The sequence below is a fragment of the Gastrolobium bilobum genome, unplaced genomic scaffold, assembly GCF_033153095.1.
Source record: "Gastrolobium bilobum isolate Gb01-03AN ecotype WA unplaced genomic scaffold, APGP_CSIRO_Gbil_v1 utg2673, whole genome shotgun sequence".
Classification (NCBI taxonomy): domain Eukaryota; kingdom Viridiplantae; phylum Streptophyta; class Magnoliopsida; order Fabales; family Fabaceae; genus Gastrolobium; species Gastrolobium bilobum.
Window position 1 is genome coordinate 7,084 of NW_026898407.1, and position 72,089 is coordinate 79,172.

The following is a 72,089-nucleotide window of genomic DNA, read 5'->3' on the forward strand; positions in this document are numbered from 1 at the left end:
TACGATGTAGTGGCGCGGGTGGAATAGTTAGAGTAGGATTAAGATAAAATATAATTTTAAAAATTATTTAACTTTTGACTTTGCTTTTTTCAAAAAGGCAAAAAATCCTGACTTGAAAAAAAACTATTTTAATTTTTTAATTCTTTTTTTTTTTTTTTTGAAAATTACTATCCATATATGCATAAAATAACACAAAAGGACTTTAAAAAAAAAAAAACCCATTCAAACACTCACTAACAATTTGTGGCTATAATTTTTTTTTTTTGGGTAAATGGCTATAGTGTTTCTTAAACTGCACATCAAGTTGTAACATTATTAAGTTAATTGTTAAATATTAATAATTTATATTTTTATAATTATATAATTTATTAAGTATTACCAATAATTTCAATATGTATTTGACGATTGATAAAATGAGAAAAATAATATATTTTAAATTAGTACCAGCAAGTTTTACTATAGGTTCTGTCTAATTAAAGTTATTTAATTAAGCATTAAAATAAAAACCGATCTAACGATAATTAATTGGATACCTGATTCATAGTCAGAGACCACTTAGATTGATTGGTCCAGTTCATTCCAAACAAAATTTAAAAATAACAATATATCAGCGTAGCATTGGAAAAAATTAATGAATTGTCATTATACGTCTCTACGTCTATTCTTGGAAATTTGTTGGGACAAGAAGATGTGTCTTTCTTCTCGAATGAGGAATTAGTTATATCTTTTTTGATAGAGAAACTTAATACACCTACTATTTCAATGTGAAATAGTCTTTAAAGTCATACTCTGAGAACAAGGTGACGGAAGAAGTTAAATGAGAATATCTCAAGAAAAAAAAATTATTATATTTAGATTTAGGATAGTGTGGTTGGCATTTTAGTTGCCGTTCACACTACTAGGCAATAATTTGAGGGAAAATAAAGAAGAATTATTTTTTTTACTAGTAACCGTTCGATTTTATTTTTATTTTATGACTTTTTAATATATGTGGGCCCATACAATATGTGTTTGAAATATTTTTCTGCATGATAAAATTGAAACTCATAATTGAATGCCAATAACATGTTCCTTTATTTTCTGACTATAAATTAAAATTGACAAAACAAAAGTTAGTAGCATTTATAATCTTTGTAAAAAATATACATTTATTAAAAAATAAATGTAATTTTCATAAAAAATTAACGCACAATTTACTCTCTTTTTTTTAATTACATTTGACGTGCAAAAAATTAAATTAGAATATAAAATAGCAAAAATGCCACACCCCTTCAAAAAAATATAAATAAATGTGTTACAATCTAGTTCATTAACCTCTTCACCCACAAATATATACTATGGGTAGGGGTGATAAACGAGCTAGGGGCCTTTGTCTCAGCTCGTGAAGGCCTGAGCTTACATGCCTAATATTGGTTGTTGGAACCAGGCTTGGACTTGTATAAAAACTCGTTTAGTAAAAAGGCCTCAGGCTCAAATTCAAAAGCTCGGCCTTGGAGCCTCTCAGGCTGGCCTAGTATATTAATTTTTATTTATATTTTTTATACTATTTGTAATAGCTCTCTCTCATCTCAATCTATTTTATCACTATTTTATTAGTTAAACAGACTTTTTGAATGATTTTGTACTATTATGTTGTTTGGATATACATTGAATTTATGAATATTTATGAAATTACTAGTATTGTTGATTGTATATTCTGTTTGGATAAATATTTGTTGTCTTATTTTTTCAAACAGGCTAATAGGCTAAATCAGGCTTTTATTTTTTGTAAATAAGGCAGGCCTAGACCGATAATTATATTCGTAACAGGTAACGAGCTTGATAAGGCCGACATATTTAAACACAGACTTAATCTCTTAAGATCAAAACTCGGCTCGACTTGGACTGACACCCCCTTACTATGGATAAAATAGATTATTCCTTTTAACCGGTCTGGACTTTCCTACCAACCGGTATCGAACTGTATCGATTCTTTCAATTGAACCATTTTTTATTGAGACTTGCCCACATCACTTATTATTATACATTTATACTACGTACGAGGATTTCAATGTTAAAATATATTTATTATTATATTTATTATATATTTTTAGAAGAATATTATGTTTAGAAATTTTTTATTTATAAACTATATTATATATGTATTCCGAAAAATACACTCATTTGAGATACTATTCAAAATATTATAATCTATAAATAAAAAATTTACATATCTCGTATTTTTATATAAATCTGAATTAACTGATTGAAACAGTCATCTATTAATTCAGAATTTAATAACATTGCTTTGACTCCCAACTTCTTTAGAGGGAGTTATACATTTAATATAATTGTTAGATTTGATTTTGATTCAACAATCATAAAATAGTTATAAAGAAGAAATCTAAGTATAATCTCTCCAATTCTTTTTCCCCATTTTGTCATTATAATTTATTTATTTGTATTTCATTAATAAAATAAGAGTAGCTTATATTTAAAATCAAATTTTCTTATAACCACTTAAAATTATTTTATTATCTCTGGATCAAAATTAAAGTAACGGTTAAAAATATTAAAGTGATTTAATATTTCTTATTTTATTGAACAAATGTTCTCAATCAGTTTTATTTATTAATGGTTAAGATTCATTATTAAAACTATTTCTTATTTTATCGAACAAATATTTTCTTTTTTTTTTTAAAAAAATATTAAAATATTTTGCATGTTTTGATTTTTTTATAGTTTTATATTAAATATGAGGTAGGATCCTTTGACACCAGTGTCAAATTTGAAATTTGACACCTCATCCGAGAGCCATTAGATCATAAAAGATCAATGATGTCACATGCTTACAAATCAGAGTCGTTGATCTTTTTTGATCTAACGGCTCTCAAATTTTAAATTTGACACTGATGTCAAAGGATCCTTCCTTATTAAATATTTATAACTATACGAATAAAAAAATATAAATTAATGGGCACGTTTGTCCTTGTCCATCTCATTCTGCTAGTTTATAATATCACATTAGTATTATATATATAAATTAATAACGAGGTTATACTTACAAAAATTTTTGTGTTATAACATTTTACAATCATTTGTGTTATTGTTGTATAAAAATCAAATCAACAATCCTCAAGTGAGGGTTATTATGTAACTCTAAGTTTGATTTTAATCCAATGATAATAAAAATAATTATAAGAGGAAATAATTATAAGAGGTTGTAAAGAAAAATAGATTATAAATATAATTTTTTCCAAATTGAATATATTAATTTGATATCCTTGTAATAATTCTTATATAACATTTCTTTAAATTTTGAACGCGTTGATTTCCAAAATCAACTACTCATTACTTTTTAGTTAATATAATACCATAGCAATATTTTTTATATAAATTTTTTACTATATAATACAACACCTCTCTAATGGCACTCTATATAGCATTTGTTTAAATCAGGAACCAAACTCATTGATTTCCTATAACCTTTCAATCATCTAGAAGACATAATTAAACTCATATTTAATCTTCGTGAGCCTCTTAGCAAGCAAATAATTTATATCTAGGATCAAATTCTGTGGTGTTAATTCAATCACCCCCCGTCAGCATCTTGAAAACAGAGAGGACCTTCCGCGTTCCAAACGCGTTTATTTCCTGCATCCCACGAGGAAACTTCCAAATTTTTTCTCACTATCCAACTTTTAAACCCAAATTTATAAAGAGGACATTTTGTTTTAGGAGAAGATTATATTTATAAATTTTTTTTTTATAAATTATACTAAATATAACAAGTCATACGTCAATTAAGAGTGTGTGACAGATTATAATTAGTGTAATTTATAAAAAAAAGTTTGTAAACAAATCATTTTTCTTTGTTTTAATGTAATAATATTTTGATTAATTGTTAAATATTTATTAATTAAGAATAGGTTTTAATGTATCTATGGTGAATCTAGATAAATTATCTACATTATCTTAAAAAAAATATTATTTTGCGTTAAAAAATTATAATGAAAAAAATTAATATAATTCTAAAATAAATTATAATTATAAAAATATATTAATTTTTGCTTAAAAACAATATCTTTTTTAGCTCAATATAAATAACTTATATAAAATAAAAAGCACTTAATAATAACACTTAATAAATTATCATAAAAAAACAAGTAACCCAACTAAGACAATTAGAATACCTTAGCAACACAAGTCTATGTAGAAAAATAAACAATTTCTTTTCGATAAAAACCTCTAATGAAATGGCGATTACTCGTCGTGTGTGGACTTTCTGTCCCTATAAAACAACACAATGTCTCTCACACACGAGCAGACACAGACACGCTAGAGTTAGCTCCCTCTCTGCATCAGTGTCGAAATTCCTCCCCTTTTTCATTTCATCCATTTTGTTTTGATTACGATTCCTGATTTTGATTGATTCAACCAATCCCTCTTTTCCCTTTTTTCTTTTTTGAAGATGGATGTGAAAAACAGGGGAGTTCCATTGACCACTATCTTGCTCTTTCTGCTCCTTTCTGCCATTTTCCCATCCTCTTTCTCAGAAGCCATACATCCCCTCAACATCACGAAGGTTGCTAATTCCTTTGGTTCCTCTGCCGTTTTCCCGATTCATGGAAATGTTTATCCACTTGGGTATGTTATATATCCTCTGATTTCTTCATCAAACTTAAGTCTTAAACTAGTATCAACTTGCTTATTGTTTATTATTCTCTAATTCTTTCTGTACTATTGTTTTTACGTTTTCTGGGCTCTGGTTTTATTGGATAGCTTTGAACTTGTGGTTTTGTTATGATTTGAGCTGTGCTAATCGTTTGCAACGTTTTCTATATAACCCGTATAAGAAAAAACTGAAACTTTTTCTGATCTGGATGCTGATTCTGCTCCCCTCCTTTAATTCTCATGTTATCATGTGATGTTTGAGGATTGCATATCATTTAATCATCGGGTCCACTATTTGTCTTTGACTAGTTCTTTTCGCAGGAAATTTCAGAACCCGCTTCGTGCGTATCGAATTCATCTAGTTTTCGTTGAATGGCCCCATTATTCAATTTCTAAATATTTTTTAGTGAAAGAACAATTTACAAAAAGTTGTTTGAATTGAATGCTTTCACATGTTATTTAATACGGCGGGAAAAAGAAGGATTTTTTTTAACATGTAAGTTTGTGTCATTTTAAGTGTTTTACACAAAATATAATTGGTCTTATTTTGTGTAAAACTGAAAAATTACTTTTTTTATCTCTCTTTCCAGTCACATCGCTGACGTGTAAATTGAAAAAAAAAAAGTAACTTTTCAAAATTACATAGAGTACGACCGGTCATACTCTGTGTAAATCACTAAAAGGACACAACTCGTGTCCTTTTGAATGACACACACTAAACCCATTTAACATATATGTGTCGTACGGGAGGATTTTAACTATATATAGGTGAATTAACATGATAAAAGATGAGATAAAAAGAAATATTAAGGATTGAAAATTACAAAATTATCAATTTATTTGTTAATGGTTACGATGCTCCCAACTAATATTATCATATTAAATAACAGTTTCATTTCCATTGTTTGACTGACCCATCCCTCACTTTAATTTTTGTTTTTGGTAATTTTTATAACACACGTTACATTTATGGGTTTCCATGGTCAAAACCCTCTCTTAATAGATTTCAAAGTATATATATATATATATATATATATATATATATATATATATCGGAGAGGATTATATTTACAAACTCTTACTAACTACACCATGTATTCCTGTAAGTACATTAGGTTACACTATGTACATACTTCCGGGAGTACATAAAATTTATAAAAGTTCACTATATATATATATGTGTGAAAAAAAATTTGTACTTTTAAAAAATATAAGTTATGTCCAATATAGAGTTATATCATTTTAAACGAGAAAAAGACATAAACTAATATATTTTTTTTTTTAAACTTAAATTAAAAAAATAATCCACTTTCTTCCCCTATTATATATATATATATATATATATATATATATTTGAAGTGTTTTAATATATAAATGTAGCCCCTTTTTGGTTCATAGTGGCTTTATAATGGCAACATGGTGGATTGGTGGTTGATTTTCTAGAACTGAATTTCACTTTCGGGTCAAGTTTTATAATAATTCCTTGAATTATACATTTATACCTGTACGTTTCTCTTGATGCAGGCATTACACGGTGTCCCTGGGCATTGGCAATCCCCCAAAGCCTTACGACCTAGACATTGACTCCGGTAGTGATCTCACTTGGGTTCAGTGTGATGCACCATGTAAAGGTTGCACAAAAGTAAGTTCTACATTAGAACATTCTGAAGTCGTTTTCAAGTTATTACTAACCGGACATCTTATGCTGATCCTCGGTTCTTTACCTGGTTTATTTGCAGCCTCGCCATCAACTTTATAAACCTCACAAAAACCTTGTGCAATGCGCGGATCCCTTGTGTGCTGGATTATCAGGCCATCAATGTGCTGCCCCAACTGAGCAATGTCACTACGAGGTTCAGTATGCAGACCATGGATCATCTTTTGGTGTGCTAGTCCGAGACTATGTTTCTCTCCGATTCGCCAATGGCTCTTCTATACGCCCTGGTTTGGCCTTTGGGTGAGTCTTTTCTTTATGATTGGAAGTTCACGGATTTGAGTGTAAGAACCAATTAATTATGAGTTAGTGTGTTGCATGATAGGCATGGATATCATCAAATGATAAGGTTGTTCCTTGTGACAGTAAGGTTACGGATTTGAATATAGAAAACAATTAATCATGAGTTTGTGTGTTGCATGATAGGTGTGGATATGATCAGAAGTACTCTGGTCCTTCCTCGGCACCTTCCACAGCAGGGGTTCTTGGCCTTGGCAATGGCAAGACAGGCATTTTGTCCCAGCTTCGATCTCAGGGCCTGATTCGCAATGTTGTGGGCCACTGCTTAAGTGGGCAAGGAGGAGGGTTTTTATTCTTTGGAGATGGCCTCATTCCCCCATCTGGAATTGTTTGGACACCAATGCTGCAGGGTTCCTCCGAGTGAGTGTTGAAATAAATGTTATTTTGTTTCCATCTGAGATGTTGCCACTCATGAGAACCTAACTTTATACACAATCTTTGTTTCAGAAAACACTACAGCTCAGGTCCAGCAGACCTGTTGTTCAATGGAAAGCCTACTTCTGTTAAAGGTCTTCAACTTATCTTTGATAGTGGGAGCTCCTACACATACCTCAATTCCCTGGCTTATAAAGCTATTATTGATCTTGTAAGATTGAAACTAAAAAAGACTTATATATATCATTTTCATTTTCTTATTTGGCTCTTATGATAATCACCTCCCATCTTCAGTTAGTAATCTTTAATTCATGATTCAGGTTACTAATGATTTAAAGGGGAAGCCTTTGAATAGAGCAGTTGAGGATCGATCACTACCAATTTGTTGGAAGGGTGCAAAGCCTTTCAAATCTCTACGTGATGTCACCAACAATTTTAAGCCCCTAACACTGAGCTTCACAAAATCAAGGAATTCCCAGCTGCAACTACCACCGGAAGCTTATCTAATTGTCACTGTGAGCTCCTTTTGAAGACTATGAGCTACTTTCTCTCCCTCTTTAATGAATGGTAAGAAATGAAATTATGTGTCTATTGTCTTAACATGCTGTCTTTTTTTTCAGAAACATGGCAATGCCTGCTTGGGGATTCTAAATGGCACTGAAATAGGACTAGGAAATATCAACATAATTGGAGGTAAGGCATTAATGAAATATAAGGGATACTAATTTTTCGTTATCTTTTTTAATTTGATAATTTGATTGTAATACATATTCTTCTGTTCTGAACAGACATCTCTTTACAAGATAAGGTAGTGATTTATGACAACGAGAAACAGCAGATTGGATGGGGCTCTACCAATTGTAAAAGACTTCCCAAGCTATAATCAATATATTTTGACTGCCTATAACGTTTTCTTGTATCATTTCCGGATTCTCAGTGAGGAATAATATCTCCGAATTCTCAGCGAGGAACTCTTTATTTTTAACATCACCGGATTTTCATCAAGAAACGCTACAAACACACTTATTTTTCTTTCTGCATTAAGTGTTATGCGTATATTATAAATCAAAATTATAAATCTTATAAAAAATTATATATGCATATAAATATTGGTCAAACATGTTATATGTTAATAATTCAACAAAAATCAGCACATGATATGAATATACAATATGTCTGTTAAATATAAATATCATATTATTTTAAAAAGATTAACTAAGATGAGACAACTTGTTAATCATGTAATTATCTTTTTGGATTATTATAGCCGTGACAGTTTGATGATCCTAAACTTTCAAATGAATTTTCTTAAAATTATTTTCAAAATAAAAATAAATCAATACATAAATATTTTCTATAGAACGACGTAGCTTTGAATTTCCTTTTGCAAAAAAAAATACGTTGAAGCAGGGCCCTTCATGTTAAGCCCAAAAATAATTTTTCAAAGATTACTTTTCTTTTTCAATAATCAATCTTATTTAATTTTTTGCGGGTAATAAATATTTAAAATTTTATTAATAATTCACATAATTAATTTAATGTAACCATTTTTTAAAATGGATGATATAAGGTGGTAACACCTTTCATATTCATAATCTCCAATACCCGGACACGCAAATTTTTAGAAAAAAGGCGTGTCGGACATATGTCCGACACGGACACGCTTCGACACGTTCCGACACGTGTTTGACACGCGGTTAATATCTTAAGACACGTTTTCAATTCTCCGACACGCAGCGACACGTTCTTTCGACACATAGTCAACTTTTTCTGACACGTGGTCAACACTCGGACACGCTCGAACACATTTTTTTTAGTCTTAATTTTATTTTATTAAATAAAAATAAAAAAGCATTTATAAATCAAATTTTGTTGTTGTGAAATTTGATATGAAAAATTAACAAGGTACGAAAAATTATTTTTGTTTATATTTATGTTATGAAATTTGAATATTTGATTCGTTATATAATTTATTATGGACTGTTATATCTATTAAATATAAATTATATTATATATATTAAAAATATTATTTAATATCAAAACGTGTCGCAACGTGTCGAAATATATTTTTTTAAATTAACGTATCGGCATGTCGTGTCGTGTCGTGTCCCGTGTCCCACCCATAGCTCATAATCGACTTTCAAATTTATTTCTGTTTTCAAGAATTAGTTTTCTTAAACAAAAAGATTTTTCCAAACTAAACATTGGTAAATTTCAATTTTTTTCCGTCACGTCACAATCGATTGTAACAGTATGGCTTCAAAATCATTTTTTTATAGATCATGATCTGATCCATATCCAAAGAATAAAAAGCCGTTTGGTTACAAAAGTATTTTAAAAAACCAGTTTTTATACATTGAATTTATTTGGTTTGATTTAATTTGGATCTTTTACACACTCTTATTTCTCTTAATTCTGAAACTGATGAATAATTAACCTTTTCTCTTCAACCTATAAAAATAATAATATAATATTATTGTAATATTATTACGATAATAAATAGTAAATTTTTATAAAAGTTTTCCTCACAAAACATGAGAAATTTTATTATTATTCTTTATACGTAAAATATCAGCCTGTGTTAATTTTTGGCAATATCAGAAGGGAATCAATTTATACTTTGAAATTTTTTTAAACCGATATTAAATAGTCCCCTACATATGTTTACATTTTTCCATGGGATTAATATATTGTTTTATTTTATGGTAGTTAAAATAGGTGATTTACGATGCAAAATGCGCATAAATGGTTATGTATAATAACTTTATGGTATTGCGTGCATTTTATTCGCAAGTACCTAAGTTAGATTATGATGACATAGTAAGCATTCTTGCTAATAACCCATTATTAAGTTTTGAGTTTGTTGTGTTGCTTTGTGCATGCATTGATGAATCTTTAACACGTATGACAAATTATGTACGGTGTATTTTTTTTGTATTGAATGGATTTTTGTAGCAGATTACTAAACTAAATGATGATAAGAGTAAACGATAAATGTTCATAAGCCATTATCAACTTTCAAATTTGCTTGGCTGAATTATTTTCAGTTTCTAATATATTTATATATATTAAGTTAAGAAAATCAGTTTTAAATCCGATTTTTCATTAATACACATAATTTCTTAACATATCAGTTTTAAATCCGATTTTTCATTAATACACATAATTTCTTAACATATCCACGAATATATATATATATATATATATATATATATATATGAGGTAGGATCCTTTGACACCAGTGTCAAATTTGAAATTTGACACCTCATGTGAGAGCTGTTAGATAAAAAAAGATCAACAACTCTGATTTGTAAACATGTGACACAATTTATTTTTTTTAACTAACGGCTATCAGATAAAGTGTCAAAAGATCCTACCTCATATATATATATATATATATATATATATATATATATATATATATTATTTGATTAGTCTAATTCAACTATTCAAGTAGTGTTCGACCTATTATAGAGGACGGCTATTTTAAGACCATTAGCTTTATTTATAGGACTAGAATTCGAGATCTGATAAACCATGGCCATTTGCTTGAATTCCCTTATTTCTGTTTATTGGGCTGAAAGTTGGAGCCATGGCCCTATTTCCACTTGGACCTGAACTTTTTCAATTTTCATGGCTAGTAAACCCAAGGTAATGAGGATATAGGGAACGAAAGTTTTAGACTCTTGGTGTTTGGTTCAAGTTTTTGGAGAGGATTACCGGTAATCCTTCTTTGGTAAATGTAATTATCACGTTTGGTAGAAGGAATAAATTACGATTCCCGGATATCCAAGGATTACCGGTAATTTGATTTATAAAGAAAAGTCACTATTCAGATTACCAAAAATAATATGGTAATTCGGAATACCAATCAGAATACCAAGTGAAAGAAAAGCACAACAATAAATTTTGAGACAAAAATACCCCAATACACATAAAAATCTAGACCCAATCTATCAATTACAAAAGTAAAAATAGTTTGGGGTTATTTTTGTAAAATAACCTCATATTCCAAGTCATATTTCGTTCTAAACCAAATATGGAATCAGTAATTTTTACCCAATATTTCCGGTAATATTTTGGCGAACCAAACACATCTTTCGTAAGATTCCAAGTAAACTCAATTTCTACTGAATTCCTATTAATCATGATTCCCGGTCACCAAAAAATTTCTCCTGTACCAAACACACCCTTGATTCAAACCTGGAACCCCATGATGGAAGCATGACTTCATAGTTCATACCACTGGCCCAAAACGCAAGTCTTAGTTTGGGGATCTTAGCTAGAAGGTATATATAAACCTTGCTATGCGACAGCAGATTTGTATTGGGCCTTCCGAACGGGAGCACTTCATGTTTCCTCATTGCAACTTTCTAATTTCTTTCGCTCAGTGTACCCAAAAAAATAAAAAATAAAAATAAATATCATTTTTGATCCCTAACAAAAATACGGTCTCCACTTTAGTCTCTTACAAAAAAATTAGTCGGTTGGTCTCTATGAAATTCAAAGTGGGTCATTTAATGTGGGTCTTTCTTGAATTTGTGAGAGACTACGATTTCAACTAAATGGGTCCACTTTGAATTTGTTAGGAATTTCGAGACTAATATTTTTTTTGTAAGGAACTAAAGTGAGGACCGTGTTTTTTTGTTAGGGACAAAAAATGTTATTTACTAAAAAAAAAAAAATCTTTCGCTTAACATATCCTAAAGTCTTCCTAAAGTCTTAAACTGTTAATACGGCTAAATCAATAAACTCGAACAAATTAATCTCATATTCATTTGCCCAAGTCTTAAAATAGCCTAAGAACAAATTAATCGTATGCCAATGGGCTAACCGAATCGTTAAGAAACCCAAGAATAAAGCAGTAGCAGCAAAATAAAACACTGATATGAATATAAAACCTATGAAAATAATAAAGAGGCAGTTTGTAATATGATAAATGTAGAAATCGAAGAATAAAATGAATCAATTAATAAAAGCCAAAGCTCAATCATAGGAATCATATCAAAATGTAATCTCATATAGATAAGTGTCAAAAACCATATACATAAGCTTCAAATAGGTTTGATGGTACGTACAACAAACAAAACAAAATTTTGGGCCATGTATTCTCAGTGCAACACACCATCCTTTGCACCATCGTGCTTAGCATACTTTGCCTCCTCATCTATGAAATCCTTGAAGCATTAGGTTTATTGGTCATTTCATTTATCAAGTGCTCATTTAGCACATTTTTAACCAATGTAGAACTTTACTATTCACACTTGGATTCTTAATATTTTACCCCTCAAATGTGAGTCCTAAGCCACATTTGCTTCCCCTCAAATGCAAGTTTATTCCTGTATTCATGGAGTACATAAAGATTTAACTATACTCATCAAGTCCTTGATTCCGCATCATAAATTTGGCTAACATATCAAACTCGAACACTACCCATCATATTCAGATCTCGGTTCACACAGGAGATCAACAATTGTCTCTTACACTTGGATTGCTATGTGACAATGTATGTGAATAATATATGGGTAAAGTGTGTGTCATTTTAAAGGATGTAAAGTTGTGTCATTTTAAGAGAGAGAAAGAGATAGATAAAGGAGGAGAGATAGTTGACAAAAAAATAAAGGTATGGGCCCCACCTCTTTGTGAGAGTGAAATAATATAAGTTGTGTCATTTAAAAGGATAAACATTTTTCCCATAATATATTGGGAAAACTTAAAAAACTCTCCTACAAGTTTCCTCAAAATCACTTAGTCTTCTCCCCGAAATTTTTAATCATTTATCCCCCTACTTCAATTTTTTTATCACTTACCCCCTAATTTGATTTTCCATCCAAAAATTTGTTAACAGAGTTATTTAAAAAAAAAAAACCAAATTAACCTTAATAGAAAAAGGAAAAACGCAATTTTAAACGAACTCACAGAATGTTTTCTTTAAAGTAGCCTTGTTAGAATTAGTAATTATTAAAATTGTTTCCTGCAAATCTCATTGCTATTAAACATCGTACTCATAATTGTTGGTGTCGTTGTTCAAATAAAATGGTTAAAGAGGCATCATCTCAGCAGGTTTAGATCTTTCCTTTTCTGTTATAAGCTTTTCTACTATTATATGACCAACAAATTTGATTTTATAAATTTATTCAGAGCCGCATTTTATTTTGCTTGCACAACAATTGAAAAGCTTTACGTTATGTGCTTCATATATGCCTTGATTTTCCCTTATTCATATGATATTGCTAAGCAAACATGCAGAAGGTGCTATTTCGTTGTTTTCTGTGTCATTGAGAGTAGAGGGAAGATTCAATCGTTGATTTATATTCATGTCTTGCTTACGTGAGTTTGTCTAAAACTGCGTTTGTGAGTAAATTATGTTTTTCTTTTTTCTATTAAGGTTAATTTTGGTATTTTTTTAAAAATTTTAACTTTGTTAACAAATTTTTGGATGAAAAATCAAAATTAGGGGAGTAAGTGATAAAAAAAAAATTAAGTTGGGGGGTAAATGATTAAAAATTTCAAGGAGGGGGTTAAGTGATTTTGAGGAAACTTGTAGGGGTTTTTTGAAGTTATTCCTAATATATTCATATAAGTTTGTGTAGATATCATTAGTCTATTTTTCAAAGAGTAATTCCTTATTTTTTTAATTTTTGAGAGTATTTTCTGTTGGGCAAGCGGCTTCTTTAATAAGGATGCGGATGAACACCTAAAAGGGGGGTGAATAGGTGTTCTAGGATTTTTTTAAAAATCTTTATGTCAAGTGAACTTAATATTTGATAAATCTAGAATTAGAATCAAGAGAAGCTAACCAAATTAGCTAGATGTTTTATCTTCAATTTTAATAGAATGCAACTGGTCCCTATATGCCCTAATATACTAGAATGAAGTAAGAGAATAGAATGTCGTACCTTGCACCGTGCAACTTCCGTGCATTGTTAAAAGTTCAAGTATATTAATACAAACTACTTATCCAACCTTTTTTTTATTTGTGCAGCAGAAATAAGCAGATGGGTAAGTGTAACTATAACCAATATATTCACTTGACAAAAAAAAGTCAAAGTAGATGAGTATGTTGCAATTTCAATAAGTAGTATAACTCTGTCTAAAGAACTAATAAAATGCCTACCTATATGCTAATCAAATCTAGTGCTAACTTTATTAGTTAAATGGTGCAGCAAATCAAATATTAGCAATTAGACCAAAGTAACAATTTTTTGAGTATTTAAGAATTTTTTTTATTTTTTTTAAGTGCACAGCAAGTACTTACACTACTATTTGAGATATATTCAGTTGGACTGAGATCAAATGTCTAAGACCACTTTACCAAGTGCTAAGAAAAATACAGATACTTTCAGAACTACAAAATTAATATCAATATGAAATTCAGTAAAGCAATCACAATATATTTTTTTTTTTTTGTATAAACCTTGAACTCATAAAATGACAATTATATCTCAGCCAATGTAACAACTCAAAATTCCAGCAGTATTTATGCAAACTAGTAGTGATGTGAACACTTTAGTTTGAGTATCATAAACGAGATAAAGACATAACAAGAGATGAAGTTAGAGAGATGTACACTAGGGATTTAACGAGTTCACCCACAAAGTGGGCTACTTCTCGCCTAAAGTCCAGAAATGGGGCTCTAGGATTGGTTCAAATATTAGTTGAAAATATTTACAAAAAGAAATCAAACAAGATACTGGAATATAGGCCTAAACCTATCCAACTACAAGGCTCTAAGCCTTGAGCAAGCTCCTTGAGCTGAGGATGGCCAAAGACAAGGGCTCCTACCCTTTCTCTGCCTCAAGAGACCACAACTATAGTGTCTCACACTCCAAGCCTCAAGGATATCTCAAGCTGGACCCTAACAGGTTATAGACCTCACAAAATTCCAGATTACGTACAAAAAAAAATTCAAGTTCAAGAGATATACAAATTCCTATCACACTAATTATGCCACAAAATTATCAAATTAAGCTCCACGATAATGTGATATGCAAGATTATCAGTGTTTATAGGATATACCAGAAAATTCCCAAAAATTATGAAGATGAGAACCTTGAAAAACAGATTTGATCGGTATTGAAAGCCAAGGTGTTGGTCTCTTTTGTGAAAAATGAACTTGAACAGAGAGCGCACGCTCAAAACAAGAAAAGTTCTTCGCAAGGCTTTTTTTCACATATACTCCTTGTTTGAAGATTTGTCCAGCGCGTAAGGAGTTTTTCTTGAAAACAATTTCTCTCGTTGAAGATGGAAATTTTGGATGGAAGAAGAGTGCTAGGTCACTTTTTGATGTAGAAGTCTCGTAAAAATTAGAATTCTGAAAGCAATAGGTCTCTGACTTCTTTTATATATGGTGATAAAAAGGTAAAGTAGCTTTTTGATGTTATTAGGTGTGGGTTGGCTTTCTTTGAAATTTTTACACCCTATGTCCACATCCACTTAAAGTATATCATGTGGTGAGAATAAAAAGAATACATCTACAGACTCTCACTTATATAAAGATTGAATAATAATTTTTTTTTATTATTACAAATTTGATATTTTAATATGCACATTATGCAATGGAGCTTAAAAGATATTTTATGATATAAGTAGTGTTTTACAAAAAATAATCTAACCTAATTTTTTTTTATGTATCTAGTGTCTTCAATTTGAATCTCCATTCAAGCTTTGAAATTATCAAAACAACATTAACTGATGTGTGGTCCATAAGAGCCTTCAATCTCCCCCTTTTTGATTATGACAACATATACTCAAATTGAGACAAGTAAACAGTTAGTAGCTAAGGTTAGATAACATCTAAAATTTTATAAGCTCCCCCTATCAATATAAACTCTACTTGATATAACAAGTCGCAATTCTAAATCAAATATTAAAATATTAAATGAGAATTAAAGGGAAGGATTAGTGAAAATCCTGAAAAATAGGCCAAAATACAAAGAAAGGGCAAAACGGTAATTAGCCAACACGCAACCCTAGACAGATAAAAAATTAAGTAGAAGGTCTCAGATGATAAAAATAACCCTGGAAATGGATTTAGAACGAAAAATCGAGTGGATAGGCAAGTTTCGAAAAATTTGATGAATAGTGATTTTTCCGATGTAAAATACTGCGGTATAATTGTACCGATAAGCGTGAAAATATAATTAGTATTTTTAGGAAGTAAAAATATGACGTGGACGAGAAAAATACGTAGGTTATGAATTGGTGATTTAAATTAGTTGATTGATTAAAGTTAAATCGCATGTGGGACCCACCTCGCTTAAGTGGACTTTGTCACTTGGACAACACCACAAATCTGATTTTTCTCTCTCCTCCTTTCTCCTCCAAACCGTGCTTGCCTTCCATGGAAGGGGAGATTTGCTTCCAAAATTTCTTTTCCTCATAACTCTTTCAATACACCTCCGAATCAAGAAAAGTTTGTGAGCAAAGTTGTTGGAAATCAACATCCGAACACAACCCACCGATTAGCTTCCCTTGAAACCCTCTCATTTTTTAGAAAAGGGCCAAAACCAGCCACGAAAATTGGAGGGATTTTTGTGATTTTGGAGTTGTGTGTTCAAGCCATTGCTTGGAGATCACTTGGAGGGGTCCTAGGTCAAGCTTGTGAGTATATTTCAACACCTCTCATGGATTAATTTGATGATTTATTTTCATGAACCCTAAAGAGGGCTTGGTTGATTTATGTGTTTATATAGCTCAAATGGAAAATGTTTGTACATGAATGTGTCTTAGAATGATGTGTAGTATCCATAAATGCAATAAAAATTATTGATGAAAAATGTGAAATTTTAACTTGGAAAATTTTTAGGATTTCAAGACTTTGAGTTTTGGAAATATGTTATGATGGGATTGATGAGTTGTGGCGTGATTGTAGGTTGATATAATGGGATTGTATGATGTGTGAAGTGGTTAAAATTGGATTGAAAATCTCTTGGAATTGTCTTAGTGCAATTCGGCCATGTAGAGGAAAAAGTGGGGAGATTGTGTTGAAAAATTATTTGAATGATGTGTTGTGTAATTAAATGGAAATTAGAAGGGTTGTGTGGTGGTTGGAAGGTTGGAAAATCAACAGAAAAATAATTGGAAGTGTTTAGTGTTAAATTGTACATAGAGCAAAATATTAAGCAAAACGACGTTTGAAAAGACATAAAGTGAAAAACGACACTTGATATGGCCTTTCAGCAACGTAAGGATGCCTAAGAAAATGAGAAAGAAAAGTTCGAAAAATAAAATGCAAAATTGCACCTTAATGGCCGAACCTACATGGTGTAGGGGAGGATTTTTGACGTTTTCGTAATTTGATAGAATTACCGTGTATTGATTGTTCGTACATGGTTGTTGTAGGTTGCCGTACGTTGAGTTGAATCCCGAACCGTGAGTCGGTGGATTACCATTGGTCTTGGACCAAGTTGGATTGAGGTAAGTGAGTGGAACAATGCTTGAATAATTGTTAACTTGCATATGTTCGTATGAGTTTTAAGTGATTGAGAATGTCCTCTGTGTAGACATTTCTGTTGAGTAACGAGCTTAGAGAATATACTACTTTGGAGCTAAGTGGAAAGGCTTATTAAGGTAACCTCTTGGTACTGGGACTTGATCCCCTTGTGTGTTCCACCATGCCCGTTGAGGGTGATGGTAGGAAATGTATGTAAGTAATGTAGAACAACATGATCATGCATATAGTATGTATGTTGGTACATAGGTACCGAGTCTCTGGCCAGTAGACAGTTTGCCTTCGGGCATTTCGAACTTTCAATGGATAGGTATCCGAGAGGGAGTTCCAGTTGACCTAGGGTCGTGGTGTGTGATCTGGATAGGAGCACACTAGGAAGTCTCGGGTGTATGCGGATGGGAGGGGTACCTTGGTTGGATGTTTTTGGAACACGCCTTGGATGAGACCCGTAGGCTTATAGCCATTAGGCAGGGCGTTGCGTGGTATTGATAGCTACCATTCCAGCTTCGTCGTATTTTATATTCCTATGATCTCCAATTTCTCTAAATCCCTTGCTTTATCCCGTTTTTCAAGATGTTGTTTTATATTATTTATATGCATTGAAGTGAGCCATTGGGTGGAGTATTCTCCAGAACCTCTGGGTTACTGAGATATATTCGTATATCTCACCCTGTCTTGGGGGCATTATTTCAGGAGGTAGCAGTGGCACAGGAGCGGCGAGCAAGAAGCCCGTAGGATGAGTCGTGGGAGGACTTTATGCTTTTGCATTTTGATGGCCATTGGGCTAGACTAGATTTAGGGCATGAACATGGTATTTATTTATAGGATGAGTTTATGTTCATATTTGTTCATGCTATTTTGCCTAAGTCTAGATACAAGTATTTTATAGCATTTGGAGATTTATGAATTATGTTGTAATTGGATAATTGTAAAGATTGTATTTGGACCTTGTGTAATTTGAAGCATGTGTAATACGATGAAAGGAAAATAGGCCTATTTTAAGATTATGATTATATGTATGTTTAGAAAATGCATGTAAATGGACATTGATGATTGAAATAAGTTAAGAAAAAATAAAGTGAGCAATATGGTATGAATTGTGTAATAATTATAAACTGAGTTGGGTTATAAGTACCCCAAGGCATTGTTGGTCCTTGTGTGTGCCACCCATTGGTTATTAGGTACATTTGAGGTATTAGAAAGAATTTGCAAACTTGGAGATTTTTGCAAAAACAAAGGAAACTCTGGCGAATTTTCTGTAGAATTGGCAGAATTTAGGCGAACTTCGGGAGAGCATATGTCCCTCCACAAAGGTCCGATAGGGACATGTCATACGCCATTTTAAATCTTGAGATGTCCTCTACATTGTGTTAAAATTTGAAAACTTTATGGGTTGCACGCAGCCCTGTAGAAGCCTGTGAACATGGACTGTCCAGAACGCACCTTTGCAGGGGCTGTTTATGGCAGTTTTTGGGAAATTAATTCCCGCTTTGTTTCTTAGTCACATTAAGTGTATGATATGTCAAATTGAAGGTTGAGGTGTATAGTTTGTTGTATAAAAATTTGAGAGAAATTGGTTGAGTGAGTTTTCTGCATTAATTCATGGAGTGAGGGATGTTTGAAGCTGTTTTGGGGTTGGTTGGCAGTTTCGCTTGTCCAACTTCAAACGGCGATATCCGGAGAAAATGAGCTCTAAATAAAGCATGTGATAGCTTCTTAGAGAGGTAATTGAGTGTAGAATAACATGTCAAAATATGAGACAAACACGAAGAAAATTGAGAGAATTTAAATGAATATACCGAACCATGTTCGGGTAGGTAGAAAACGTAAAAGTGAAAAATTAGCTAAGTGAGTTTATGTGAACCCCGTAGTGATTTGTATTAAGTAAAATAAGATATAAAAATAGTTTAAACAAGTATTCCGCAAGAGTTTACAGTTATGGTCACAGCTTTTATTTATTACGCTTTTTACGATTTTAAATGCTCGCGTAATAAACAGGAAAAGTTTACTCGCATTTTTATAAATGAATTGCTGTGATTGTAACTGCGCTTAATATCATAATTAATGTTAACAATACCGGTATACAACAGGCTATTACACTTGACATGCTCAATTTGTTTCTCATATTTTCTCCCCCTTTGACATTATCAAAAAAAAATTAGTAGCATGAGATAACATAAAGCATATATAATATGGCACAATGAATAAAGCATGTTATAAGACATGAATGTGCATGTATCAAGAAGATGGATCATATAAGCCTAATTCCATACGCAATCTTTCATAAGTATCTCTAGGTAATGGCTTTGTAAAAATATCTGCTAATTGTTTAGTTGTATCAACAAAATTAATTTAAACATCTCTTTTACTAACATGGTCACGAATGAAATGATGACGAATATCAATATATTTAGTGCGTGAATGCTGAATGGGATTCTTGGTTAGGTTAATGGCACTTGTGTTATCACACAAGATGGGAACGGTCTCAAGTTTCAAATTATAGTCTAGAAGTTGTTGCTTCATCCAAAGAACTTGGGCAACACAACTACCTCCAGCTATATACTAGTGGATAGAGCTACACTAGCTTGCTTCTTACTATGCCAAGAAACTAAAGCGTTTCCAAACAAATGACATGTGACACTCGTGCTCTTCCTATCCAACTTGCATCAGGCAAAATCGGCATCGAAATACCCAACTAAGCTTGGTGGAAATCCTTTAGGATACCACAATCCCAGTTGACTAGAACCCACTAAATAACGAAAAATTCTTTTAACTGCAGCTAAGCGGGATTCTCTAGGATTAGATTGATATCGTGCACACATGCATACAACAAACATAATATCAGGTCTAGAGGCGGTCAAATATAAAAGTGATCCAATCATACCTCCATACTTTGTAGAACTACTGATTTACCTTGTTCGTCTTTATGAAGTGTACATGAGGAGCTCATGGGTGTGTCAATATGCTTTGCAGAGTCCATCCCAAATCTCTTTAGGAGGTCTTTGCAATACTTTGTTTGATGAATGTATGTGCCATCCTTTTCTTGCTTGATTTGGAGGCCAAGAAAGAATGTCAATTCTCCCATCATACTCATCTCAAATTCACCCTGCATAATCTTAGAAAATTCTTCACATAGAGGGGCACAGTAGAACCAAAAATAATGTCATCCACATAAATCTGTACTAGTAGTGTGTGATCATGCTTTTTCTTTATAAAGAGTGTAGTGTTAACTTTACCACGAATAAATGCATGTTCAAGCAAAAATTTACTTAGCCTATCATACCATGCCCTAGGTGCTTGTTTTAAACCGTATAATGCTTTCTTTAACCTATAGACATGATCAGGCTTTTCACAATTTTCAAATCCAGGAGGTTGCTTAACATACACTTCTTCATTAATATAGCCATTAAGAAATGCACTTTTAACATTCATTTGATACAACACAAAATCATGCACACATGCATATGCAAGCAATAGCCTAATAGCTTATAGCCTAGCTACAGGTGCATATGTTTCATCATAATCAATGCCTTCTTCCTGACTATAACCCTGTGCCACTAATCTAGCTTTATTTCTAACAATAATTCCATTTTCATCCAACTTATTTCTAAACACCCATTTTGTTCCAATTACTTGTTGGTGCTTAGGTCTAGGAACAAATTTCCACACACAATTTCTTTCAAATTGATTTAATTCATCATGCATAGAATTAATCCAAAATTCATCATTTAATGCATCATGAATATTACTAGGTTCAATTTGAGACACAAAGGCACAATTATTGCATAAATTTCTCAAAGAACGTCTAGTAGTTAGGCCTTGTCTAACATCACCTAGTACTTGATCAAGCGGATGATTTAATGCTTCTCTTCTACTTGGTCGTAGGGGTTCTTCTTCAATTTGAGGAGCTATTGATTGTTGAGGTTTTGCTTGAGCTTCCTCTTGATCATTTTATGAAATTTTTTTGAATTCACCTGCAATATCATCTTCAACACTTGCCCTTCTCGGCACATTAGCAGGATCATAATATTCATCAAAACTAACATGTACTGACTCTTCAACAGTCATAGTTCTTTTATTAAACACTCTATATGATTTACTAGATAAAGAATAACCAAGAAAAATACCCTCATCAAATTTGGAATCAAACTTACCTAGGTTGTCTTTTCAATTATTCAATACAAAGCATTTACAACCAAAGGCACGAAAGTGTGAAACATTGGGTTTTCTTCCTTTATAGAGTTCATACGGGGGTTTTTTTTTAAGATTTTTCTAAAAAGAATACGGTTTGAAACATAGCAAGCAATGCTAACTGCATCTGCCCAAAAGTGTTTGGGGACGTTGCTATCATTGAGCATTGTCCTTGCTAGTTCCTCTAATGTCCTATTTTTTCTTTCCACAACCCCATTTTGTTGTGGGGTCCTTGGAGCAGAAAAATCATGACTTATACTGTTATTTTCACAAAAATTTTCAAAATCATGATTTTCAAATTCCCCGACGTGATCACTTCTAATGGAAACAATATTCACACTTTTTTCATTCACAAGAACTTTAGCTAATTTTTCAAAAGAATTGAAAGCATCACTTTTATGTTTCAAAAATAAAGTCCATGTGAATCGAGAGTAATCATCTACAATCACAAATGCATAGTAATTTCCACCATAGCTTTTGGTTTTAGTAGGACTAAAGAGATCCATGTGCAAAAGTTGCAAGGGACGTGTGGTAGTAACCACATTTTTACTTTTAAAAGAAGTTTTCACTTGCTTACCTTTTGTACATGCATCACACAATCTATCCTTCTTGAACTTAAGCTTAGGTAGACTTATTACTAGATCTTTGGCTATCACCTTGTTTAGTTGACTCATCTTAATATGTCCTACTCGTCTATGCCATAACCATGCATTATTATCTTTAGAGACCAAACATTTAGGTTCAAGAGAAGACATACTATCAAGGTCAATCATATAAATGTTATCACATCTATGTCCAATGAGTCTAACATTTTTATCATCCTTAGATTCAACTATGCATGTGGAAGTATTAAATTTTATATCAAAGCCTTTATCACATAGTTGACTAATGCTAAGGAGATTATGTTTCAACCCATCAACATACAACACATTCTCAATTAATATGGTTGAAGAGTTACCTACATTACCATAGCCAAGAATTTTTCCTTTGTTGTTGTCACCGTAGGAAACATTACCATGTTCCCGTCTATGAAATGTTGAGAACTTTGAAAGATCTACGGTCATGTGTCTTAAGCAACCGCTATCCAAATACCATTTCGTGCTCTTTGCTCTAAAACAGACCTACAACATAAGGAAAATATAGTCATCGATTGGTACCCTTTGTACTTTTGGGTCCTTACATGTTAGTATAGATACATACACCAAAGCACAATAGTCCCATGTATTAGTATTGCAATATCAAGCACAAATGAGCATTATATAAGGGGAAGTTTTCACAAACATCATTGCTGTCTAAGTTGGACAGAATTGAGTATAAATGATTTATGGGGATTTAACAACTTTAATAAAATTATTTTTAAGGTAGGAGCATGATACAATTAAGCACAATATTTATACTAAGCATGTGCATCAAAAGATAGTTCAAAACAGTCCATACATGCTTCTTTTATATCAAATAGTGACTAGATATCATGTGCAAAATGAATATAACAATAAAACAGTCCATGACACATGATACATATATGTTCACTAAGTCTTCTTAGGAACATATATCATGTTCTTTACCTTGAGGCTAAAGAACATGCTATATGTATTAGGTTGAGGTTCATGGGATGTTGAGGCAATGTTGCCCACATCTATAGTCCTCTTAGGAACCCACTTAAGATTAGTTCCTTTTAGGCCATATTTCTTAATATTGCATTGATATACAAGATGACCACTCATGCAACAATATGTACATTTCTTAAATGGTAGCTTAGACATGAACCTAGGAGGATACTGGTTTGTCTTTCTTGGTTGAGCAAATGGAGATTTTTGAAAACCAAGTCCATATTTAGTAGATTCAACCCTTTGTCTACCGAGAAGGACATTCAAATTGTCTCTCCCACTAGTCATTCCATCAACCATTATCTTTAACTTATCCACTTCATTAGATAATTCAACACATTTAACACATGAAATAGTGGAAGGGGGATTCACATTATCACATGATCCAACAAGACAAATCATAAAAAGATTTTCATTTTTAAGATCGTCATTGTCTTTCATTAAATCATTTACAATGGTTGTCAAACTATCAACTTTGTTTTGCAAGTCATTTTTCTCCTTTTTAATTTTCTCAACCTTAGAGGTTAATTTTTCATTTTCAACTTGCAAACATTTATAAGCATACAACAAGTCATCATATAATGGACCAACCATAGAAGAAGTATAACAAGAACTAGTGTCACACATAGAATCAGAATCATTGCATGAAACATTATCACTAAAGGAGTTCGAAGAGTGACAAGAATATACCTTAGTTTGTTCATCCTCTAGATTTGCCATTAAACATAAGTTTTCTTTTTCACTACTTGAAGAGCTTGATGAAGCATCCAAGAATACCATATAGGCCTTCTTTTTCTTTTTTCCTTGACCTTTCTTGAACTTGCAATTTTCATATTTAGTCTTTTTGTTCGGGCAGTCCTTTTGAAAGTGACCTTCTTTTCCACACTCAAAACAAGCATTGTTTGAGTTTGCATTACTTGAATTGTTGTCTTTTCTTCTTTGGCCAGTATACCTTTTTCTCCTTTTTTTGAACTTGTTGTTGAAAAACTTAGTGAACGACTTCTTAAACTTTTTCACGAACATTATCATTTCATCGTCTTCACTGGTGCTTGATTCACTTGATGAAGTATCAGTAATCTTCTTACTTTGCATGCTTTCTTTGTTTTCCTTTGAATGAGATGATGAAGCTTTGAGAGCTAATCTCTTTTGTTTCTTCTTGTTAAGCTCACGATTAGCCCTTCTGTTTAGCTCCAACTCATACTCCTGAAGCTTTTCAAATAAAGTGGCAATGAACATTGTGGAGAGATCTTTAGCTTTATAGATAGCCGAAGCCTTTGCATCCCATTCCTTAGTAAGACATCTCAAAATTTTGTTAACTAACAGTTCATCATCATGGAAAATATTTAAAGCATTCATTGATGTAGCTATATGCATGAAGCATTTTTGCATGTCAAATATATACTCACCCTTATGCATCTCAAAGAGCTCAAAATCTCTAGATAATGCATTTTATTTAGAACGCTTTACTTCGCTAGTACCTTCATGGGTTGTTTCTAAAATGAGCCACATCTCACATGTGGTCTTACATGAAGATACCTGATAGTATTCGTCCTAACCAAGTGCATTAACTATCAAGTTCTTTGCTTTTGAGTTGTATTGAGCTCTCTCTAATTCTTCTTTAGTGAAATCTGTGTGTTTTTTAGGCACAGTTCTTCCATTGTCATCTAGTGTTGTTGGAGGCTGATATCCTTCCTTTACACTATACCAAATTTTAAGATCTACTGACTCAAGAAAAATATGCATCCGAGTTTTTCAATAGGGACAATCAATCCCATTGAAAAACGGAGGATGGTTGGTGGAACCACCCTCAAGAGGAATATCCTGATGGAAAGAAGCCATAAGATCTTTAACTCTTTGGCAATGGTCAATCACTCAGAGCACGAAGCTCTGATACCACTTGTTGGGCAAGCGGCTTCTTTAATAAGGATGCGGATGAACACCTAGAGGGGGGGTGAATAGGTGTTCTAGGATTTAAAAAAAATCTTTATGTCAAGTAAACTTAATATTTGATAAATCTAGAATTAGAATCAAGAGAAGCTAACCAAATTAGCTAGATGTTTTATCTTCAATTTTAATAGAATGCAACTGGTCCCTATATGCCCTAATATACTAGAATGAAGTAAGAGAATAGAATGTCGTACCTTGCACCGTGCAACTTCCGTGCGTAGTTAAAAGTTCAAGTATATTAATACAAACTACTTATCCAACTCTTTTTTTAATTTGTGCAGCAAAAATAAGCAGATAGGTAAGTGTAACTATAACCAGTATATTCACTTGACAAAAAAAAAATCAAAGTAGATGAGTATGTTGCAATTTCAATAAGTAGTATAACTTTGTCTAAAGAACTAATAAAATGTCTACCTATATGCTAATCAAATCTAGTGCTAACTTTATTGGCTAAATGGTGTAGCAAATCAAATATTAGCAATTAGACCAAAGTAACAATTTTCTCAGTATTTAAGAATTTTTTTTATTTTTTTTAAGTGCACGGCAAGTACTTACACTACTATTTGAGATATATTCAGTTGGACTGAGATCAAATGTCTAAGACCACTTTACCAAGTGCTAAGAAAAATAGATATGCTTTCAGAACTACAAAATTAATATCAATATGAAATTTAGTAAAGCAATCACAATTTTTTTGTTTGTATAAATCTTGAACTCATAAAATGACAATTATATCTCAGCCAATGTAGCAACTCAAAATTCCAGCAATATTTATGCAAACTAGTATTACTGTGAACACTTTAGTTTGAGTATCATAAACGAGATAAAGACAGATTTGCAAGATTATCAGTGTTTATAGGATATACCAGAAAAGCCCCAAAAATTATGAAGATGAGAACCTTGAAAAACAGATTTGATCGGTATTGAAAGCCAAGGTGTTGGTCTCTTTTGTGAAAAATGAACTTGAACAGGGAGCGCACGCTCAAAACAAGAAAAGTTCTTGGCAAGGCTTTCTCACATATACTCCCTGTTTGAAGATTTGTCCCGTGTAAGGAGTTTTTCTTGAAAAAAATTTCTCTCGTTGAAGATGGAAATTTTGGATGGAAGAAGAGTGCTAGGTCACTTTTTGATGTAGAAGTCTCGTAAAAATTAGAATTCTGAAAGCAATAGGTCTCTGACTTCTTTTATATATGGTAGGGTGTTCGCGGTCTGGATTGGATCGGTTTTAAAGCAAAAAACCATCCGATCCAATTCCTTCGGTTTGGTCATTACATCATCCGATCGGTTTGAATTTTTTTCAAATCCGATCCAATCCGATCCAATTTTTTTCGGTTTGGATTGGATCGGTTTTCGGTTTTTTGAAAAGCCAAAAAAATAAAACTTAAAAGAATTATTTTTAAAAAAGTGACGATGTTTCAAAACATTTCAAAATTCAAACAGTTATCAGAATTGGTTCACATGTCTTGTACATCAGTTAAAGGCTCAAAGATTATGTCACAGCCACACAAAATCAAAGATTATGTGAAACGGTTATCAGAATTGGTTCACATGGATTAGAAGCAGAAGAACTGCAGAGAACGCGAGAGATCTTAAAAACGTTATGTCACAGCCACACAAAATAAAAGGCGATTGTTTGAAACCAACAAAAAATGAAGGAAAATATTATTGCTTCATCACACGAATAACGGGAAGAAATTTAGAAATCTGCTTTGCTATACCTTTATCATGCCCTTGATGCAAATAAAATCAAGTGTTATAGTACCTTTGTTATATGTTTATTTGGCTGTTTAACGGAAGAGACAAACGTTGATTTTTGAGAAGAAAGAGATATGCTACTGGTGCCAGAGCGTGAGTGACTGAGAAGAGTGAGAGACTAAGAGGACGGCAAGAGTGAGTTTGGATGGATTAGGTTTAGAACTTTGGGTGGGTTTAAAACTGATGGGCTAACGCACGAGTGAGTTTAAAACTTTGGGCCGGCTATTATTTAGGATAGGTAATAGGTATAATTTGGTAAAAAAAAGTTTGGATCGGTTTGGATTGGATCGGTTTTCAACATCAAAACCGAAAACCGATCCAATCCAGTAATTTTTTTCGGTTTTTTTCGGTTTTCGGTTATTTCGGTTTTCGGTTTTTCGGTTCGGTTTTTGCGGTTTAAATCGGTTTGGATCGGTTTATGAACACCCCTAATATATGGTGATAAAAAGGTAAAGTAGCTATTTGATGTTATTAAGTGTGGGTTGGCATTCTTTAAATTTTTTACACCCTATGTCCACATCCACTTAAAGTATATCATGTGGTAAGAATAAAAAGAATACATCTACAGACTCTCACTTATATAAAGATTGAATAATAATTTTTTATTATTATTATTATTACAAATTGGATATTATAACATGCACATTATGCAATGGAGCTTAAAAGACATTTTATGATATAAGTAGTGTTTTACAAAAAATAATCTAACCTAATTTTTTTTTATGTATCTAGTGTCTTCAATTTGAATCTCCATTCAAGCTTTAACATTATCAAAACAACATGAACTGATCTGTGGTCCATAAGAGCCTTCATTTTCTTACACTAGGAGCATAAATGGGTTAGACGACCTATTAGAGGCCTATGACCTGGCCTTTGTGTGGCCAAATCTAACCTATTATATTTAGAAAAATAAAATATGCTCAGTCATTAAAAAAATCAGTTTGAAAAATGGTCATAGGTTTATTTTTACAATGTCTGATTTATAAGCTTACATGTCGGCCTATCATATTATTTAATTTTAATTAAAATAAAATAAATACTTAAATAATTTTAGTTAATAAAATAATATTATTTCATTTAATTTTTCTAATTCTAACTAGGTACTGAAGGTTTGATAAACTTAAATAAATTAACAAGTCTAGGCTAGATTTTTTAATTTTTTAATATAAGTCAGGCCAAATTTATAATTTAGATTGCACCAAACTAATAGATCAAACTAGACTTAAAATATTTTACATAGATCTTACTTGTTTATACCAAAACCTAGTGTGACTGAATCCATGTACATTACTCCTACCTTACAGAATTGGTGTGTGGTGTCGAAAGCGGACATCAATCCCGTAATACAATTTTATTTATGCAATAGTTTTGAGCTTGGAAATGTGAACATCATATATATTATTTATTTAATTTTAGATTTAATTTAATTATAGAACTTGGGGCAATTATTTAAATTAACTTAAAAATTTAGGGTTTTTTTTTTTGGATAAACAAAATTTAAGTTATTAGTATATAATATTAGAGTCCACTCCAGCTACTTTGGCCCAAGACGCAGCCCAAGTTAACATATCAGCTTCACATGCTGATATTATAGCTGTAAATGCACCCACGTGATAGAATAAGAAAGCTGTTATAGAAAACTGTTATATATTTCTGTTAGTCAGTTAGATTTAGTTACCTGATTATGCTTGTATATAAAGATAGGTAGTATGTATTATGTACTAACTTTTACCATCAATGAAATTTAGTTCTGTAATTTCTGGTAAGATGGTATCAGAGCTTTAAAGAAGCTCTGGTATTCTTTCTTTCCTTTCCGCTGCATTTCCCCTCCTTTTCACTAATATACCAGTGCTTCCTTCCTCATTTTTTCTTTCTTTTCAACAATGGCACAATCTTTACCAGATTATCTTACCAATCCTGCAAACCCATTTTTCCTTCACCCAAGTGAGAATCCTTCTCTAGTTCTTGTATCTCCAAAGCTGAATGGCAAGAACTACCATAGTTGGGCTAGGGCAATGAAGATGGCACTACTTTCAAAGAACAAAGTAGGGTTCATCAGTGGTGGAATTGTGTCTCTACCAGCAGAAGATCTATTGTTTCTTGCATGGGAACGTTGCAATACTATAGTGCTTGGATGGATTCACCGATCCACTGATGATTCAATAGCAAGATCAATTCTCTGGATCGACAAAGCTTTTGATGCATGGAACGATCTCAAAGTTCATTTTGCCCAATCTGATATCTTCAGAGTATCGGATATTCAAGAAGATATGAACAAGCTTCAACAAGGAAGCATGTCCATCACACAGTACTTCACTGAATTGAAAACTCTTGGGATTGGTTAGATAACCTTAAGCCTCTACCGATTTGTAGGTGTGCATATCAATGCAATTGTGGAGCATTTGATCAGATAAGAGCAGATAGAGATCGTGATTATGTGATCTATTTTCTTAAAGGCTTGAATGAGCAATATGCTCATGTCAGGTCACAAATCATGATGATTGATCCTATTCCTAATGTAGCCCGAGCTTTCTCTTTAGTCATTCAACAAGAGAGACACCTTCAATCTGAAGCAATTGTAGAAGTTTCAAGTGATCTCCGTGCTTATGCAAATATTTCTGATAACAGAAATAAACCGTATTATGGAAGAGGCAGAGGTGGAAACAGCGCAAATAGTGGACGTGGTGGAACAAGGATATGTACACACTGTGGTAAGAAGAACCACACTGTGGGCACTTGTTACCAAATCCATGGATTTCCTCCTGGATACAGAAACTTGCTGCCAATGAGACCAAGAAATGCTGCTAATCATATTGCATTTGGTGACTTTGAAGAAAATGCAAATGATGAATCCAAGAATGTCCAGAATTCGAACCTTTCTTTAACTTCTGATCAATATCATCAGTTAATGAATCTTTTGCAGTCATCTCATCCTCAATCACAGGCTTCGATGCAAGAAATCACAACACCAGCTAGTAACCACTTCAAAACCTTAGTTACTTGTTTAGCATCTAATGCAAAAAATGATGAAAAATCAGGTAATGGTACAGTTCAATGGCTACTTGATACAGGTGCCACAGATCATGTAACATCAGCTCGTTCTTTATTTTCTTCTTTACATCCAATTACTCCTCTCTCTATTACATTACCTGATGGATCATGTGTGCAAGCCTCTTATTATGGAATTATTCATATTTCTCCTCTTTTAACTCTGTTTAATGTTCTATATGTTCCTGAATTCAAGGTAAACTTGATTTCTGTTAGCAAGCTACTTTCTACCATATCTTGTTATCTTATATTTTTCAATTCTTTGTGCTTGATAAAACAGACCTCCACCAAGAAGACGATTGGTACAGTTAAGGCTAAGGATGGATTGTTCGTGATAACTAACCAAATACCAAAACACAAAGGCCAAAATACAGCCCCGATTTCAAGCTACTTTCAATACAACAGAAACAAATAAAGCCTCATTATGGTATCTTAGATTAGGACATGTGTCTTCATCTGTTTTACGTCAAATTTCTTTTCAGTCTCCTTTTATACCTTCAATGAATGTATCACCTTGTGATGTATGTCAGTTAGCTAAGCAACATAGGTTACCTTTTCCTTCAAGTATTACAAAATCCACAAATGTATTTCAACTATTACATGCAGACATATGGGGACCATATTCTGTTCCATCTATTCATGGATATAGATATTTCCTTACTTTAGTAGATGATTTTTCTAAATTCACATGGGTTATTCTGATGAAAACCAAAAGTGAAGTTCGCACAAATATTCAGAATTTTGTTGCTTACATTGAAACTCAATTCAACACCAATTTGAAAACTTTTCGTAGTGACAATGGATTAGAATTCATAATGCCTAACTTCTTTGACAGCAAAGGTATTATTCATCAAAGAAGTTGTATAGAAACTCCCCAGCAAAATGGAACAGTAGAAAGAAAACATCAGCATATATTAAATGTGGCACGAGCACTTTTCTTTCAAGCTCACCTTCCTCAACATTTTTGGTCTTATGCTGTCAGACATGTTGTTCATCGAAGCTCGAAGGTGGAAGGGAGAAAGAAACCTTACCTTCAAGATCTTCCCTACCCAACTATTCAGTTTTTTGTCTCGCTCTCGTCGTTTAGGAACTCATTAATCTCATGCTAAAGGCACGTCAGGTTCAAAGGTATCCCCCCTCCCATCAACCCGGGAGAACCAAATCTGTCTGCATTTAGCATTGACTTCACCTTTCAATGGATTGGCTGCAGTAGCGGATTCTTCTTGTAAATTCAAAACCGTTGGAAAGCTAGCGGAAGCGCCCTGCTGGGTAAGGGCTTCTTCTGGTTCCGGTTAGAAGGATGTAATTTCCTTATGCCCGAGAACTTTAAGGAGGAGTTTACCATGAAAAGGGCATTTTCTTGTACAAATCGCCATGTGTTAGGCAAATCACTTTCAGTTATTTCTGATTTTATGGAAGAAACCGGGCTGAAGCCCCTTTTTCAGGGCGTAGAAGCTTGTGTTCGAGGGGTAGATGTAGGGGGGTTGCGGTTAAAGAGTATTCTATTCCAGATGCCTCCTTTGACCCCTTAGGGATGACTTCTTTTTCGATTAGAGATGTAGAGTGCTTCCTCTTGTGAGGAGTAAAGAAGTCTCACTTCTCCGATTCAGAGAAGTTACTTAAGAACTATGAATGCAAGAAACTTCTACAAATCGGGTGTGTTTAGCAAAACCCAAGGTATTTCAACAACTCTAAAAGCAGGGCGAAAAGGTGTATAAAGCCAAGCCAATGATTAGACTCCTTTTGGGATCTTCCGCCTTTGATCCCGAAGACAAGTCAGCTGGTTTGCTCAATCGGATTAGCCAGAGGCAGGGGTTTCTAGTTCTCAAGTGTACAGCGGGGGCGAGCTATTCGAGTTACTTAAATGGAAAGCGGTCCGGGTAATAGAACTAGTCCCTTTTCTGTCCGGTCCTGAAGACCAGCCAGGCTTATCTAAAGCTATGTAGATAGATCGGATTGACCTCCTCTTTCGTGTTAAGGGGTCCCTTTTCAAGTTGAAAACAAATGATATTCTCAAGTTTCCATATCGAAAGCAGCCTTTTCAACCCCCCTTTATGTATCTTATAAACAGATTACCTACTCCTTTGCTTGATAATAAATCTCCTTATGAGACTCTTTTTCAATCTCTTCCCATTCTCACTCACTTACGTTCTTTTGGTTGCTTAAGTTATGCTCTACTATAGCTTCTCATCGTACCAAGTTTCCTCCAAGGTCCCAGAAATGCATTTTTCTTGGCTATCCAGAAGGTGTTAAAGGTTTTATTCTGTATAATCTTAATTCACACACTATCTTCATATCTCGAAATGTTATTTTTTTTTTAAGATAAATTTCCTTTCTCTCAAACAGATCAGCCCCAACCTACAGAAATATCATCTTTTCCAATTTTCTTGCCTAATACTGACACTGATCTCTTTCCTATATCTTCATCTAATGTCAACACTGATATTATTGCTCCACCAGCATCTCATGTTTCCCCAGATCATCCTCGTCGCTCCACACGACAGAGAACCCAACCTCATTACCTTCGTGATTATCACTGCAGTCTCTCCAATGCCATGGTTCACCAAATGTCTTCAGGTACCACTTCTTTTCCTGTTTCTCATGTTATTTCTTACAATCGTTGCTCACCAAACTTTACTAGATTCTGTCTTAGTACGATGATCCACACAGAACCAAAAACTTATGCTCAAGCCTCTAAACATCCCTCTTGGCAACAAGAAATGACTAATGAATTACAAGCCTTGGAGTTGAATAAAACTTGGTCAATGGTTGACATCCCACCTGATAAGCACATTATTGGCTGCAAATGAGTTTATAAAATCAAACTTCGTGCTGATGGTTCGGTGGAGCGTTACAAAGCATGTCTAGTTGCAAAAGGGTATACCCAAACCAAAGGAGTAGGTTACTTCGACATTTTCAGCCTTGTTGCAAAAATGACAACCGTACGGGTTTTTCGTACTATTGCATTTGCACGCAACTGGTTCATTGAACAGTTGGATGTTAATAACGTGTTTCTTCATGGTGATTTAACTGAAGAAGTTTACATGTCAATACCACAAGGTTATCAGACTTCCAACCTTACACAAGTTTGCAAGTTACAAAAAAGTTTATATGGCCTCAAACAGGCTAGTCGACAGTGGTATTCGAAGCTCTCTACCACTCTTATCTCCCTTGGTTACATTCAGTCCAATGCAGATCATTCTTTATTTGTAAGGAATGCCACATCTTCCTTCACTGCCATTTTGGTGTACGTCGATGATATTGTTTTGACAAGGAATGATAATGGGGAAATTCAATGTGTTAAGCAAATCTTAGATGCTCGTTTTTGCATTAAGGATCTGGGACAACTTCGTTTCTTTCTTGGATTAGAGGTCTCACGTTCTAAAGCTGATATAATGATTAACCAACGTAAATATGCACTTGAGCTACTTGAAGACAGTGGTTTATTGGCTTCTAAACCTGTCACCATTCCAATGTTGCCCTCTACTAAACTTCATCGTGATCAAGACGCAGCCTATCATAACCCTTCCTCTTACCGTCGATTGATAGGTCGTCTCCTTTACTTAACCACTACAAGACCTGACTTGAGTTTTTCTATTCAACAACTCAGTCAGTTTATTTCAGCTCCTTCTCAGGCTCACTATCATGCTGCTACCCAAGTGCTTCATTATATTAAAGGAGCTCCAGCAAAAGGATTGTTCTTCCCTTCCTCCAATGATCTACGTCTATCTGGTTTCTCTGATTCTGACTGGGCTTGCTGTGTTGATACACGACGTTCTATCACAGGCTTTTGTACTTTCTTAGGCCCTTCCTTAATTTCTTGGCGATCTAAGAAACAGAACACTGTGATTCGATCCTCCACCGAGGTAGAATATCGAGCCCTTGCCTCCTTGTCTTGTGAGATTCAGTGGCTTCATCTCCTTCTTCAAGAACTTCAGGTCTTTCACGATAAACCTGCTTCCATATATTGTGACAACAGGTCTGCAATTTATCTTGCTCGAAATCCTATTTTTCACGAACGATCAAAGCATATCGAGATCGATTGCCATATCACGCGTGAGAAAATACAAGCTGGATTGATTCATTTACTACCGGTTGATATCTCTGATCAGTTGGTCGATGTTTTTACAAAGGCACTTCATCCTACTTCTTTTATTTCTATCATTGGCAAGCTGGGACTCTTAGATATCCATAGTCCAGCTTGTGGGGGGTATTAGAGTCCACTCCAGCTACTTTGGCCCAAGACGAAACCCAAGACACAGCCCAAGTTAACATATCAGCTTCACATGCTGATATTATAGTTGTAGATGCACCCACGTGATAGAATAAGAAAGCTGTTATTGAAAGTTGTTATTGAAAGTTGTTATATATTTCTATTAGTCAGTTAGATTTAGTTACCTGATTAAGCTTGTATATAAAGATAGGTAGTATGTATTATGTATTATGTACTAACTTTTACCATCAATGAAATTCAGTTCTGTAATTTCTGGTAAGAAAAACAGATTAATAAATATAAATGAAATATGAAAACCAGTCTTATATGATTATCATATTCTAAGATTTCAATGATATCATGAGTTATTTTTAATGAGATATTCTAACACTCTTTCTTATGTTAAACCTTATTAAGTTTGAGTTTGTTAAATTTAAACATAATTTTTTTTTTGGTAAGCTAAACATAATTTAAATTTAAAGAGGCCTGTTACAAAAAAAAACACACACTTTCTTATATGCCCCTTCTTTATTACAAAATAAATAAATAAATAATAATAATAAAATAAATAAAAACCAGTGGTTAGAGACATGGTTAGACTGCCTATCTTGGATTGGAGTTGGAGGCCAAACTACATCTGACTGAGCCAATATAAGGAAAGAGAAATTTCAACGAAACTAATCTATGAATTTAGGACAGGTAGTTAAAACTGAGTCAATCAATGGAAAAACATTTTAAAGAAAAGCCAATCTGTCTAAAGTTAGACTGAAATAGAGCCGATATGTAAAAAACCATGACAGGTAATATTCTAAAAAACAGGTTAAAACGAAGCTAGTATATGGAAGAGCAATAACAATAACAACATCATATGCGCGTTGTTGGTGTTTCAAGGCTGTTGTTGATGTCCTATTTTTTAGGAGTTAATTAGTTGTTTTTTAAATTGATTAGTATTTTGTTTAGGAGTTTGTTTACTGCATTTTACTGTTATTGCTTTGTTAGTTTGTTGCTGATTTTGTGGATCAACAAAATCAGCTGGTTAGTAGCAACCACATGAGCTCAGTTTTGTATTTAAAAACAAGTTCATTAGTCAGAATAAAATATAAGTTGTTGCACAATATTGTTTCTGATGTTTGTTTTTCTCATAAAAGATCAACATTGGTATCAAGAGCCTTATTGATCTTAAGGGGCTGTGAGTGACTTGAGAAATTAATGGAGGGAGGATCGAGTGGTTTTTCAGCAATGGCTCCACCAATATTCGATGGAGAAAATTATCAAGCATGGGCAGTGAGAATGCAAGCCTATCTAGAGGGTTGCGATTTTTGGGAAGCTGTAGAACAAGATTATGAAGTTGCTCCCCTTCCTGATAATCCAACCATCAATCAGATCAAGTTTCATAAGGAGAGGATAACAAGAAAAGCAAAGGCAAAGTCTTGTTTATATGCTGTTGTCTCACCTGCCATTTTCAGCAGAATTATGGCTTGTGAATCAGCTCAAGCTATTTGGGACTTCCTCAAAGATGAGTATAAAGGAGATGAGAGGATTAGAAGAATGAAGGGGCTGAATCTAATCACACAATTTGAGAGATTGCAGATGAAGGAGTCTGAAACAATTAAGGAGTATTCTGATAAGTTGGTAAATATTGCAAATCAAGCAAGAGCTCTAGGCACTGACCTCTCTGATAATAGGCTAGTGCAAAAGGTTCTTGTCTCCTTGCCCGAAAGGTTTGAAGCAACCATTGCATCTTTGGAGAATACCAAGGATTTGTCTCAAATCAAGTTGGCAGAATTGCTAAGTGCTCTGCAAGCACAAGAGCAGAGAAGGTTAATGAGGCTTGAAGGAAGTACAGAAGGAGCTTTGCAGGCTAAAGAACAGCATAATGTAAGATGGAAGAAAGGAGATGACAGTAGTGGTTCAGAAGCTGCTACAGGAGAGAACAATGCAATCAACTCTAAGAACAATTGGGGCGGGCATTCCTCATGTAAGCATTGTGGAAAGCAGAATCACCCACACTTCAGATGTTGGAAGAGGCCAGATGTAAAGTGCAGAAAGTGTCATAGGCTTGGACACATTGAAAGGTTCTGCAAAAAAAAGGGAGATCAGCAGCAAGGTGAGGCACATGTTGCAGACCAGCATGAGGCAGATCAATTATTTACTACCTCTTGTTTCTCCTCTAGTGCTCCATGTGATAGTTGGCTTGTTGATAGTGGTTGCACAAACCACATGACAAGTGATGAAAAGCTATTTAGAGACCTTGACAAGTCATTGCAGTCAAGAGTGAGAATTGGAAATGGAGAGTATCTAGAAGTGAAAGGTAAAGGGACTGTAGCAATAGAAAGCTATGCTGGAACTAAGCTGGTTTCTGGTGTGATGTACGTGCCTGATATTGATCTGAATTTGCTGAGTGTGGGGCAATTGGTAGAAAAGGGATTTAAAGTGATATTTGAAGAAGGGAAGTGTTTGATCTTTGACTCAAATGGTCAGGAGCTGTTCAGAATAAAGATGCAACAGAAGAGTTTTTCTCTAAATCCCCTTGAGAAGGAGAAAGCGACATTCAAGTGTCAGGCTAGTGATTCAGAAATATGGCACAAAAGGTTGGGGCATTTTCATTACAAAGGCTTACTATTCATGCAGAAGAATGAAATGGCAACTGGGTTACCAATCCTGGAGGAGCAGATCACAAGGTGCAAAGCTTGTTTTTTGGGCAAACAGACAAGACTTCCTTTCAAAGAATCCACCTGGAGAGCTACAAAGAAGCTACAACTAATTCATACAGATCTTTGTGGTCCTCACGTGACTCCTTCACTAAATGGAAGCAGGTATTTTCTTATCTTCATTGATGATTATACTAGAATGTGCTGGATTTATTTTATGAAGCAAAAGTCAGAAGTTGCTGAGATATTTCTCAAGTTTAAGAGATGGGTTGAGACTCAAAGTGGCTGCAAAATTCAAGTCATCAGATCTGATAATGGAACAGAATACACTTCACAAAGGTTTAACACTTTCTGTGAGGAAGCTGGAATTGAGAATCAACTTACTGTTCCTTATTCTCCACAGCAAAATGGAGTTAGTGAAAGAAAGAATAGAACCATTATGGAAATGACTAGGTGTCTGCTGCATGAGAAGAATCTACCAAAAGAATTTTGGGCAGAAGCAGCAAACACAGCTGTTTTTTTGTTAAATAGACTGTCTACAAGGGTACTGGAAAAGGAGACACCTTTCGAAGCTTGGTTTGGTTTCAAGCCATTTCTAAAAAATTTGAAAGTGTTTGGTTGTCTGTGTTTTTCTCACATTCCACAGGTCAAGAGAGACAAGCTGGGAGAAAAAGCTGAACCTGGAATTTTCATTGGCTATAGTCTGGTGTCAAAAGCCTACAAGATCTATCAACCTCAGACAAAGAATGTGATCAATAGCAGGGATGTTCAGTTCCTAGAAGATGAGCAGTGGGACTGGACAGATGAGCCACAAGCAAAGCATAAGGAGGTCTCACTAGATCATGATGAGCTAGTAGATGATGATCCAATTAGAGGTACCAGATCTCTGACTGATATATATCAAAGGTGTAGTGTGGCTGTTTTGGAACCTTCAAGTTATGAGGAAGCTAAAAGTGATCAGAGGTGGATGAATGCTATGAAGGAAGAGTTGGCTATGATAGAAAAAAATCAGACATGGGAGCTGATAGAAAGACCTGAGGACAGGAAAGTGATTGGAGTAAAATGGGTTTTCAGGACCAAACTCAATCCTGATGACTCAGTGAATAAGCATAAAGCCAGGTTAGTGGTGAAGGGATATGCACAGGTTTGGGGAGTTGATTTCTCAGAAACCTTTGCTCCGGTTGCAAGACTAGATACAATTAGAATGATTCTTGCCTTGGCAACTCAACAAGGATGGAAAGTGTATCAGTTAGATGTGAAATCTGCTTTTTTGAATGGAGAGTTGCAAGAGGAGAAAAGCTTTTTTGAAGGTTTATTTGCTGAGAAAAGCTCTCTATGGTTTGAAGCAAGCTCCTAGAGCATGGTACAGCAAGATGGATGAGCACTTGCTGGGTTTGGGTTTCATAAAAAGTCTTAGTGAATCCACTTTATATGTCAAGAAGTTAGCATCTGACTTAGTGGTGGTGTCTCTTTACGTGGATGATATGCTGGTAACAGGGAGTAATAATTCTTAGATTACTGCATTCAAAAGGGAAATGATGAAAACGTTTGAAATGACTGATCTTGGTGAGATGTCATATTTTTTGGGGATGGAGGTTAGACAAACTGAAAATGAAATTTTTATCTATCAAAAGAAGTACTTGAAGGAGATTCTGAAAAGATTCAACATGGAGGAGTGCAAGAGTGTAAGTACTCCAATGGGTCAAAAGAAAAAGTTTCAAACGAAAGATGAATCGAAATCTGCAGATGAAAGAGTTTATAGGAGTTTAATTGGCTGCCTTATGTATCTCACTGCAACTAGGCCAGACGTTATGTTTACCATAAGTGTCTTGTCTAGGTTTCTTAATTGTCCAAGTGAACTGCATATGGTAGCTGCAAAAAGGGTGTTAAGGTACTTGAAAGGTACTCTTTCATATGGAATCAAATTCTGCAGAATTCAGAAGTTTAAGTTGCAAGGGTATTCTGACAGTGACTGGGCTGGATCAGTGGATGATATGAAAAGTACTTCGGGTTATTGTTTTACATTTGGGTCAGCTTGTTTTTCTTGGTGTTCAAAGAAGTAGGAAATAGTGGCCCAATCAACTGCAGAAGCTGAGTTCATTGCAGCTACTGCAGCTGTAAACCAAGCATTATGGTTGAAGAAGCTGATGGATGACCTGCATTTGGAGCAAAAAGAAGGCATAGAAGTATTTGTGGATAATCAAGCTGCTCTAGCTATTTCACAGAATCCAGTATTTCATGGAATAACAAAGCATTTTAAGATCAAGTATTATTTTTTGAGAGAAGTGCAGAAGGCTGGAGAAGTGAAGCTAATGTACTGCAGTTCAGAAAACCAAATTGCAGATATATTCACCAAGTCATTTCATGTTAGTCGATTTGAATTTCTCAGGGAGAAGCTAGGAGTGTGCAGCACTTGATCCAGGAGGAGAATGTTGGTGTTTCAAGGCTGCTGTTGATGTCCTATTTTTTAGGAGTTAATTAGTTGTTTTTTAAATTGATTAGTCTTTTGTTTAGGAGTTTGTTAACTGCATTTTACTGTTATTGCTTTGTTAGTTTGTTGCTGATTTTGTGGATCAACAAAATCAGCTGGTTAGTAGCAACCGCATGAGCTCAGTTTTGTATTTAAAAACAAGTTCATTAGTCAGAATAAAATATAAGTTGTTGCACAATATTGTTTCTGATGTTTGTTTTTCTCATAAAAGATCAACACGCGTGGTGAAACAAGAGCTCAAGACTTAGGGAGGGGAAATAAAAGCAGAGAATTATAGATATTTTGAATAATATTTTCTTTTGTATATTTGTATAATGACAGTGATATATATGATGCGAGATGAAATATGTCACAAGAAATAAAGCACTAACTATTATTGATAGTAATATTAAACTCACAAACCTAATTAAAGAAATAAAAAAATAAAATATACTGAAATATGAAAATCACTTACAAAAATCATGCAGACACTTTATTTTAAGATAGAATATTATATTCTACCAATATAAGCATGATCACTAAATGAGGGAGAGAATTTTTAAGTCCACCGTTTTTGCTTGTGTCCATTCTCAGAATTATTCTTCAATCTTAATTACACAATTGCAGGCCAGGTTACAAGCTAGCTAGAAATATCTCACCGATTAATTGGTGTTGTCTCTATTATCACCAGGAGACGCAGATGCGCTTTTGGGGCCAGAAAATGGCAAAGATGGCTGAATAAACATCAAACTTCCACTTTGACTATTATCGGGTGCTTTGTTCATGAAGCTTGATGCACAGCCATTGACTTTAGAAGTTGAAGGCAAAGTAGAAGATGATTGAAACAGTTCACTCCATTTCATTTTCTGACTCAAATTTTCTCCAACACCTTGGTTTCCTTGAGTGCCACTTCCTGTGCCAATAATTGAAGTAAGTGCTGCTGCCAAAGCTGATTGAAAAGTTGGGTCTGCTGTGATTACTTTTGTTGCTGCAGCTATGGTGTCTGGAAGGGAATGTTGAGGAGGGATTGGATTGTTATTCCTTTGCATGTAGGAATGGTAGATATTTTCCATTGGTTGTCTTCCAAGGTTTATGCTGTTAAGGACGTTCCTGTTATCATATGGTTGAGCACCATAGCTGAGGAAGCCATTGCTCCAAGAATTTGCATTTGATTCGGAGGAACTGAAGTTCAGACTTGTGGAAGAAGGATATGTTGTGGGGTTGTAGTTTGATGTAAATCTACCAAAAGGAGCTGATGAATTGGCTGGATTTGAAGTGAGGTCAAGAGTAATGGTTGGGTGTGAAGCTGAAGATGATAGTGCAGGATGGGACAAGTATAATTGCTTTGATTTGGAACCATCTGATAGATAAAAGTTCATTCCATGAAGATCTGCAGGAGTAGTGGTGGCCATGGCTGTTGAAGGCATTGAGCCAGAGCGAGAGCTTGATGAGCCAGACAATAGCATTGAAGCAGCTGCAGAAGTTGTTGAAGCCATGGCAGTAGCTGAAAGAGAAAGAGGGTGGTTGTGGTTCCCTTCGTAGGTGGTGATTAAAATTGACATGTCCTGAGAACATCTTTGCACCTGAAACATTGCATATCCACGTATAGCGCATGTTAGTACACAATATAATTAATTCTTCTATGGATTACCAGTAGCCGGTTAAGCGTGTAACCCTTTAATCCACTTTAAAATAACCTAACTCTTCCATTCCGCTTTGAAAGGTTGGTTGAAAATTTTAATCCACGCCCATATACTAAAAAGGTGATTTTTTTTAAAAAATTATACTTCCTGTAAATATAAAAGGTATCAAATGAAATAAAAAATGTCATTAATTAAAATTTTTAAAAAAAATTAAAAATCAACTCGACCGACAAACTTGTCTCATGACTGGTTAGACCTATTTTGACCCACTCTTAAACGGAACGGATTCAAAAGTATTGGCAGATTGAAAATCTCAACCCAACCCGCAATTCGTGAGTTAAACGAATAAAGCTTGGACACATTTTACCACATTTTGACAAATTGAAGAGTACTATGTAATAGATACCTGTTTTCTTACGGGGCATGATGGTGCAACTGTGCAACGATAGTAAGCTCGAGGGCAAGGATTTCCCTTTGAAATCTTCTGTCCATATTTCCTCCATTGACATCCATCATTCAACTGTTAAATATTTCAATAAATCAAAAGTGTGAAAAAAATAGCATTTTTATATTAAAACTGTTCAGGAACCAACTCAAACCCAATTAAGTTGAATGAAGAGATGTTTACAGTTGGGGTGTCACATCTTGCTCTCACACAAACTCTAGCTTTCTTTGCAGAATTTTGTTGGGAAACTTCATCCTCTCCTGCATCTCTAATTGTCTTTTGTACCTTATTGGGTGGCCAAGTCTCCCCAGCTTCTTCCTTTGGTAATTCAGAACTATTGGCAGGGCTTTGATTTGGTAAATGTTCATTTGTGCTTCCAGATTTTGATGTTTCAAATTTGCAGTCCAGTCCAAGAGTTAAACCTTCTTTATATTCTTCCTCTTTCAATGGTTTAGAGACTTTAGCTTTCTCATTGTTTCTTGGATTACTTGGAAGTCTTCCAAGACTGAGGGAAACTAGATCTGACTCCTCTAGTATTTCTTGATGGTTATTGTTTACTTTATCAGGAGAATTTGTGTTCTCTTGTTGAACTACATTGTGGAAATGCATTTGCAGTGTCCGGTAATCATTCAGCATTCGGTTCAAACTCATCTTTAATCGTTGATTTTCTTCTATCACTTCACCCATTTCAGCTTTAGCATTTTCAAGCTCATCAACCTACAACCATCCATACATAGATAAGAGAAAGTCCTGATTGTAATTCTCTTATTAGTTGTTTTTTTTATATTTAATATCATAATTATATTTAAAAATCTAGGGTTAATATTTTCTCATGTTACATGAGAAAATATTTTTCTCCTACACACACAATTTAAAAGTGGAGCTCACTCTATATTTTTTCTCTATCATCTATTCTCTCTTCTCACTCTTATATTTAATGAGTGTAGAAGATTAATCTTTTCTCTGTAATATGAGAAAAGATTATCCCAAAAATCTAACCTCTTCCTTTTTGGTTGAGGATGCATTTGGCCCAGCCTCCACCGTTGATCTTTCGATATTAGTCTTGGGTGGCTCCTGTATATATAAAGTCCCAAAAAAGCATAAAATGTTAATATGCATACAAAAATGCAATATTCTCGTTGCTTATAAATCCTTTATTCTTTCTATAATGATATAGATGTTTTGGGAGTACTGCTTCTTAATGCTGGCACAAAAATAGAAACTGAGAATTCAACTAGATAGCGGAATGAAATAATGAGCAAGTGTATGCAATGATGAGGAACGATATGAGAATCTGAGAATCTTTCTCCTTTTTTAATGGTGGGAAGGAACTGAGATTCTTTAGGTTTAGCATGTGCAATGAATTGTCATATTTTAGATATCAATCATATCATTGCTAGCTTTCATGGCACATGCATGAGTCAACTCTTATCAAAGCCGGCGGATATTAATTATTAAAACTCTTTTGAAGCTATTTAAACCAATAAAATGGTAATATATGTTCAATATATATTGCAAATTACGCATGACTGTTTTCGATTATCATTAAACCAAATTCTTATTAAATATTAATCCATGTTATGGTTTTAGGATTATCAATTTGCCGTAGGTCAGTTGAGTAAGACAAGATATATAGAGCAAGTAAAGTAAAAAAACTGTAAGAACACAATCTATCTTAATGAAAGAAATACTATTATCTCTCTCTTATTATATATGTTCTCTAATTATTAATTGAATTTCTTATAACTAAACTGCTGTAATGCAAGCTTAAATGCATACTTCTTTTAATTTAGCGAGCAATTGTTTTTTTTTAATATATTTAAGTTTTGGAAAATATTATAGTCAATAGTAAAAAGAAAATAAGAGAGAAAAAGAGAAAGAACGAGACAAGTTATAATCATTACAATGAATTATCTGGCCATATTATAAACAAATTAATATGATTCGACCTTTGTTTAGTATATTAAGCAGTTACCACAACATGAATTTATGATCATCTATCTAAATCTCCACTTTTCTCAACCTATTTTATCTATGCCCGAGTAGTTATTGATGTATTATATTTCAATAATTTCATCAATTATAGACTAGTTTTTATTTGTAAATCTAAAAGAACGTAAAAAACACAAACTAATACCTATATATGATTGAATTACTTCTAACTATATGATATAAATAAATCAAAATCTTTTAAACAACATAGATAGGTTCAACACGGGTAGATGATAATTTTATGTTGAAAATAATTAGAAATTGATTACTCGATCGAATACTAACAAAATGGACTGCAGATGTAGAAAGAAAAAAGAAAAAGAAAATCGAGATCAGAACAGTTTGGTTAATTTTCTTTAACCCTACGACTAACAATCACAAACAGTACCATATATAAACGGGACTTTGAATCAACTCAACATATAGAAAGAAAATAAGATGTTTTGTCATTTAAAAAGTTAAAAAAAAACTCATGGTACTTTATTTTTATTTTTTTTTGTAAATTCATGGTACTTTATTTAGATATTAGTAGAGAACTAATTTTCACCTCGATGATAATCTCTTGTTTACGACGATCTTCATCATCACCAACACTAGATTCACTTCTCCTCTCTTCTTTGGCTCCTTCACCATCATGACCAGATCTTTCTTCTCCAAACTCCATATATGCAGTTTCTTCTTTGTTCTCCTTTCTGGGCTATCTTTTCTTTCTTGATCTGCTTTTTCGCTTTCTGGGTCAGCAAACAAAGCCCCTCTTTCTATGTTAATATAGGGAGGACCTGCATGAAGTATTTGACTCTTGAAAATAATTAACAATGAAAATGAAAAAAAATAATAAAAAAGATAACTATTAATGAACACTAGGTCGAGGTAGCCAACACGGATACACACGTATTACAAAATGTCAAACACAGACCAATCCAGTTGCACCTCAAAGAAAGACAATGTAAAGGGTTATATAATAATTACTATTAATATTGTTTCAGACTAAAGAATTTAATTATATATTTATAAGTAGAAGAATTCAACTTCAACGTTTAAGACAATATGTCAGAGAGAGTGAAAGAGGGGTTGAAGCCGCAATGTTCGGACACCGCCTACTTATACAATGTGGCATCGTTGAATTTCTAACATTACAGAAGTCACATGGAGCCAAAACAACAAGTGTTTCACGGTCAAACTTTTTGCCACCGCTGATGACCGGAGCCATTATTTTTTGTGTATATTTCTTCACCTTCTGATAGAGTCAAGCAATTTTAACCATGTTAGAGAGCTACTTCGTCTTGCCTTGGCTTGTTCTTATTAAATATCTGCAAAAAAGAAAAAAAGAAAAGAAATTGATGACTGAATTGATTAAATAAATGATCTATGTAATTCGTTGTATGTGCTGACTTCAAAATGAGATCATCTCAACTGTCTTAAACATTTTAACACCAAAATATATCCATGCCACCCCCTTTAACTTTTTTTTTGGTTTTCTTTTTTGGTATATATATACCATTATCCCCTTTATTTTACCTTGTCTTTTTATGCAAAGAATCCGGCCACACACACCTAGTTATATATAGAGAGAATTGAAAAGAGGGGTCAAAGTAGGACTTGTGAGAATAACGCTTCCTGATTGGTTCATGCAATGATCTTTTAAAAATATCTATTCATGTTTTAAGTTCTTGCTTTTACGTTTCAAACCATTTATTTTAAAATATTATTGTCCTTTCTAAGCTTTGTGGCCCACCGACGTCTAAAGGGACATGAGAGAAGATATAATATGCTTTTGAAATTAACTCGAATATCTTCTTTCCCTCTCGTTATATATATATAGGAGTAAGATTTTTTGACACCAGTCACAAATTTAAAGTTTGATACCTCATTTGAGAACTGTTAGATCAAAAAAAATCAATGGTGTCACATGCTTATATATATATAAGCTGCTTAAGATCACTTTATCTCCGGCCACCAAATCATAACCGTACAAAAATAGATCAATGGTGATAAAGGAAGAGAGAAAAAAGAGAATCATAATCATTTAAAGGTGAATAAATTAATATAAAATAAATAAATAAATAAAACGACATAGTTTTGAAATAACCGGAGATAAATATATATCTAGTAGCTTGAGAAATATCTTTTATATATATATATATATATATATATATATATATATATATATAAAAGTATAATAATTCTTATATTCATCATTAATTGTTCATTTTACAAGATTGGGTTAAAGACTTATTATTCCGTTTATTGTAATAGTTTATTTTTTACACTATTGTCTTTTACATGATCATCTAATATATCAGGTGTTATTTTCATTATTTAAAGAGCTGGACTTCTCATAATTATTAAGGTAACATATAATTATCTCCATAAAGGTTGGGGTATAAATTTTGATGATTGGTGCATCTAATTTGTTTTATATCAAATATACCCAAAATTTTGTAAGCTATCAAACTGTCAAATACAACACAAATTTAATGAAAAGAACCTAAATTCTTATTGATAATATCCCATGGAGTTTAGCTTTCTTTTTTGTTTTATAATCAGAAATGAAACAAGAGGTTGTCCAGTTGTGTAGAAGAAATGTCACTAAAAATAGTGATAAAAGTACATACAAGTTGGCTTTCTGTTGAATAATTTTGCATATTGTAGTAGTCATTGTTAATGTATTTCAATAGAGGGACATGCTCCATTTTCAAATGGGAATTTCTATCTTAATTACTTAAATTGAAAATATCATTGAACCATCTTAGATGTCCAAAAAATAATTTAATAATAATTAAATGAGATTTGTCTTTTAATTAAGTTACAATATAACAAAAATATAATTAAAGATAAATGTAGAATTTTTAATTTAATTATATATTAAGAAATTAAAATATGTGTTAAAGATCTGATTTACCTTTTTCAAAGCCTTAATAAGATAAAATTCACGGCAAAAGTTGAGACGCAAACACACATGCATTTGAGTTTGAAATTGTACGTTCAAAATAAAGTATATATATTAAATATTTTTGTGCCAAAAGATAAAATCTCAATAATCTTAATTTGTACAAGGTGGAGGTGCCATTGATATTATTAATATCTAAGAAATTAAGTTTAAGGTTGTGTTAGGAGAAGATCACCTTTGATCTTATCCTTTAGCAACTAAGTCCTAGTTTTTAGCAAGAATAGTTTGTTATTATTCCATGTATAGTTTGTTGAACAGTATACTTTATTCTAGTTGATCCTCCTTGATTCTGTATAACCGACTTGTGTATATATTGGCTATCAGCCATTTCATTAAATATAACAACATATTCAAATCCTCTTAGTTTTCTATATGGTATCAGTTTGAAGGTATCGATCCACTTTCCCAATGGCTGATTCTGATTCAGATTCTTCTGCTGTCAATATCAATGCTAATGACAAGCGTCCCAACCCATTCAATTTTTCTGCATCACAAACAGCAGCTGCAACACCTATAGTGTCCAACCAAAACTCGATTCCCAACCTGAGTCCTGAGCTTCTACAGCAAATTGCCAACATGGTTGTTTCCTCCACTACACCGTCTGCTAACACTACATCCCTTTCTGGTAATCACACTCTGCCTTCTACCTGGTTGGTGGATAGTGGCGCTTCTCAACACATGACAGGGAACCTCCATTTAATCTCCAATGTTACATCTATTCCACCCACTACAATAGGTTTACCTGATGGTGATCAACTTGTTTCCAATCACAGTGGCAGTCTCCAGTTGACATCTCATATTTCTCTTCAGAATGTGTTATATGTTCCCAAATTACAATGCAACCTCATATCAGTTGCTCAATTACTTGCTGATACAAATTGCATCATTTCTTTTACTCACAATGGCTGTGAATTGCAGGACCCCATAACGAGGATCAAGACTGGACTGGGTAGATTGCAAGCTGGTGTTTATGTGCATGACTCATCCAACAACAAATCCATCTCTACTGCATGTGCGGCTCACACTCAACAGAATGCAGATGTTTGGCACCGTCGATTGGGTCACCCTTCATTTCAGTTTTTAAGCTTTCTTCCTTTTGTTACAGTGAATAAAAATAGGGGTCATTCTCCTTCAGTTTGTGACATTTGCCTACGCGCACAACAAACTCGTACTGTATTCCCTATTAGCATTAATAAAACTACTGCATGCTTTGATCTTATTCACTGCGATATCTGGGGTCCATATCAAACTACCTCTCTAACCGGTGCAAGATATTTTTTAACAATTGTGGATGATTATAGCAGAAACGTCTGCGTTTATTTAATGACCACCAAGTCTGAAACGTTCCAATACTTAACTCGATTTCTTCTCATGGTACGTAATCAGTTTAATACCATGGTCAAAATAATACGCTCCGACAATGGATCAGAATTTTGTGCTCATAATCTCCGCAAGGTTTATTCCGATATGGGAATTATACATCAAACATCATGTGTAGACACACCACAGCAGAATGGTCGTGTTGAACGGAAACATAGACATATTTTGAATGTTGCAAGAGCATTACGCTTTCAAGCTAGTCTTCCTATCGAGTTTTGGGGTGAATGTGTTCTAACTGCGGTACATTTAATCAATAGAACCCCCACTTCTCTTCTCCAAGGAAAAACACCATATGAATGTCTTTTCAACCGCACACCCGGCTATGATCATATTCGCATATTCGGATGTCTTTGCCATGCTCATCCACGTCCCAAACCGTTGGACAAGTTTGCAGCTCGATCAACTCGGTGTCTGTTCCTGGGATATCCTTTTGGCAAAAAGGGTTGGAGGCTTTATAACCTTGAAACACATACTGTTTCTGTATCCAAAGACGTGGTATTTGAAGAGAACACCTTTCCTTTTGCACCAACCACAGTCATTCCTACCACTGATATTCCTCACGACCCAAACCCCCATAACCCCATATCACCCGAACCAACCCTTGCTCCACAAAGCCCATCCTTTGATTCCCAAGTTGTTACCAACCCTGTCCCTTTAAATGAAGACACTCTCCCTGTTGAACAGGCTCAGCCCGAATCTGCCCCTACTGTCTCCAATGAGCTTTCTATCCGACAAGAACAGCCCCCAGAAGTCACACATCCATCTGCACCTTTGGGACGTGGTCACCGTTCTCGCCGTCCTCCATCATATCTCCAAGATTTCGAATGCTCCAAAGTCATCGCACATAATCCACTAGCTTCTTCTACTTCTTCCAGTCCTTCCTCAGGTATGGCTTATCCTATTGCTAACTTTGTTTCTTGTTCTAGATTCTCTCCCAAACATCAACAATTCCTTGCTTCCATTTCTTCTGGTGTTGAACCAAAAACATTCAAGGATGCTGTAACTGATGAAAGGTGGCGTGTAGCAATGCAAAAAGAAATAGATGCCCTTGAACAAAATCACATGTGGGAACTCACTTCTTTGCCACCAGGAAAACGTGCCATTCCATGCAAGTGGGTATACCGCATTAAGTACAACTCAAATGGTACAGTGGAGAGATTCAAAGCACGGTTGGTCATTGCCGGTAACAATCAAATAGATGGAGAAGAATACTTCGATACATATGCTCCTGTAGCCAAAATGGTGAGTGTCCGAACACTTCTTGCGGTAGCTGCTGCCAAATCATGGCACCTATACCAGTTGGATGTTACGAATGCCTTTCTACACGGAGACCTTACCGAAGAAGTTTACATGCGCGTTCCACAAGGTTTCAATCATCACAAACCACATCAAGTATGTCGCTTACGTAAATCTCTCTATGGTTTGCGGCAGTCCCCTCGCAATTGGTTTGCTAAGTTGCGGTCTTCCATTGAATCATATGGCTTCATCCAATCCAAGGCAGATTACACCCTATTCACCTTACACAAAGATGGCCACTTTGTTGCTCTTCTCATCTACGTTGATGACATTATTCTAACGGGCGACAATGATGCCTTATGCACCGATGTCAAGGTCTTTCTCCAGTCATGCTTTCACATCAAGGATTTGGGGATTCTTAAATATTTTCTTGGCATCGAAATAGCTCACGGTCCATCAGGTCTTTTTCTGAGCCAACGAAAGTACGCTCTCGACATATTGGAAGACGCTGGTCTCCTTGCGTGCAAACCATGTGCCTTCCCTCTCGAAACAAATCATAAGCTTGCAGTTACAGAAAGTCCTCTATTCTCGGATCCCGCACGTTACAGAAGACTCATAGGACGTTTGGTTTACTTGACAATTACTAGACCTGAGTTAAGTTACTCCGTCCATGTTCTTTCCCAGTTCATGCAAAATCCTACTATTGCTCAATATGATGCTGTCATCCGCGTTTTAAGGTACATCAAAACTGATCCTGGCCAAGGTTTACTCCTTCGATCCGACAATGATCTCCTTCTTTGTGGATATTCTGATTCGGATTGGGCTAGCTGTCCACTCACCCGTCGATCAGTTACTGGTTATTTTATCATGTTGGGTACTTCTCCTATCTCTTGGAAAACAAAGAAGCAACCCACAGTGTCTCGCTCCTCCGCTGAAGCTGAGTATCGTTCAATGGCAGCAGCTACAACTGAGTTGTTATGGATCAAATCGTTTCTGGACTCGCTTGATGTTCTACATTCACACCCTATGCAGTTGCACTGTGATAACCAATCTGCCATGCAAATAGCTGCTAATCCAGTTTTCCACGAACGTACCAAACATATAGAGATTGATTGTCATTTTGTACGCGATCATGTTCTCAGCAATACAATCACTACTACCTACGTTCGTACAGATCAGCAACTCGCAGACATATTTACCAAACCGCTTGGCATGAAGCAATTCAGTTTTCTTCGCAGCAAGTTGGGCATTTCGTCACTTCATGCTCCAACTTGAGGGGGCGTGTTAGGAGAAGATCACCTTTGATCTTATCCTTTAGCAACTAAGTCCTAGTTTTTAGCAAGAATAGTTTGTTATTATTCCATGTATAGTTTGTTGAACAGTATACTTTATTCTAGTTGATCCTCCTTGATTCTGTATAACCGACTTGTGTATATATTGGCTATCAGCCATTTCATTAAATATAACAACATATTCAAATCCTCTTAGTTTTCTATAGGTTGAAGTAAGAATATAAAGAACGAAGAGAAATAAAGTAGTCACGCACATGAGTTGTTTATTGTTATGTATATGTTGTGCAACTAACCCTATAAAAAATTTAAGTGCTTAGGTGAAGGCACATGAATAATTACATAAATAATTTTATTTTATATTTTGACACGCTCCTCATGTAAAAAAATTTGAACTTTGAACCATTATCTATTTTTTAATTGTTTTTTAGCTTATGCTTAATTCTTTTTATTAAAAGAATAGAGGTGAAAAGGTTTACCAAAAAAAAAAAAAAGAATAGAGGTGAAAAGATGGAAGATTACTTGGTTATAGGAGTTGATATTATCTGAGAGTAACCATCTCTCCCAAAAATTTAACCCGTTAATTGAAAACACGCAAATAATTTTATTATATATTGTACTATATAGATTCTTAATTTTTTTCGTTTCCTTTTTGTTCCATTTTACTCCTTTTGAAAACATCATTATACTAAAAATTTCCTGGAAAAAAAAAATCATTATACTAAAAATAACATGGATGATGGATCAACACGGATCACGCATCTGATAAATGAAAGAGACCTAAGAAGAAAAAATTAATTAATATTAGTCGGCCAAATTTTCATATATACTCAGAGAAGTTAAATAAATTCCATATGGATCAATAAATAATTAATTATATTACGTATTAAATTAAATATTATGGCATGTGCCAGATATTTATTGAATGACAAATCGTTAGTATAACATCATACGTTGTGTAGTATCACAGACATAGAAAATGAGAACGGCGTGGTTGGTTTGAAAGTGTTTAAACCTTCGTCGCAATATACACCTAACATATATGTTAATTTAATACAACTTATCCACTTGTAAGCTTTGGACTTTATATTAAGCCTGTATAATAATGTAAAATGAACATTTCTTTTTACTTAAATCATAATAAGACAACCTAGGGATCAACTCCGTTGACGTCTAATAATTTTGTATATGTAAGATTATTAGCCCCAGATACAGCCTTCTCTAGAGAGAGAGAGAGAGAGCATATGTCACCAACGATTTCAGAATCCTATATATGATAATTGGTTTATTTTGGTATGTCCGTGTGAAACGCGATACCCTTTGTAAGAGCTATCTATAATTATATATCAGCTTAAAGAATATTTATAATAATTCTCTTAATTATTTTAAAAAATCATTAAATACTTTAATTTTTAAAATAATAAATATTTTTATTTAGTATTTTAATTTTTAAGCAATTAAGAAAAAATGAAAGTATTATGAAAATATAACATCGCTCTTAACTAGACTCACATCATAGTATCGTACAGTGATCCACAGTTCATACAACACGTACTTCTCTAGTAATTAGAAATTATGGTAACACACAATATATACAGTGAGACAAAAAGACGTACACTCTGAGTAGAAACAGGATGAATATAGCACATATATCTCCCCATATATTATTGTTGAAAATGAATTCTTAGGATGGATTATATTTATTATCATTTTATTTTTATTATTCTTACTATCTAATTGGTTATCGTTGGATAAATTTGAAATCGATGGCAATTAATTTTTTTTTTAATCGTTGATTTTAAATTGATCTAATTATAACCAATTAGGTAGTAAGAATAATAAGATTAAAATAGTAGTACGTATAACCTTCTCCTTCTTTATATAAGTATATGAGAACTTTGTCATAGATGAAGTTATTATTTAATCAATTATGTTAGGAAAAAAACCTTGGAATAGATTTGCATTTAATTGAATTTTTAAAATTGTTCATAAATATTTGTTAAAAAGCCTTCCTTATTGAAGGAAAATATTTATGCAAGTTTTCAAAACAAAAAATCAAGGTGATTTTTAAAATTATCTACAAGAAAGGTAGAATTCTTCTTGGTGTCAAAACTTAATATGCTATATTTATTTGATATAAAATTGTTTGTAAGCCTTCATGTAAGAGCCTATGCTATGTGTATTTGATATAAAATTGTTTATAAGCCTACATGTAAGAGCCTATAGTGTGTGTGATTTAGAGTTTAATCCTTTTTATTTTAAAATAAAGTTAAATTTTAACACAAAGTAAATATTAAATTGTGCACTGATCCCACTTCAAGTTCAAAAAAAAAAAATTGTGTGAGGGAACATATTAGATTAGGTGACTTTAAATACCCGAATAATAATAAAGAAATTTTTTTTATAACATGTCTTTATTCTCACAATTATAAAGTTTATTTCAACTAAAAAATTATTCATCTGACGAAAATCTGTTGCTGTTTTTCCTTTAATTGGAGAGGTCAATGGTTCTTTGCAATTCTAGTAGGCGACCTTCATTTTTCTTTCTCACTACATTTTTATGGTTTAGTTAGCAAGAATTTATCCAATATTTCTTGTCTATTAATTGAATTATTTTCATAAATTAACAATTCATTTTTTATTTTCAGTTTTTGATGCAAACTATTAAAATAGAGAAAATCCATTATAAAATCATTTATAAAACTATAATAAAATAAATCAAATATTTTGTCTAAGTCTATGTTGGGAAAGGACTGATTTATTCTTGATTTATATTGGATAATTTGGAGAAAATTATTTAAAAAAATATGAAAGGTGGAGCAGCCTATATATAAGATATAAAATGATAATTAATAGTAAACTCGATCTAGACAAAGTTGACAAATATGTAGCTCAATTGGCTTCAGCACCTATTTTTTAATCTTAGATTGTTATATTGATGTTAGAGTTCAGTTTTTCTCTAAATCTTATCCAGTTATCATCTTCCCCTTCTCGCATGCATTTTTAAAATTAAAAAAAAAAATAGGTTCATACAAAAATAAAACTTCCAAAAAGTCAATACAAAGGTTTCAATGGATACGGCACTAACGAGTTTCAACTTAAAACAGTAATGTAAAATTCATTTGCTTATTGTTAGGAAACGGGTCGAGGAAAGCTAGCTCATCTTATTTTCTTTCTCAAATTGTTTCCCTATTCTGTTCTAGCTGATTTTCTAAATTATAATATTATCAAGTTGAAAGTTATTTAATTTGGTCAATTTTAAAAGTCTTAAGGTTTAAATTCCACATACATCCAATTGATAAATATTAAAGTTAATGAAATAGACTAATCAAGTTTTATATTAATCATACTTCGCTGTTAATTGTTCGTCAAGGTAAATCTATTCAGTTCTGTTTTTTTAATAATAGATCTAACGAATTTATGAATTATTATTATTTTATCCTTTATACTATGACAACATAATTGTATAAAAGAGAAAGAAAAGAAATATATATTCAATTATTAATGTGCATAGGGAAGACCAACGAAATTATTAATTCCTCGCGGATATCTACTTTCGTTTTGGTTCCTCACTTTTATTTTTGGATTCGTTTTTTTCGGTCAATACTACTATGTTATTTGTGAAGGTTATTTACTGGAAGTCAATAAAATTCTCAAAAAATATTTAAATTTTGACATTTTTGCTGAAAATTACTTTGCAAATTTTTTTTTTTGTTAATTTATATATAATGGCAGATTTTGACCGCCAACATTTATATAATTTATTCAAAATTTTGAAATTTTTATTGTTGTTATTTGATAACTGCTATAACTTGATATATATGTATATGTTAATTTTTATTTTTTTTCCCTCAAACCCTCACACATCGACTTTTAAGCCCCACCTTTCTAACGCCTAGCTTCTTCTTCTTATTCTGTCTCGGAAGTGTATTTTCTCTATCGTTAGAATCATGGTGAGACATTTGTGATGAGTTTTATCAACTCTATCTCCTAAGCGTATCTCTTAAGAATTCAGAGGCGGAATTGGAGGGGGGGGGGGGGGGCTAGGGTGGCCCCCGCCCCTCCTAAAATTTGATGGAAAAAAATTATATATATAAATGGTATTTTAATAATATTAAAAATTGTGAGTGAGTGGATAAATTACTGACATGTATGAGCGTGAAGAGGAAACACAAAACTTCAACGACTCAAATTAAACTTCTGAAAATTGTTCAACCTACAATTGCAAGAGTAGACAACTGAAAAGGGGCGTATAACTCAATCTTGAAACACTCTTCAAGTACCTCTTCACTCTTCAGTTTTCAGAGATAGTTAATAACCCGCCTCGGTCTCTCTTACCTTCTTTTGGGGTAAAATTTACTAAAAAATGTTTGGTAGACCAAATTTTTTTTGGGAATATTGAGTTAATTTTAATGATGTTGTGTGTTAATTTTCCCACCACATGGGAAAAAAAACAATTTCACCATTTCAATAGTAATATTTCCCAACTATTTTACATAGAAAAGCAAATGATGGGAAAAAAAATTTCCTAACCATATTTTTACTTCACCTCCTACCAAACATTGACAAATAATTTTCCAACTCTATTTTCCTGGAAAAAAAAATTTCACCTCCTACCAAACACATGATTGTGAGATTAAAAAATTGTAGTGTGGTCTTCTAAATTATTCTTAATCTCTTTAAATCTTCAACAATTTTAGCTATATAAAAGAATGAAAGGACATATATAACTTTGTGGGTATCTAATTTATAGATAATTGATAACATGATTTATTTATGGGTTCGCCTCTTCTGCAGCAATAACAATAAGAAAATACGTAAAATAAGAGTCAAATGAAGTGATCTTAATCTGTGTAATAGATTTCTTTTAATTTTTTTATATTAGATTTGTATTATATTTCAAATATTTTTGTTTATAATATAATATTTTTTATTTTCGCCCCGCCCGTCATTAAAATTCCTGCGTCCGCCACAGTCTAAGATGCATCACCAGATCTACACTAAGGCATTTTCTTCATCATTATTTTCGAGGGAACTAACAAAATAGTTGTCTTCTTCTTCGCGCTCTCATTTCAAGCATTGTGGTGAGTTTATTGGCTCTTTTCTTTAAAATTTGCATTTTAGGATTTTTTTTTTCTTTGTAATTTATATTTATATTTAGTATTTTTCTAGATTTTGTCAGATACGTTCTCTCGTTGGGGTTGAAGGTGTCGATTGTGCCCTTTTAATCCGAGTCTTTAAATCAGGTATCTATTTTTTTATCTTTTCATATATGAATTTTTTAAGTGTTGATTTGTGGGGGGACTCCCCGATGAGTTACTAGTAGCGTAATGATTTTGTGCTTGTGTGGAACAATGGGTTCGGTGATCAAGTGGTTTGTTTTTTATTGTTTGGGGTGATGCAAAACACAATTGCAGAAGCTATTCCTCTATTGTTGGCTGCATGTAGCATTTTCTGTTGCTTAAACTCACAGAATGGAGCGGATCTTGTCACGATCTATGCTTTCTACCTTGAAACTATGAATCTATCGTCTTTTGGCTTCTTATAATGAAGATAATTCTTATATTTCTTTTTTGTTATTACATTGTTGTGTCTTCACTGATTCCCTTATGGAGATAATTCTGATATTTTTATTGTGCTTCTAATAGATAATTGTGTTTTCTTAGGACTTCTTATTGGTATTATGATGTGGCTTTTCTCATTGCATTATCATATATATTTCACTTCTCCATCGCGTATGTGTTTATCCCTACAACGAAATTACAAATAGTATACAACATTGCCACTTGATAGAATTCATTTAGTGGTTGAAGTCAGAGGGTGTAATAACAAATTATGAAACGTAGTATTTTTACTTACAATTTCTTAGTTAACTTATTTTCTGAAGTCAATTTGTAAATAAAAGGCTTTCACGTTAGTTTCAAATATTATGTGAGGCAGAACTCAAGAAACAAAAGCTCTTTTGATATTACTCTTTGTATTGTTTTCTTTTATTTACTCTTTGTAAATAAAAGGCTTTCACGGTAGTTTCTCTTAACAACTTTTTAGAACAAACTTGTCAAAATATATTATGACGTTGAGGATGGACACAAAATGTTCTTTTGCTGATCAATGGGTCATTCAAAGCATCTTGGGGCTGACCTACTTGTGTAGGTGGGGGTGCAGTTGCAGTTAAACAATTTTATGGGTTTCCCCACTGCATTTTTCATTTATTAACATCTTGGTAGATAAATATGGCAATTGCCCAAAATCTAGACCAAGTGGTAGTTTTAATTTGTCTAGGAGTTTGTCACACCAAGTTCCCAACCGTTTATTAACTAATGTATCAAATTGATCATTAAAATGGAATATGAATCCATATGAAACTAATTAGACAAAACCACCGTAGGAGGAAGGAATGGTTATTGATTAATTGATGTGATCGACTTTCAAGTCAAACATTTGATTATGTCCATAGTAACTATATGCTCTTTGCATGCCTTCCCGTGTAAGAATCTCAGAGCAGGGTCAGGTTGGTGGTTATGTTCTGAAGTCAAGGCTCAGATTTGTATATAGCAATGTATAATAATGACCTCAAATTTGCCTTGTCAAGCACGGGAAAATTCTATGTCATTGGTGGGATTGATGTTGATCACTTAGAGCAGCTAACATGTGGTGAAGAGTTTGATCTCAAGACCAGAAAATGGCATGAAATCCCCAACATGTTCCCAAGAGCTGAGGGGGCTGTGAGGCGCAGTACTACTGAGGCACCGCCTTTGGTTGTTGTGGTGAACAATAGTTTGTATCTAGCCGATTATGCACTGCAGGAAGTAAGGAGATATGATAAAGGCAGGAACTTATGGGTCACCATTGGAAGACTTCCTGAGGGAGCAAGTTCAATGAATGGCTGGGGATTAGTTTTTCGGGCATGTGGAGATAGGCTTATTGTTATTGGTGGTCCTACTTGTTATGGTGTAGGGGCGATAGATATTAATGCTTGTGTCCCAAGAGAAGGTGCATTATAGTGGAACCTGCTTGCCAAAAGGCAATTAGGAACCTTTGTATATAATTGTGCGGTGATGGGATGTTAAGGTGATTGTTTATGGCTCATGGGGAGATATCTGTCTGCACTCTCTTTTTGGGAAATTTCAGGTCCAATTTAAAATCATTGATATAGTTTTAGAAGGTTTACAGATGGTTGATGTTCTCTTCTTTTTCCTTTTTTTAATTGGTCTGGTATATGTTGGGTTATGATGTCCATTTCATAAATTTAGAACCTTTATTATGCACCAAGGGCTTTGGACAGACAAGCATTTCTTAAAGTGGTTAGGGAAGATGTTAAGCACATATTCATTAGTATCAATTAGAAATTGCTAACTTCCATTAGTAAAAGATTGGATTGGTATCAATTAGTCCCAATTAATATTTGTTAGATTCCATTAATAAAATATTGGTATCAATTAGTCCAAATTAGTATCGATCACCTTGTCAGTATTCCAAATCCATGTAATATGCTTTTATAAAACCTGCGATGGTTGTATGGAATGACCAATCAATTAACTTATTCCAATCATTCTCTCCCTCCCATTTCTTCTCTATCTTTTCTCTCAGGAACTCTGTCATTCAACAATTACACTTAACAACCTTGCAAATGTAGGAGCAGATATGTTAGGTGAGAGCCGTCTCAGATCCCCCCCACACCTTAGTCCAAATATATTATTAATCGTGTCATGGCATAAATGCATAATCAAAAGATTTTGTTTGCAGACTCATTGCAATCAATTTTTTATTTTTTTTACAAGCAATGAGGATGAAGCTGTCAAATTTCAAAGCAATTCTAGGTACCTGAGCAGATTTATTGAGCTGAAGAAGTGTGCAAAATCTTGGCATATAAACTGCTATAGAATTGTTGTTAATAGGCTGACTTAGTTGTAAAGCTTCTCCCAGTATCTTGATGTATTTCCCAATTTCCTTTTGTGGCACATTTGCTGCAATTGAAATTTCTTGTCGTATCACAAGAGATGAAATTTAGACTATTAGAGACGTCCAAAATCTAAAGTCTAAACTAAAGAGAACAACTTTCCCCACACAAGAAGCAAGTGTAACCTGTAATTGTTTTTACAAACTAAGCATGGACTCAGTTTCAGGTTTTCTACCTAAACTTGAAAGTCTAAATAAGGTAATGATTGTATTGCCTAAACTTGCTTGGACAACAGAAAACCTAAAACTGAGTCCATGCTTAGTTTGTAAAAAAAAATTACACATTGCACTTGCTTCTTGTGTGGGGGTAGTTGTTCTCTTTAGTTTAGACTTTAGATTTTGGACATCTCTAATAGTCTAAAATTTCATCTCTTATGATATGAAAAGAAATTTCAATTGCAGCTAATGTGCCACAAAAGGAATTTCAGAAATACATCAAGATACTGGGAGAAGCTTTACAACTAAGTCAACCTATTAACAGCAATTCTATAGCAGTTTATTTGCCAAGATTTTGCACACTTCTTCAGCTCAATAAATCTGCTCAGGTACCTAGAATTGCTTTGAAATTTGAAAGCTTCATCCTCATTGCTTGTAAAAAAAAATTGATTGCAATGAGTCTGCAAACAAAAGCTTTTGATTATGCATTTATGCCATGACACGATTAGTAATATATTTGGACTAAGGTGTGGGGGGATCTGAGACGACTCTCACCTAACATATCTTCTCCTACATTTGCAAGGTTGTTAAGTGTAATTGTTGAATGACAGAGTTCCTGAGAGAAAAGATAGAGAAGAAGTGGGAGAGGGAGAATGATTGGAATAAGTTAATTGATTGGTCATTCCATACAGCCATCGCAGGTTTTATAAAAGCATATTACAGGGATTTGAAATACTGACAAGGTGATCGATACTAATTTGGACTAATTGATACCAATATTTTATTAATGGAATCTAACAAATATTAATTGATATTAATTGGGACAAATTGATACCAATCCAATCTTTTACTAATGGAAGTTAGCAATTGCTAATTGATACGAATGAATATGTGCTTAGCATCTTCCTAACCACTTTAAGAAATGCTTGTTTGTCCAAAGCGGTGCATAACAAAGGTTCTAAATTTATGAAATGGACATCGTAACCCAACATATACCAGACCAATTAAAAAAATGAAAAAGAAGAGAACATCAACCATCTGTAAACCTTCTAAAACTATATCAATGATTTTAAAGTAGACCTGAAATTTCCCCAAAAAGAGTGTGCAGATAGATATCACCCCATGAGCCAAAAACAATCACCTTAACATCCCATCACCACACAGTTATATACAAAGGTTCCTGATTGCCTTCTGGCAAGCAGGTTCCACTGTACTGCACGTTCTCCTGGGACACAAGCATTAATATCAATCGCCCCTACACCATAACAAGTAGGACCACCAATAACAATAAGCCTATCTCCACATGCCCGAAAAACTAATCCCCAGCCATTCATTGAACTTGCTCCCTCAGGAAGTCTTCCAATGGTGACCCATGAGTTCTTGCCTTTATCATATCTCCTTACTTCCAGCAGTGCATAATCTGCTAGATACAAACTATTGTTCACCACAGCAACCAAAGGCGGTGCCTCAGTAGTACTACGCCTCGCAGCCCCCTCAGCTCTTGGGAACATGTTGGGGATTTCACGCCATTTTCTGGTCTTGAGATCAAACTCTTCACCACATATTAGCTGCTCTAAGTGATCAACACCTATCCCACCAATGACATAGAATTTTCTCGTGCTTGACAAGGCAAATTTGAGGTTATTATTATACATTGCTATATACAAATCTGAGCCTTGACTTCAGAACATAACCACCAACCTGACCCTCCTCTGAGATTCTTACACGGGAAGGCATGCAAAGAGCATATAGTTACTACAGACAAAATCAAATGTTTGACTTGAAAGTCGATCACATCAATTAATCAATAACCTTTCCCTCTTCCTATGGTGGTTTTGTCTAATTAGTTTCATATGGATTCGTATTCCATTTTAATGATCAATTTGATACATTAGTTAATAAACGGTTGGGAACTTGGTGTGACAAACTCCTAGACAAATTAAAACTACCACTTGGTCTAGATTTTGGGCAATTGCCATATTTGTCTACCAAGATGTTAATAAATGAAAAAATGCAGTGGGGGAACCATAAGGGAATCAGTGAAGACACAACAATGTAATAACAAAAAAGGAATATCAGAATTATCTTCATTATAAGAAGTCAAAAGACGATAGATTCATAGTTTCAAGGTAGAATGCATAGATCGTGACAAGATCCGCTCATTTCTGTGAGTTTAAGCAACAGAAAATGCTACATGCAGCCAACAATGGAGGAATAGCTTCTGCAATTGTGTTTTGCATCACCCCAAATAATAGAGAACAAATCACTTGAACACCGAACCCATTGTTCCACACAAGCACAAAATCATTAAGGTACTAGTAACTCATCGGGGAGTCCCCCCACAAATCAACACTTAAAAAATCCGTATATGAAAAGATAAAAAAAATAGATACCTGATTTAAAGAATCATATTAAAATGGCACAATCGACACCTTCAACCCCAACGAGATAACGTATCTGACAAAATCTAGAAAAATACAAAATATAAATATAAATTACAAAGAAAAAAAATCCTAAAATGAAAATTTTAAAGAAAACAGCCAATAAACTCACCACAATGCTTGAAATGAGAGCGCGAAGAAGAAGACAACTATTTTGTTAGTTCCCTCGAAAATAATGATGAAGAAAATACCTTAGTGCAGATCTGGTGATGCATCTTAGGAGATACGCTTAGGAGATAGAGTTGATAAAGATCACCACAAATGTCTCATCATGATTCTAACAATGGAGGAAATACACTTTCGAGACAAAATAAGAAGAAGAAGCTAGGCGTTAGAAAGGTGGGGCTTAAAAGTCAGTGTGTTAGGGTTTGAGGAAAACAATTTTTTTTTTAACATATACATATATAACACGTTGTAGCGGTCATCAAATAACAACAATAAAAAATTCAAAATTTGTAAATAAATTATATAAATTTTGGCGGTCAAAACTTGCCACTTTATGTAAATTAACAAAAAAAAAAATTCAAAGTAGCGTTAAGCAAAAATGTTAGAATTTAAATATTTTTTGGGAGTTTTATTGACCTCCAGTAAATAACCTCCACGAATAACATAATTTTTTTTGTAGTGAAGCTGCTAAAAATACTGGTAATATATAAAAAAAAATCTGCAAAAAACGACTGAATAAGTATATTGAATCTGTACGGCATTAATTCGTTGGACTTGGATATGTATGAAGGACTTGGCCAATTGAAGTCTCCTAATAACATTTTCTTTTTTCGGTTAGATTCTTGGATTCATTATTATATAATATTGAACTAGGCCAGCTATCCTCATCAAAGATTTCTCCTCCAATAACGTAGTTTGCATTTCCAATTATTATAAGAGACTTGCTTTCAATTATTTGATGAATATTTCTTGTGCGGCGTAAAAAATGGAATCCACTTGTTATATTAGTATTATCTCTTGTTGAGCCAAAGATGCAAATAGGCTTATCGTAAGGGTCAATATATGGGATATAATTAAAAGTTTTCACGTTAAGGTTTTCTCTCTCGACCCTTTTCTTAGTGGAATTGAGTAGTTCTTACTGGGTAAATTCTTTCATAAGTACTAGGCTTGTTTGGAACTATTCTCATTGGGCCATGGACCAATTAAAGGCAAACGTTTCCTGAAGAGTCTCCTTTGACGGTAGTTGAAGATGGTTTCTTCGTATATTTCTAACATGCAGAACTGGTCTAATTAATAGTTCTTTGATAAAAACTCTGGGTACGGAACTACAAGAAAGCTAATCCTTCCTGCATATATGCTTGTCTTTTTTGTGTTTGATTGCTTCTATATTGACCTAGAATTTAATGTTCAAATCTGTTTTGGAGGCACCGTGGCATTCTTGTACCTAAGGTAAAGAAAGTCAAAACTACTTTGTAGTCAATTAACTTTAAACAAGGGAATGGATTCTAGTGCTAATTGCCGCAATGACCAAGCTAATGAGTATCTTTTAAGTATATTTATTAAAGAATTAAAAAATATATAAAATAAATAAAACTCTTCGAGTTTTAATATATTTAAATACTTTACATTTAATGTTATATTTCCTATTTTTTATTCCTCATAAAGTATCTTAATGTTCAATATATAGTAACATTCAATTAGATATCAGGTACAAAGCTTCTCTCTGGGGTCAGCTTTTTTATATATCATGAGTTTGATAACAAATAAACTATATAATATATTATTAACGAGAGATGTTATACTTACAGGTTATTTTTCCTTACAACCTCTCGCGACTATTTTTATGGGTTATATTAAAATTAAATCAATAATTCTCATTTAATATCATTTTGTAACTGATAATTTAATTTAGATCAAAATTAAATCAATAATTCTCATTTAATATCATTTTGTGACTGGTAATTTAATTTTTATCCCACAACTATAAAAATGGTTGTAAAGGGCTGTAAGGAAACTTTTTTTTTTGATAAATATAACCTCTCTCATTGTTAATTATGATAATTAATTCTAAAATAACTATACCCGAATTAGCTGTGCTACGCTCTGTTTAATCTAGCGGTTGTGACCGACCGCAATATTCTTGCGTCATTTACTATGAATGTTATAGGATTGGTATAACTGCAGCCATGCCTTGAGAGAAAAATTGCTTATATTTTTAACTTTCTATATATGTACATCTAAGTTCCTCTATATATTCTCTTCGCCTCTGATACCTCAAATTATAATCCGAGGGAGAAGAAATAACAAAGAGAAGTAAAAAAAAAATACCCACAGAAGCATTAGAGCTAAGCCTTCGGGTCTGATACTTAGCTAGTTACAACCTCTACTTAGCTGTATTTGGTTCAACATGGCTTGTTTACCACACATTTTATGGAACCTGCAAAGCGAGTGAGACTGGCTGCAAATTTCCCAGGCTTGGCAGTGATATCTGTCTTGGGAAAATTTGCTACCTTTTTTCCAGACTGTGTAAAGAAGGCTCCATTCATCAGTAAATCACCCTCTGATCTCCAATTCCATGTCTTCCACACACTTTCAGCTGCATAGTCCCTCTTTGTCACCTATATCATACAGCACAATAGTACGTGTGAGTATCATTCATTAGTTTCTTCATTCACAATAATAAGCATATATCCAGGAATCTATTTTATAAATGTTAAAACTCAATGTTTATGCTTGATTGACTGAACTCATACTTCGATTTTATGACTTGCTTACTTTCAAGTCACATATGTGATTAGTTTTATTTATGACTTGATCACTCGTAGATAAACATACGAGTCACATATGACAATAGAGATTGCTGGAATTTGCATGATCTAGAGATAGACTTGTGAATTTTATAAATAAACATTGACATATTGGTGTGATAAAAGAAGCAAGTTTTTAAGTACATACTTCTTTTGCATGTGGGTTAGGAGGAGCAACAAATCGATTTCCCTGGCTGATGATAGTGGGTTGTTGGCTACCACCTATGGCATACATTTGCCAATGAGTGTAGTCATTGTTAACAATATGAAAGAAGCCCCATCTGCACCTTGGCATCCTCTGTACCAATCCTTTTCCAAAATGGTTGAAAGCCAGAGTTACTTGCATTACTTTATCACCTGAGAAGCCATTGCTAGCACCAAGTAATATAACCTGCATTGCAAATATTTAAAAAAAAAAAAAATTAACAAATTGCACATTATAACTGCCACAGATTCATATCTATAATCAAAATTAAAAATGATTACATTACATCATTGTGACGGGTAAAATGGCAATTGGAGATGGTAATGGCTGTTGATCCTTGGACAGCATCAATGAGACCATCAGCGCACTTGGTCATCGAAATATGATCTATCCAAACATGTGTGGCTCCGTACAATGAAATTCCATCACCATCACTCATCGAGCGGATTCCATAGTGGTTCACAGAGTCTCTGATGAGGCCACCGCTAGCACTCCTAATATCATGGATGTGAAGCCCGTGAATGATAATATTTTTCACATATTGCAATGTTATTTGGGCACCATCGCTAATATGAACGTTGGCACCACGTGCATCTATGGTCTTATTATCTGTAAGTAGAAGCTCCGCGTTCAGTCTAATGTTCATGTTACGTGCAAAAGTGATCCATAATGGCTCTTTCTGAATAGCTGCATGTCTCAAGGTTCCAGGTTTTGGGTTCACGAGGTCATTGTCTGATGGATCTGTGACCACATAAAATTTTCCATCTTTGCCTCCCGTTGTGCCGTGGCCAAACCCAATTACACAATCTGCTAGCTTCTTGCGATTTTTTGCCCAATTCGGATCACATCTCCAGCATTTATCAATGGGATTTGTGGCCTTGCATGGACCCTTGTATTTGGCTAAGGCCCTTCTTGTGCTGTTGGAGCCTTCCAGAGCCCTGTTCCGTGAGAACCAATTAGGATATGCAAATTAATAAAAGTTTCAATGATACATAAGAAAAATTGTTGGAAATTTATAATGTTAAGAAACTTGGGATACACCACCCCAAAAGCTAGCTCAAGAAGTGAGAGTGCCCAAGGTCTTATAAAGGCCATATTAGTTGCTCATCCAATCAATGTGAGACTATATATCTCAACACGTCCCCTCACGCAAGAGCCATTTAGGCTAGAAGTGTGGAAATTGCACAGTCCGGTGAGGCTCTGATACCATGTTAAGAACCTTGGGATATACCACCCCAAGAGCTAGCTCAAGAGGTGGGAGTGCCAAAGACCGTATAAAGGCCATATTAGTTGCCCATCCAATCAATGTGAGACTATATATCTCAACAATCATATAGAGAGGACAAATCTAGAGTAATAGTAAAGTTGTTTCTTTGTGATTGAAATATCACGTGATCAAAATAACCTCTTTTCAAATATCTAAGGGTCCCTCTATTTTTGTTAGTCGAGTTTAACATGAAGTGGTTATTAAAATAATACAAGCTAAGCCACTAGAATTGATTTAGCTGTGAGGGATTTGAATAGTTTACACAAAATTATAAGTTCGAATATCGGCACTATACTTGCATAAAAAAAAAATGCAAGCTTAAACTAAGAGATGAGAAAAATTATATGATGGGAGAGACAATGGACATACTTGATAACGTGCTTATTGAAGTCAGCAGTAACTTGCTCAGGGTTTGGCTTGAAAGCTAGGCGAGCGGCTTTCCTTGCTTCCAGAGAGCGCTTCTGCCAGACGTGGTCGAAGTGACCTATGTTAGCCCTTAGGGTAGGGAATATTGCAAGATAAAATACACAAAAGAAGAGCAAACTAAGCTTGTTAGCTTCCATGATTTTTGTTTTTTTTTCCTTTCTCGTGAAGATATTTATGCCTAGTTTCTGTTTTTTTGTTTTTTGTTTTTTGTTTTTTTTTTTATCGTGTGCTTTTAACCTACATATTTAGCTTGTTAGCTATTTGAGTTCTTCTCCCGTAATTTTTGCTAGACCCAACGTAAATGATACTATATAGATCCTCTTGGTGCTATATCTAAGTATGCATGGAACGATACCAATTGCTAAGAGAAGTGGATATGCGTCGATTTCGTTTTATATGCTATATCTTCGCTTCTGATTGTACGGAAGCGTATTAGACACCATTTTAAAGTTCAAATCCTTTAATGTGGGGGAAGATTATATACAGATGCGATAAGTCTAAATGAAGGGAAGATACAAAAATGAAGCGTCGTAAGGGAAGAGCGGAGAGCCTTTCCCTTCAACGGCTAGTTTTTTAGACTCTTTACTTTCTTAATTCGTCCAATTTGGATATTTTAGTACATGTCGGACGAAGCTTATTATTTGTCTAAAAAATTCATTTACATGTTATTCATGTTATTCAATTACAGATGGAGCGGATTGATGTCATTAAGACACAATAATAGGGATAGGCTAACAAGATATGACACAAATTACTAGATGAGAACACGTCACGTTTAACCTTATATTATTACCAATTAGCAAAGTTAAATAAAGTAAATAACTATGGACCTGTGGCTAAGTGTGGAAAGCGAAGATATTAGTGGTAAAATTTAAAACCATTTGAGTTTCAAATGTGTGGTTATTAGTGTTTTGCGCTTAAACTGCTGCGGCCCAGGAAATTAGTGAAGGAGATTTTGTTGTTCAGCTCTGTGAATGTCATACAAATTGAGGCTGCTCTGCAAGTTATTGCTTGAACAGTTCTTTTATTGGTTTTCAGAGGAAACAAAACCAAAATATATTGCAATACTTGCCTAAAATATGGGAGGGACTGAAGAAAAAGATAATAAACATGAGGATGAAGTTGAGAAGAAGGATAAGAAGGAAAAGCATGAGGATGAAGTTGAGAAGAAGGATAAGAAGGAAAAGAAAGAGAAATCCGAGGATACTGATGGAAAAGAAGAAGAAAAATCTAAGGAGAAGAAGAAGAAGAAAGACAAGGATGGAAAAGAGAAGGAAGACAAAGAAGAGGGTGGAAAAGAGAAGAAGAAGAAGAACCCTGAAGATAAGAATGATCCTGCAAAACTGAAACAAAAGCTTGAAAAATTAGACTCCAAGATGCAGGCACTGGCGGCTAAAAAAGAAGAAATATTGAAGCTGCTTAAAGAAATTGAACAAGGTGCAGCAAATCCAAGTGAAGCTACTGCCCCCCCAGCGGCCTCCTCTTAGATGAACCATTGCTTATGCTTTGTATCTCTCTGTATATACGTATATATACTATAATTGTGGAGAGAGTTTGTGTTTAATTTTGCCAGTGTTAAATTCCTGGCTTTTGTAATTTCTTGTATCAAAGTTAAATGTGATATATTATAATAAACTACTAACTTTTTATGTGAACTATATATAATGATAAGTTGGATAACCCATACCAAGATTTTAGAAAAGCATATAGTGGACTGATCATAAATTTGTAACTAAAATGAGATTGATACTAACATTAATACAGTTACGGTTAATTCAACTGATTGTAGTGAAAAGTTGATACTCGTGTTTTGTTGTGACTTTGAAATGGGGTAACCTTTTCTATGGGTAGAATCACGCAGCAAAACATTAAATCTTCTCAAGGAGGGATTCTTGTGTGCAACTAATGCACCCAAAGTTGTGTGTTGTAAGACAATTGAGACATCATCACTGTAAATATAAAATATTTGTGAGGTACATATAATTTATGTAATTATCCAATGCTAATTGGTTCAGTGTACAAAACTTCTGAATCCAAGGGTATACAAAAAAATTTCCATGTCATGACCAACAATTTGGTATGCCATCTGAGCGTGAAAATAGAGGGGACCAGTTCCTATAACATATTAAAAAGGAAGAGGACATAATCCTGTTGTAAACTTCCCGGGTCTAGTTGGAACCAGCATTCTAGCTAATGTTGCCACTTGCCTATAACAAATTAACAAGGACAATCAACAAGCTGAATGCTGGTTTGTGCTTGGACAGTGCCTTATTGCTTCCTTGACCTTGTGAATTATCCTACAAGTAGAGACTAAATTTGTGAGAAAATGTATAGTAACATCAAATTTGATATCTGCAGACTAACTTCAGAATGTTAGCATTGTTAATGCTTAGTGTTCTTCTCCTGTTTCTTTCTTCAAACCCAATGATTGTGTCATGCTTAAGTTTGGTGCATGTTATGTAGGCATGACAAGTTTGATATTCTGAAAGGCTCCTGTTATCTTGAAGTGAATCCCATCACCAAGACTGCCATAGCAGCAGAGGTGAAGCATAGCCTTCCACTCAATGAGACTGGTCTCATCATTAGTGGAGAGCACAAACGGCATGAATATTTTGATTTTCCCCATCCATTTTCTTCAATATTGGAGAACAATATAATATCCTTGTCTAGTGTTTTGTCCAGTGTTTCTTTAAGGGATTGAAAAGAACCCGTACACATATTTTATGAGTAAACTATAATAGTACTAGAAATTATTCGTCAAAGAATTTTACCAATCTAGTTCAAATTGACTTCTGTTTCTTAATGTTGGTGAATCTATGAAACAAAATCGATAGTGCATAATTTCTTTCTTTTCATCTCAAAATTAGATGGAGTAAGTAGAACCTGCCATATTACTTCCGTGCTATATTTGGTTTTGGAGAATTCATAAAAAGGGAAGCAGTTTTGTGTTCACTTTGTAAACAATGATTATTTAACTGCAAAGCATTAACAGAACTTCCATGATAAAGTTGTAAAATGAATAGAGAAAATGAAAGGTAAAATATATAGCACAATACTTGATTTTAACAATCACCATGAAGCACTCTCAAACCACACTCTAGAAAACTTTTAGATGCAGTGATAGTTGATAATTTAGTTCTGCATCATTCACAATATAGAATACTTTTATCTACAGATAACAAGACCACTGAACACACTCCACAGAAAGACAACCACACGCATACATACAGCATCATCATACTCATACACAAACCAGATACAAGAGCAAGGTTGAGTAGAAACTAGTTATGAGAACCCGGAAGAAGTCCCTCACGAATTTGGTTAGCTACATCACGAACAGAACCAGGTCCATGGGGAATGAAAACAGTAGAAGATTTGGAAGCAGCACCAATGTCTTTCATAGTGTCAAAATACTGAGTGACAAGGACCATGTCCATGACATCTTTTGCGGTTGTCCCAGGTACATTACCTGAGAATCCCAACACACTATCTCTCAAGCCATCAACAATTGCTTGACGTTGGCGAGCAATACCCAACCCTGAGAGATACTTAGACTCTGCCTCACCCTCAGCTCGCTTAATTTGCAATATTTTCTCTGCCTCTGCCTTCTCATTAGCTGCCATCCTCAACCTTGCAGCTTATCACAGAAAGAAAACATTAGAATAAAATTAAAAAATAAAATAAAAAATCTTAGCACTTTGCAGAGAATGAGGTAAAATATAAACAAATAATTATTTGTGTTGCAATCCCTAGTTTTCAGCATCTAGAATGTTTTATTTTTCCTCCTTAATCTTAGGAGTTTGTTTCGTTATTTGTTATTTAAATTCCTAGGATTAGTTTGTTTCTGATATTTTTCCTGTTTAGTTAAAATAGGATTCAGTTTTCTAGTTTTATCTCTTTCCCTGATTATAGGGATTTGTTGCACTGGAATATTTCTGGTGTCTATTTATTGTACGTTTTTTTCTTTTAGTTTTAATGGAAAAACTGGTTCCATCATTCAAACTTTCTATATGGTATCAGAGCTTGATTTCTAAGGGACTGATCCACCCATGGCTACCAATGTGCCACTCTTTGGCACCATGAGAGCCTACCAAACTACTTCTTCCAATACCACCGGTACAAATACCACTCCAACAACAACCCCACTCAATGTTTCAGCATCAAACCAAACCAACAACAACTCAGCAGCTGTCATTACCAACGATAGTCCAGCATTAGTCATCACTGGTCATCGATTCAATGGAGACAATTATTTGTTGTGGTCACGCAGCGTTCGTATGTTCATTGGAGGCCGTGGCAAGGGAGATCATCTCACCGGTACGGGTGATGCTGCTCCTCTGGAAACCAGTCATCCACAATACAAGAAGTGGTCCATTGAAAATAACCTTGTGATGTCTTGGTTGCTGAATTCCATGGTGCCTGAAATAGCTGAAACATACATGTTGTGCTCCACAGCCAAGGAAATTTGGGATGGCGTGAAGGAAGCCTTCTCTAAGGAAGATAACACAGCTGCCTTGTTTCACATCAAGGGGATTCTTCGTGATCTCAAACAGGAGGACAAGGATGTCACCAGCTATTATAATTCACTCCTAAAATTCTTGCAACAATTGGATCTTTATGATCAACATGAATGGACTACTCCAGCCGATACTCTTCAGTATAAGAAAATTGTTGAACAAGACCGCACCTACAACCTTCTTTTGGGACTCAATCCAATCTATGATGGAGCTCGCAGCCGCATCATGGCCACTCGCCCTCTGCCATCCTTGCGAGAAGTTTTTTCTGAATTAAAGTGGGAAGAAAGCCGCAAAGTTTTGACCAATAGCATCCCAAAAGTTGATGCACCTTTGGAAGCAGCAGCCTTTGTCTCTAGACCCAACAATGCAGACTCCAGACCTAGGCGAAATGGTAAGCTCTGGTGTGACCATTGCAACAGAACTGGGCATATTCGGGATACATGCTGGAAAATCCATGGCAAGCCAGCTGATTGGAAGCCAAGACAAAACAGAGACTTTAATCATGTTGCTGCAGTTGTAGAAGATGTTCCGCAAGCAAAATCCGAAGGCCATACATTTACAAGGGAACAAGTGATAGCCATACAACGCATGCTGCAAGATTGCAATAAGGACAAATCTAATCCCTCATCTGATAGTCATCAATCAGGTACATTCCATACAGCTCTCCAATCCGATCTTGATAAATGTGATTCCTGGATGGTAGATTCTGGGGCTACAGATCATATGACTGGTAATTCCTCTCTTCTTTCTGAATACTTTCCCATTTTCGAGGCAAAATCAGTAAAAACAGCAAATGGAGGCTTAGCCAAGGTTCACGGAATTGGTGTTGTTCACCTATCGTCAACCATATCTTTAACTGGAGTTCTCTACGTTCCATCTCTTACCTGCAATTTAATTTCTATTACCAAATTGACCAAGGATTTAAAGTGCACAGTCAAATTTACCCACGTTGATTGTATTTTTCAGGATTTGGCATCGGGGAGGACGATTGGCAGTGCTAGGGTCTCTAATGGTTTATATCAACTTTACACAGCCGCGGTTATGAAGACTCAAGACAGCACATTTGCAGCAACTAGCAATTTGAATAAGGCTCTTTTATGGCATTTTAGATTAGGGCATCCAAACTTTCAATATATGAAAAAGATGTACCCTTCTTTATTTAATGAGAATTCGAATTTTCCTTCATGTGATATATGTCAACTTGCAAAACAAACTCGGTCTCATTATCCCTTACAAATGCATGTTCCTTCTAAACCATTTGCCATTATCCACAGTGATGTGTGGGGACCTGCAACTGTTAAAAGCCTTACGGGTGCTCGTTGGTTTGTCACATTTATTGATGATCATACTCGAATGACATGGGTGTACCTATTAGCCAATAAATCTGAAGTCACATCCACCTTTAAAGTCTTTCACAAAATGATCCTTGCCCAATTTCAAACCCAAATCCTTACCCTTAGATCTGACAATGCACGTGATTATTTTAACTTGGACCTTTCAGCTTACCTAAAAGACCATGGCATCATCCACCAGAGCTCTTGTGTCAATACCCCACAACAAAACGGTGTATCTGAGAGAAAAAATCGCCATTTACTTGAAGTTGCTCGTAGCCTACTCTTTGCCTCAAATACATCCAAAAATTATTGGGGGGAAGCTATTCTTACAGCCACTTACCTTATCAACCGCATGCCATCTCGGGTATTACACTTCTCCTCACCTTACCAAACACTCCTCACTGCATTCCCTTCATTGACCTTAACCCCAAATCTCCCACCAAAAATTTTTGGTTGCACCGTGTTCATTCATAACTCTCAAGGTGGTAAATTGGATCCTCGGGCTCTTAAGGGCATCTTTCTTGGCTATTCCCCTACTCAGAAGGGGTATAAATGCTTCAGTCCAGCCACACATCGATTCTACATTACTAAAGATGTCACCTTTTTTGAACATCAGCCTTATTTTTCCCAAACCGCCATTCAGGGGGAGATCCCTAATTCCAAGGAATGGTTGTTTGTGACTAATACTCCAGAAAACTCTGCTTCAACAGCCCCTACAC

At 34.1% G+C, this 72,089-nt stretch overlaps 6 protein-coding genes and 1 pseudogene across 7 annotated transcripts in view; 3 read left to right on the forward strand and 4 right to left on the reverse strand.

Moving 5' to 3' along the window:
- Positions 1 to 4,416: 4,416 nt before the first annotated feature.
- On the forward strand, positions 4,417 to 7,953 carry LOC133315855 (aspartic proteinase Asp1-like). Its single transcript, XM_061517533.1, has 8 exons — positions 4,417 to 4,626; positions 6,178 to 6,295; positions 6,393 to 6,610; positions 6,794 to 7,027; positions 7,115 to 7,253; positions 7,363 to 7,557; positions 7,663 to 7,735; positions 7,831 to 7,953. The coding sequence occupies exons 1-8, from the start codon at positions 4,451 to 4,453 to the stop codon at positions 7,923 to 7,925; spliced, it is 1,248 nt and encodes a 415-aa protein (XP_061373517.1). The 5' UTR covers positions 4,417 to 4,450; the 3' UTR covers positions 7,926 to 7,953.
- Positions 7,954 to 28,878: 20,925 nt separating this feature from the next.
- LOC133315841 (uncharacterized) lies at positions 28,879 to 32,853 on the forward strand. The gene is made up of 5 exons (XM_061517519.1): positions 28,879 to 29,335; positions 29,452 to 30,239; positions 30,324 to 30,374; positions 30,574 to 30,883; positions 32,390 to 32,853. The coding sequence occupies exons 1-5, from the start codon at positions 28,879 to 28,881 to the stop codon at positions 32,851 to 32,853; spliced, it is 2,070 nt and encodes a 689-aa protein (XP_061373503.1).
- A 7,186-nt stretch (positions 32,854 to 40,039) lies between these two features.
- LOC133315863 (WRKY transcription factor 72A-like) lies at positions 40,040 to 44,121 on the reverse strand. Its single transcript, XM_061517540.1, has 5 exons — positions 44,005 to 44,121; positions 42,465 to 42,539; positions 41,649 to 42,182; positions 41,427 to 41,540; positions 40,040 to 40,960 (listed from the first exon to the last, which is right to left on the reverse strand). Exons 1-5 carry the CDS (start codon positions 44,119 to 44,121, stop codon positions 40,040 to 40,042), a joined length of 1,761 nt encoding a protein of 586 aa, XP_061373524.1.
- Positions 44,122 to 56,869: 12,748 nt separating this feature from the next.
- Positions 56,870 to 57,316, forward strand: LOC133315842 (F-box/kelch-repeat protein SKIP11-like). The gene has a single exon (XM_061517521.1). The coding sequence runs from the start codon at positions 56,870 to 56,872 to the stop codon at positions 57,314 to 57,316; it is 447 nt and encodes a 148-aa protein (XP_061373505.1).
- Positions 57,317 to 59,569: 2,253 nt separating this feature from the next.
- Positions 59,570 to 60,082, reverse strand: LOC133315843 (F-box/kelch-repeat protein SKIP11-like). The gene has a single exon (XM_061517522.1). It carries the CDS (start codon positions 60,080 to 60,082, stop codon positions 59,570 to 59,572), a length of 513 nt encoding a protein of 170 aa, XP_061373506.1.
- A 3,134-nt stretch (positions 60,083 to 63,216) lies between these two features.
- LOC133315854 (probable pectate lyase P59) lies at positions 63,217 to 65,656 on the reverse strand (annotated as a pseudogene).
- Positions 65,657 to 68,536: 2,880 nt separating this feature from the next.
- The window catches only part of LOC133315825 (hypersensitive-induced reaction 1 protein-like), a 7,335-nt gene continuing 3,782 nt past the window's right edge, over positions 68,537 to 72,089 (reverse strand). For both annotated transcript variants that reach the window (XM_061517495.1, XM_061517496.1), the window contains exon 6: positions 68,537 to 69,156. In XM_061517495.1, the coding sequence (XP_061373479.1) occupies positions 68,801 to 69,156 (356 nt within the window). In that variant the 3' untranslated portion in view covers positions 68,537 to 68,800. The remainder of the gene's footprint in view (positions 69,157 to 72,089) is intronic.

Bases quoted from the DNA above. Each gene is read 5' to 3' on its own strand.
- LOC133315842 (XM_061517521.1), top strand. From the start codon at position 56,870: ATGTATAATAATGACCTCAAATTTGCCTTGTCAAGCACGGGAAAATTC.
- LOC133315843 (XM_061517522.1), bottom strand. From the start codon at position 60,082: ATGTATAATAATAACCTCAAATTTGCCTTGTCAAGCACGAGAAAATTC.
- LOC133315855 (XM_061517533.1), top strand. From the start codon at position 4,451: ATGGATGTGAAAAACAGGGGAGTTCCATTGACCACTATCTTGCTCTTT. The intron at 4,627-6,177 runs GTATGTTATATA...CTCTTGATGCAG, and splicing joins GGAAATGTTTATCCACTTGG to GCATTACACGGTGTCCCTGG. The intron at 6,296-6,392 runs GTAAGTTCTACA...GTTTATTTGCAG, and splicing joins CATGTAAAGGTTGCACAAAA to CCTCGCCATCAACTTTATAA.
- LOC133315841 (XM_061517519.1), top strand. From the start codon at position 28,879: ATGGCACAATCTTTACCAGATTATCTTACCAATCCTGCAAACCCATTT. The intron at 29,336-29,451 runs GTTAGATAACCT...ATTTTCTTAAAG, and splicing joins ATTGAAAACTCTTGGGATTG to GCTTGAATGAGCAATATGCT. The intron at 30,884-32,389 runs GTATTATTCATC...TCTCTCAAACAG, and splicing joins TAACTTCTTTGACAGCAAAG to ATCAGCCCCAACCTACAGAA.
- LOC133315863 (XM_061517540.1), bottom strand. From the start codon at position 44,121: ATGGAGTTTGGAGAAGAAAGATCTGGTCATGATGGTGAAGGAGCCAAA. The intron at 42,183-42,464 runs GTTAGATTTTTG...GGATGGTTGTAG, and splicing joins CCTCAACCAAAAAGGAAGAG to GTTGATGAGCTTGAAAATGC. The intron at 41,541-41,648 runs GTAAACATCTCT...AATATTTAACAG, and splicing joins CAAGATGTGACACCCCAACT to TTGAATGATGGATGTCAATG.